This window comes from Coenobita brevimanus, chromosome 66 (genome assembly GCF_032717465.1).
Source record: "Coenobita brevimanus isolate Jiangsu-jjx chromosome 66, ASM3271746v2, whole genome shotgun sequence".
NCBI classification, from domain to species: Eukaryota; Metazoa; Arthropoda; class Malacostraca; order Decapoda; family Coenobitidae; genus Coenobita; species Coenobita brevimanus.
In genome coordinates, this window is record NC_137019.1 from 40463236 (window position 1) to 40535324 (window position 72089).

Consider the following 72089-nt stretch of genomic DNA (forward strand, 5'->3'; position numbering starts at 1 on the left):
AACCGAATGGAAAGGTGAAGGGTGGAGTCATCAGCGTATGAGTGGATAGGGTTAGATGTACAGCTTAGAAGATCATTGATGAATAAAAGGAAGAGAGTTGGTGATAGGACAGAGCCCTGAGGAACACCACTGTTAATAGATCTAGGAGAAGAACGATGGCCGTCTACGACAGCAGCTATAGAACCGACCTGCCTGCTATTACCCCAACCTTCCTGCCATCAAAATGCAGCAGAGAGTCAGCAAGGAGTAACTAGGAAATCAGCAAGGAGTCAGCAGGAAGTCAGCTGAGACCTCAGGTATAGTTCTTTCATCTGAACTTGGCAAAGATTTTAATTCCTTTGCAGTTTATTTCCCTTAGCTCAGTGGCAGAAAAAGGCAATACAGTACTGTACTAGTGCTCTACATCCATTCCGTAGCACTTCTTTGTGATTAGCGTTGTATCCTTGCATTACTCTGTTTATTACAAATCAGAATTTTAATTGGAGAGATGGTAATTTTGGCCAGAGAGATGGTAGTTTTGGCCAAAGATGGTAATTTTGGCCAGAGAGATGGTAGTTTTGGCCAGAGAGATGGTAGTTTTGGCCAAAGATGGTAATTTTGGCCTGAGAGATGGGAGTTTTGGCCAAAGATGGTAATTTTGGCCAGAGAGATGGTAGTTTTGGCCAGAGAGATGGTAGTTTTGGCCATAGATGGTAATTTTGGCCAGAGAGATGGTAGTTTTGGCCAGAGAGATGGTAGTTTTGGCCAGAGATGATAATTTTGGCCAGAGAAATGGTAGTTTTGGCCAGAGAGATGGTAATTTTGGCCAGAGAGATGGTAGTTTTGGCCAAAGATGGTAATTTTGGCCAGAGAGATGGTAGTTTTGGCCTAAGATGGTAATTTTGGCCTGAGAGATGGTAGTTTTGGCCAGAGAAATGGTAGTTTTGGCCAAAGATGGTAGTTTTGGCCAGAGAGATGGTAGTTTTGGTCAGAGAGATGGTAATTTTGGCCAGAGGGATGGTAATTTTGGCCAGAGAGATGGTAGTTTTGGTCAGAGAGATGGTAATTTTGGCCAGAGAGATGGTAATTTTGGCCAGAGAGATGGTAGTTTTGGTCAGAGAGATGGTAATTTTGGTCAGAGAGATGGTAGTTTTGGCCAGAGAGATGGTAATTTTGGTCAGAGAGATGGTAGTTTTGGTCAGAGAGATGGTAATTTTGGTCAGAGAGATGGTAGTTTTGGTCAGAGAGATGGTAATTTTGGTCAGAGAGATGGTAGTTTTGGTCAGAGAGATAGTAATTTTGGCCAGAGAGATGGTAGTTTTGGTCAGAGAGATGGTAATTTTGGCCAGAGAGATGGTAGTTTTGGCCAGAGAGATGGTAGTTGTGTACCAAGTCATAGTAAAAGGGTGTAGTGTACCTAACTTCCCCAAGGTCTGGTATACTTGTCAGTTAATCCATAAACTGTAATTTTTCTCAATTACCATAACACTTTCCCGGGCCAGCCAGGCCTAACTTTTCTACCCCATTCCCAGGCCAGGAGTGACTTGCCAAAGAAATGAAGCTGTTTTGCCTTTGGGGCTGCATGCATTTACTGCTGACGCATTGCACAAAATGTGTAGCCTATACACTTTTCCCTTGATGTAATGTAGCACCCATTCTTCATATACCAGTATATATATATATATATATATATATATATATATATATATATATATGTAACTATCTATCTGTCTATCTATCTATCTAGGAGGAGGCCGTAGCACGGGCCGAACAGGGTAGCACTCCCGAGGGGAATGGGAATGCTGGTGATAGGGAGAGCTGGAGCTCCTGTTTCACTAGCTATCTAACCATCCCCCTTTGCTGACCTTTTCAGCATGACAGTAACATGGAGAGTAGACCAGCATACTCTCCCAAACATTTCCTCTAACTATCTATGCACTACACCACATGCACTTTACATTTCACACAACGTATCCCACTACGTTACAGGGGTTGGCGCCAGCAAGGGCATGCAGCCAGAAAACTTTGCCCCCGCTACCTAGTGGCGGACTTCTGGGGGGAGGCGTGGCAGGGGTTCTGCCAGCATAGATCGTGGGTCCAGGGCGAGATGGGGCTCGGGCCTGTGCTAGAGGGTACAGGGCATTGCGGTTCCCAGGCTGCCGCTTCCGCCCAATAGAGAGGGGCCCGAACCTGGGAGTAGCGCCCCAGGAGGCTGCCCTATCAGTGGGTGTATAATGGCGTGATAGTTACAGTGCCAAGACGCGCTTGGAGGGTGTCCCTGCAGCTGTCCTGGCAGGGTGCCCCGAGGCCACTACTACAGCCACTGGTAAGCTGGTGGGCTAGGGGTCCCAGATCCATTGCCTGGACCTGGGACTGTGCAGTGAGTGGGACCTGTGCTGTGTCTGTCCCCCTTTATTAATACTGAAGATGACAAAACAAAATAAGTTTCAAAGCAAGCCTGAGGACAGTAAATCACCCATGGGGATGAGGGTGGGTTCATGGAATGTGGGAAGTTTGAGGGGAAGAGCAGGGGAAGTCGTTGAGGCATTCAGTAGGAGGTGGGTGGATGTGGCGTGTTTGCAGGAAGTCCGGTACAGAGGTGGATCAGCCAGAAAGATTGTTGGGAAGGACTGTTGCTGTAAGTTGTTTTGGCAGGGGGGGACAGACGGATATGGAGGTGTTGGTGTGATGGTTGCGGAGAAATGGGTGGAATATGTTATGAATATTTTGAGAGTAAGCAATAGGATATTGGTAGTGAAAATTCTGTTGGGAAGAAAGATAGCTGCGATTATATCGGCATATGCTCCACAGGCAGGATTGGATGTAGCAGAGAAAGATAGATTTTAGGATGATTTAATACGTGTAGTGGGTGGTATGCGGGATGATGAGATAGTGATTTTGGGAGGGGACTTAAATGGTCATGTAGGTGAAGCAGCACAAGGTTATGAAGGAGTGCATGGGGGATGTGCGTATGGTCTAAGGAATGCAGAAGGGGAAAGGATACTCGAGTTTGGGGAGGCAACGGACATGATTGTGTGCAACACATATATTAGGAAAAGAGACAGTAGGTTAATTACGTATGAGTCTGGGGGAAATAGCAGTCAGATAGATTATTTTCTGGTTAGGAAGGCCGATAGGAGGTTAGTGAGGGATGTTAAAGTTATAGGAAGTGAGGAGTGTGTGCAGCAGCACAAACTATTGATTTGTGATATGGTGCTTAAAGAACAAGTGATGAAAAAGAGGACTTATGTACCTAGGAGGAAAATATGGAAGCTGAAAAACCAAGTAGTAAAGGATGCCTTCTATAGCAAGTTGAGGAGCGTGGTGGCTGAACAGGGAGCTGTAGACAGAGGCGTTAATGAACAGTACAGAGCCCTCAAGAACAATTTCTTGAGAGTTACTGACGTAACTTGGTGGTGGGATGAGGGTGTAGAAGCTGCAAATAAGGAGAAAAGAAGGCTTTTCCGGGAATGGAAGAAGGGTGGTAGCAAAGAGGAATATTTGGCTGCCAAGCGTAGGGCTAGGAGAGAGGTATACAGGGCAAAGTCTGAGTCACAGAGACAATTACTTGATAACCTAAATCATGGGGAAAGGAAAAATATATTTAGGGTGGCAGGTCAGGTGAAGAGGGATAATCGGGATATCATAGGTGAGCAGTGTGTGAAGAATGATGAAGGAAGGGTAGTGGTGAACAGCGAGGATATTAAAGATGCATGGAGAGAGCATTATAATCGGTTGTTGAATGAGGAGTTTGACTGGGACAGGGAAGGTTTGGAGCCAGCAGATCCAGTGTCTGGCCCTTGGCCTTTGATTGATACTGCTACTGTGAGTGAGGCAATAGGCAGGATGAGGGTGGGGAAGGCAGCAGGTGTGTCTGGGTTGACTGCCGAAATGTTGAAGGCCTCAGGCGATATAGGGGTGAGTTTAGTCACAGACCTGATAAATAGGATTATTTATGAGTGTGTTGTCCCAGATGATTGGCTGAAGAGTGTAATTGTAAATGTGTATAAAGGAAAGGGTGATGCCCTGGAAAGAGGAAATTATAGAGGTATAAAGCTCTTAGATCAGATAATGAAGGTAATGGAGAGAGTTTTAGAAGGTATGATTAGAGAAAGAGTGAATATTGATGAGATGCAGTTTGGGTTTATGCCAGGTAGGGGGACCACTGATGCCATATTCATTGTTCGACAGCTTCAGGAAAAATATATTGGTAGGAGAAGGGATCTTTATTTTGTTTTTGTTGATTTGGAAAAGGCCTTTGACAGAGTCCCTAGAGAGGTGGTGAAGTGGGCAATGAGAAAGCTTGGCTTGGAGGAGTGGCTGGTTAGGGTGGTTATGGCCATGTATGTGGGTGCTCACACTCAGGTGAGAGTGAATGGAGATTTGAGTGTTGAGTTTTCCGTGAATGTTGGTGTGCATCAGGGGTCAGTCTTGAGTCCCATGTTGTTTATCATGGTACTTGAAGCCCTTTCACGTGACTTTAGAAACGGACTCCCGTGGGAGTTGTTGTATGCTGATGATTTGGTGTTGATTGCAGAGAATGAAAGGGAGGCGGAGGAAAGGTTTAGGAAGTGGAGAGATGGTATGGGGCAAAAGGGCTTAAGGGTAAATGCAGATAAAACAAAAGTGATGATATCTAGGGTTGGTGGCAGTACTGTGAAAGACGAGGGAGAGTGGCCATGTGCAGTTTGCCACAAGGGCGTGGGAAGTAGTTCCATCTTGTGCGGTGTGTGTGATAAATGGGTGCATAAGAGATGTAGTGGTATCAGAGGTAGACTGCGAGATAATGCTGATTTTATGTGTACGGTGTGCTGGGGTGAGCAGGTGGAGATTGTCAGACGTGAAAGGATTGAACTTGCGGGTGAATCTCTTGAGTGTGTGGAAGAGTTTTGTTATTTGGGAGACATGTTGTGTGCTGGAGGTGGGGCTGGAGCTAGCTATGTGGCTAGGGTGAGAAGTGGTTGGAAGAAGTTCAGGGAGCTGTTGCCTCTCCTGACATTGAGAGGGCTCTCCCTACGTGCTAAGGGGTCTTTGTATGCAGCATGTGTTAGGAGTGTAATGCTGTATGGCAGTGAGACCTGGGCAGTGAAGGAGGAAGATATTCGCCGGCTCAGACGTACAGAAACGACAATGATTAGGTGGATGTGCAGTGTGTCCCTGCGTCCAAGGCCTGGAGGGGCTGGGTTTACGATGGAAGAGTTGAGAGGTAGGATGGGACTGGAGTGTATTGGTGTTGTGAGGAGGAGAGGTAGATTGAGGTGGTTTGGACATGTGGAGAGGATGGGGGATGATAATTGGGTGAAGAAGGTGAGAAGTGTTAATATTGGCAGTGGGGTTATGAGGGGTAGACCGAGAAAGACATGGGACGAGGTCATTAAGTGTGACCTTAGGGTTAAGGGACTGAACAGGGAGGTTGCAATGGATCGTGCAGTGTGGAGAGCCGCCATTAGGTGACCAAGGCCGACACATGCAAGCATGTTGGAGCCTTTAAAAACAAAAACGAAAACGATCTCCCAAATGAACATCAATATCTTCTCTTAATTTGGTTTCTACAAAGCACATGACATCAGGTTCATGTTCTCTCAAGTGTGTGCATGTGTGTGTGTGTGTGTGTGTGTGTGTGTGTGTGTGTGTGTGTGTGTGTGTGTGCACCAAAGCAAGATTGTGCAAGCAGATTGAAAGAAGAGTTTTGGGCAAATGTGGAAGCGTGAATGGAAAAGTTTGGGAGGTATGAGACAGTGCTTGTGATTGGCAATATGAGTGGAAAAGTAGGGAATGTGAAGATGTGTTGGGGTGCAGTTTGACCATACACCTTGTCCTAGTTCCCTTCTCAAACTAAGTTCCCAAAAATGCTACGTGTTTGACTGGGGAACTCTCGGCCTAGGTTAACCCCCATTTTAAATTCAGAAGCTCTGCTCCAAAGTGCTGTTCATAAACAAGCTGAGTGGGTAATATGAAATAAAACTCAACGTGGGTTTTCTTTTCTTATTAGCTCTAACTTGGAGACATTAAAAAATACAAAGGGTTTTGAGTTAAGTATGAGGTAGCACCATAAATCACTAAGTTAGGTATCACTTATCCATTCTTTTCAGGTTGTCTCCATCAGTCCTCTGGCCTGATCTCCCCTGGCAGTCTGCACCTGGGGCCTGTCAGGTAGGTCTGAGTCCAAGCCTTCAAAGTCCATTCCAGACTTGAAACTCAAAACCCATTCCCATAAATCCAACATACTTCTTATACTAATTATGGTCTAATTAAAACTAACTGTGCTTTGGATATCTGTCTGTCTATTGTCAGCCTGTCTCTCCATGTGACTCCACAGGCTCCTCTTAAATAACTCATTTCCACTGCTGTCACTCTTGACTTGTGTCCTTCCAACAACGTCCAAGCTTCACTTCCGTACGTTAGAGTTGGTATCACAATACTGTCATGTAGTAACTTTTTCACTTCCATGCTCACTTCCCTGTTTCTTATCACTGCTTTCAAAGAACCAGCAACCTTTCTTCCCTGCTGTACCCTTTCAAGCACTTCACCCTCCAAACCTCCATCCTTACTCATCACACTACCCAAGTACTTAAACGTACTCACATTTTCCAATTCCTCACCGTCCAACCTCGCTATACATTCACTGACTTCACCTCTCTCAAAGACCATCACTTTACTCTTCCCTACATTCACCTTTAGATTCCGTTTCTTACACACTCTCTCAAACTCATCCACCAAGCCTTGCAGCTCCCCTTCGTCTTCACTCAACAGCACAGTATCATCTGCAAACAACAGTACAGGGAGTTTCCAAACACTATCCTCTCTCACCAGGGCCACTCCAACATCCACTACCCTACTTTGTACCTCTTTTATTACCCCATCCATGTACAGATTGAACAACCATGGAGACATGACACATCCCTGTTTCAAACCAACTTTCAAAGAGAAAAATTCACTTAGCTCACCATCCACACGCACTGCTGCCTTCGCACCATCGTACATACTCTTCACAGCATTCAACAACTTCCCATCTACTCCATATATTCTTAACACTTTCCACAATCCTTGTCTATCCACCCTGTCATATGCTTTCTCCAAATCCATGAAAGCCGCATACAACTTCTTTCCCTTCTCTAGAAACTTTTCCACTAAAGATCTAAGAATGAATATCTGATCAACACAACCTCTTCCCTTCCTAAAGCCTCCCTGTTCTTCTCCAACTAATTTCTCTGTTCTTTGTCTAACTCTGTCAATAAGTATCCTACCATACACTTTTCCTATTATACTAAGAAGACAAATTCCCCTATGATTACCACACACTTCTTTTTCCCCTTTTCCTTTGTACAAGGGAATAATTATACCTGACTTCCAATCCTCCGGGACTCTACCTTCCTCCCAGGCCAATCTGCACATCTTCCACATCCATTCTACTACTATCTCTCCCCCATGCTTCAGCATTTCACCACAAACTCCATCAATTCCTGGGGTTTTCCCCGATTTAACTCTCTTCATTGCTTCCACAACTTCTATCTTACTGATTTCTTCCTGTCTTCTCACCTCCCTCCTTCTCCCAGCCATTCCCCAGCCACTTATACTCGCATTACTTCCATCCTCTACGTTCAACAATTCCTTAAAGTGTTCTCTCCATCTGCTCACTTTTTCTCCCTTCTCCACTAGTAATTTACCATTTTTATCTTTCACTCCCCTGCTAACTTCACTTCCACCCTGTCTTACTCTTTTCACTACTCTCCAGAACATTTTCTTACAGTCCCTCCACTTTACACTCAAATTCCTTCCAAATTCCTCATCCACTCTCTTCTTACTCTCTCTTACTAATCTTTTCACCTCTCTCTTTCTTTCTACATATAACTCTCTCTTCCGCCTCTCAACTTCTTCCACGCCCCTATTTCTCATCCATTCATTGTATGCTTTCTTCTTTTGTGCCACAGCCTGTTTCACCTCTTCAGTCCATGGCCATGTGGAGAGGATGGAGGGTGAAAGACTGGCAATAGATAGATAGATAGACTATTGCCAGACACCTCAGTCCTGCAAGGGGTGGCTACAAACAAATCGCCTCCATGTTGCTCTGTCCTCCGCCATTTTGCTCCCCTGCTCCCAGCTCATGCCCCCTTGTCTCATATATCCCTCCATTCCATCCCTCAATCTCATCCATGGCCTACCTCTCCACATGGCTAAACCACCTCAGTGTATTTCTCCTAATGTTTTCTGTCACATCCACATCCACACCACAATGTGCCTTCACTTCCTCATGTGGCAGTCTCTTTCTCCATGTAGCTCCACTTGCTTCTGTCAGATAACTCATTTCCACTGCTCTCACTCTTGACTTGCGTCCCTCCAGTAAGGTCCAAGCTTCACTTCCATACATTACAGTTGGTATCACAATACTGTCATGAAGTAACTTTTTCACTTCCATGCTCACATCCTAGTTTCTTATCACTGCTTTCAGAGTACCAGCAACCTTTTTTCCTTGCTGCACCCTTTCAAGCACTTCACCCTCTAAATTTCCATGCTTACTCATCACACTACCCAGGTACCTAAATGCACTCACATTATCCATTTCCTCTTCACCCAGCCTCACTGTACATTCAGTGACTTCATTTCTCTCGAAGACCATAACTTTACTCTTCCCAACATTCACCTTTAGATTCCGTTTCTTGCACACTCTCCCAGACTCATTCACTAAGCATTGCAGTTCCCCTTCGTCTTCACTTCTGCAAAGAACAATACAGGAAGTTTCCAAATGATTCTCTTTCTCATTAGGGTTGCTCCAACATCCACTGCCCTACCTTGTAACTCTTTTATAACCATATCCAGTTACAGTTTGAACAACCATGGAGACATGACACATCCCAGTTTCAATCCAACATTCATACCGAAAAATTCACTCATTTCGCTATCCACATGCACTGCAGCCTTAGGATCCTCATACATACTCTTCAAGACATTCAGCAACTTCCCATGTACTCCATATATTCTTAATGTTTTCCATATTCCTTGTTTGTCCACTCTGTCATATGCTTTCTCCAAATCCATGAAGGCATACAACATTCTCTGCTCTAGGAACTATTCCATGAGAGACCTAAGGATGAATATCTGATCTACACACCCTCGTCCCTTCCTAGAACCTCCCTGTTCTTCACCAACTATACTCGACTTTTTTCCAGCTGATGATCCACTTTCGTGAATGTGGCACCTGCGCATTCCTTCCGCGTTGGTTCATTTCAGTTTCATACCTGAAGTATTATATTTACAAAAAACATTTGTACCTTATATTCCAATTCTCATAAATGCTGTTTTGCATTGTCATTGTACTATACAAACAGACATGAAATGAGTATGTGTGCTTCACCCAAACAGACAGTGAATTTAAGGAAGTTGAATTTGAATTTAAATTTTTATTGTTGTAAATGGTACAGAGTTGTTGCAACTCCCTGTATTAAAAAAAAATGACTTTATTATGGATCACACCTACTCCATTGCTTCAATACCTTCGCCCATATTATCCGTAAGTATATATATTTATTTATTTATTAGAGATGCAACAACTCTGTACCCTTTACAACACTAAATATTTCATTTCAAATTCAACCTCCTCAAATTCATTGTCCGTTTGGGTGAAGCACTGATACATACTCGTTTCATGTCTGTTTGTATAGTACAGTGACAAAAACAATTTGTTTCGTCTAGCAAGATGTCAGATTTTATTATGGATCACACTTACTCCATTGCTTCGATACCTTCGCCCATATTATCCGTAAGTATATATGAATGGACAAGAAATAGGGGCGTGGAAGAAGTTGAGAGGCGGAAGATAGAGTTATATGTAGAAAGAAAGAGAGAGGTGAAAAGATTAGAAAGAGAGAGTAAGAAGAGAGTGGATGAGGAATTTGGAAGGAATTTGAGTGTAAAGTGGAGGGACTGTAAGAAAATGATCTGGAAAGAGGTGAAAAGAGTAAGACAGGGTGTAAGTGAAGTTAGCAGGGGAGTGAAAGATAAAAATGGTAGATTACTAGTGGAGAAGGGAGAAAAAGTGAGCAGATGGAGAGAACACTTTAAGGAATTGTTGAACATAGAGGATGGAAGTAATGCGAGTATAAGTGGCTGGGGAATGGCTGGGAGAAGGAGGGAGGTGAGAAGACAGGAAGAAATCAGTAGGATAGAAGTTGTGGAAGCAATGAAGAAAGTTAAATCGGGGAAAGCCTCAGGAATTGATGGAGTGTGTGGTGAAATGCTGAAGCATGGGGGAGAGATAGTAGTAGAATGGATGTGGAAGATGTGCAGCTTGGCCTGGGAGGAAGATAGAGTCCCGGAGGATTGGAAGTCAGGTATAATTATTCCCTTGTACAAAGGAAAAGGGGAAAAAGAAGTGTGTGGTAATCATAGGGGAATTTGTCTTCTTAGTATAATAGGAAAAGTGTGTGGTAGTATACTTATTGACAGAGTTAGAGAAAGAACAGAGAAATTAGTTGGAGAAGAACAGGGAGGCTTTAGGAAGGGAAGAAGTTGTGTAAATCAGATAATCATTCTCAGATCTTTAGTGGAAAAGTTTCTAGAGAAGGGAAAGAAGTTGTATGCGGCTTTCATGGATGTGGAGAAAGCATATGAGAGGGTGGATGGACAAGGATTGTTGAAAGTGTTAAGAATATATGGAGTAGATGAGAAGTTGTTGAATGCTGTGAAGAGTATGTACGATGGTGCGAAGGCTGCAGTGCGTGTGGATGGTGAGCTAAGTGAATTTTTCTCTTTGAAAGTTGGGTTGAAACAGGGATGTGTCATGTCTCCATGGTTGTTCAGTCTGTACATGGATGGGGTAATAAAAGAGGTACAAGGTAGGGTAGTGGATGTTGGAGTGGCCCTGGTGAGAGAGGATAGTGTTTGGAAACTCCCTGTACTGTTGTTTGCAGATGATACTGTGTTGTTGAGTGAAGACGAAGGGGAGCTTCAAGGCTTGGTGGATGAGTTTGGGAGAGTGTGTAAGAAAGGGAATCTAAAGGTGAATGTAGGGAAGGGTAAAGTGATGGTCTTTGAGAGAGGTGAAGTCAGTGAATGTACAGCGAGGTTGGATGGTGAGGAATTGGAAAATGTGAGTACGTTTAAGTACAGTACTTGGGTAGTGTGATGAGTAAGGATGGTGGTTTGGAGGGTGAAGTGCTTGAAAGGGTACAGCAGGGAAGAAAGGTTGCTGGTTCTTTGAAAGCAGTGATAAGAAACAGGGAAGTGAGCATGAAGTGAAAAAGTTACAACATGACAGTATTGTGATACCAACTCTAACGTATGGAAGTGAAGCTTGGACGTTGTTGGAAGGACACAAGTCAAGAGTGAGAGCAGTGGAAATGAGTTATTTAAGAGGAGCCTGTGGAGTCACATGGAGAGACAGGCTGACGAATGAGGATATAAAGGTGGTGTGGATGTGGATGTGATAGGAAGCATTATGAGGAACACACTGAGGTGGTTTGGCCATGTGGAGAGGATGAAGAGTGAAAGACTGACGAAGAGAGTGTATATGAGTGAGGTGGAGGAGGGAAGAGGGAGGAGGAGGCCGAGGATGAGATGGAGGGATGGGGTGGAGAGGTATATGAGAGAGGGGGGGTGTGAGTTGGGAGCAGGGCCGTGAAATGGCTGGGGACAGGGCGACTTGGAGGCGATTTGTTTGTGGCCACCCCAAATGGGATTGAGTCGTCTGGCAATAGATAGATAGATAGATATCCATAAGTATATATATTTATTTATTAGAGATGCAAGAACTCTGTGCCTTTTACAACAATAAATATTTCAATTTAAATTCAGCTTCCTCAAATTCATGTCCTTTTGGGTGAAACACAGATACATATTCGTTTCATGTCTGTTTGTATAGTACAGTGACAATGCAAAACACCATTTATGAGAATTGGAATATTCAGTACAACTGTGTTTTGTAAATATGATACTTCATGTATGAAACTTAAACCAACCAATCACGCTGCAGGAGTGCACAGGTGCCACATTCACGAAAGTGGATCATCAGCTGAAAAAAATCGAGTATGATTCCTCTGTTATTTCCCTGTCTCTCTCAATAAGTATCCTACCATACATTTTTCCTATTACACTCAGAAAACAAATGCCCCTGTGATTACCACACACATCTATTTCCCTTTTTCCTTTGTACATATACATGTCTGTTATATACACCTACAGAAGATACTGAAAACCCACTCATAAAAATGTTTCAGGTTGTGGAAAGAATGCTGGACTATATGTGTCAAGTTAGAAGGGGCCTACTTGAGGGAGATAGTGTCCTAGCTAAATGGGTTAGCTGTTTATTTTTAAGAGCCCACAGTCGGATACTTCCTGAACAGACCTTGTATAACCAACCCACCTGTTCCCTACCTGTCAACAAGTAGGTTGGTGGATGGTTATTGCCCCTCCCTGTATAGTCCAGCGGCTAAGGCCAAATTATCAGGTCAATCGTTCACTTTGCCAGGAAAGCACCAAATTTTGCACAGGTGTAGAGTGGACCCATACGATCATTTTTCAAGATGGACCCCCAAATTTGGCCTCCTGGTGGCTGCCATCTTGGATTTCAAAATGGTTACCTAGCAACCCGTATTTTCTTCAATAACTCCAATAATATGGTAAATAGAAGCAAAATTCCAATGGCTACCCCTATGTTTTCAGGGTCTGGCAATCCAGTGGGATCGTTGTTGGACCTGGCAGAGGTCGTCCATCTCAAGTCCAGTATGGCTGCCGGCTGAAATTGGTCTTTCGTTATAATGCAAGGCTGTAAAAGATAGACGGAAAATTTCAAAGGCAAACCCTACGTTTTCATTGGAATCATTTTCGTGTTCATCTGGTGTCGGCCATCTTGAAGTCCAAGATGGTGGCTCAATTCTGTGAGTTTCATACTCAAACACACCATCTGAATTTTCTAGGGTTAGAGATCTATCATGTAGCACAACAATTGCCAGGACTGTTTCAGGTCTGTTCTTACTGGATTTTCAAATACCCTAAATATACATTTTTAGTAAGTTGACTTACGTCAGCTGCTGCCTCCCATATTGAAAAGAAGGTACTGCCATGAAGCTGTATCACATTTTCAGTTATCTTAGTTAACTTCATTATAAATCCAATCAGGCTTAATGTTCTGAATGATCTGACTGGAAAATGTTGGTAGGTATAAACATAATGAATGTAAAAAGTGAATATTGAAAACTGAAATATAAAAGCCCAACTTGCTTGGCCCAAAACTGAAATATAAAAGCCCAACTTACTTGGCCCAAAACTGAAATATAAAAGCCCAACTTTCTTGGCCCAAAACTGAAATATAAAAGCCCAACTTGGTTTGTCCTTTTCCACATACTGGTATATGAGGGGCCATTTCTGCAAAATTGAGTATGAAGTACATTTATACCATTTTCTTTTAGTTCAGAGACTACAAGTTCATTCTCAAGTCCACCTTACAAGACACACAAGAGTTATGTCAGTTGGTATGTTCATGTATGTGTACAGTGATTTATGGTGCTAAAGTACTGTGGTTGGATCTGTGGGTGTTGGGGTCTTTGGGCAGGAGAGTTGAGTGGGATCGCTGGGTGGATTGGGGGCAGAAAGAGGTAGTGGTTGCAGCGTACCGGCTTTATCAGCTCTTGGGTGCAGGAAAGCAGAGGCATTGGCCTTTTTTCTTGCCTTCACGGGTTGTGATACCGTGTCATTCTTTGCCAACAAAGGTAAGATGACAGCCTGGAAGGCAAGGGAGGTCTTTCCTGACATCACAGCCAGTTTTCATGCTCTGTCCACCAAACCTGCATCTGTCTCCAGTGAACTCCACAAACTATAATGGTTCATGGCAGTGGTGTATGACAGGACATTGGACTTGAAGTCTGTGAATGACGTGCACAGGTTCTTATTCCCGAAGAGGGCAAGGACAATTGAACACATTCCTCCCACAGCTGATGCTCCTGAGGAACATACCAAAAGAGCATAGTACCAGGCTGGACATGTTTGGGGCCAAGCTTTAGTTTCAACCAGAGCTCCCATCACCATCTGTCTGGGGTTGGCAGAAACTCAACAGTACTTGGCACCCTGTATGGACAAAGTTGCCTGTTGTCCAGAACACCTGCTCAGAATTAATCAGTTGCCACTGCAAAACTGCTTGCAAAGGGAACTGCAAGTACTACAAGGCTAACTTGCCATGTATGTCATTATGTGACTGCGATGGACATTGTTTTAATATCTGAATTTCATCGAAAAGACATGCATTAGATGTTTGCCATTGCATCAGAGTTATAACGGAAATGGGCTTCAGCAGGTAGCCACCTTGAATTCCAAGATGGCCGACCTTCCACATCGGACAGCGATTCCATTGGATTGCGAGACCCTGAAAACATAGGGTTAGTCATTGGAATTGTTTCTATCTATCATAGTATTGGAGTTATTGAAGAAAATCGGGTTCTAAGGCGACCATCTGGAAATCCAAGATGGCCGACCTTTGCCGGGTCAGAAAAATCATTCCATTCAAGTGGCAGACCCTAAAAACCTGGGGTTAGCCATTGGAATTATGTTTCTGTTTATCATATTATTGGAGTAATTGAAGAAAATATGGGTTGAAAGGCAGCCATTTTGAAATCCAAGATGGTGACCACCAGGGGCCCAAGATTCTGGAGGTCCATCTCAAAAAATGATTGTCTGGGTCCCTTCTACAACTGTGCAAAATTTGGTGTTTTCCTGAAAAAGTGAATGATTGTTTGCCTTATCCGCTGGACTAGTAAAACCACTAACTCAGAGACAAACGGCCACCCCTTATGGGTTTATGGTTTGGCTCTAGATAGATATAGGGGGTAGGGTGGCTCAGTGGTAGAGTGTCGAACTTGGGACCAGGGGTCGTTAGGTCGAACCACGTCCGGTAGCTGCCATGCCAGGAGGGGTAGCACCCTCTTCTTACCTAGCAGGGCTATATGATCTATAGTCTCACCAATCTAAAACCAAGGTTTGGGTGGAGTCCAGCCGGGGATTTCCTGGCGTACAGAGTTGCCTTGTTTCCTATACAGTAGTGCACCAACTTTCACTACAGCAGGATTCGCGGAATCCACTTTCGCGGCATGCACCAAATATTCCCTAACTTCCACTTTCGCTTGAAAAAAATCGATTTCCGCGCACAAATTTTGGGTTTGGGACAATATTTTGAACTTTGAATTTCCTGCACCGCCCGCCCGCAACCCACCGCCATCTTGAATGACGTCATGTCAACACTCTGTCCACCCATTCCCGCCATTGTGTACGAGCGTGCTAGCTCCATTGTGTTGGATTCTCACGGTTCAATATCCTCTACTATACCTGGTAGTGTGGGGAAAGGGCCTGGTGGTGTGGGGGGAGAGCCTGGTGGTGTGGGGGGAGGGCCGGGAGGCAGTGGTGATGATAAAAAGTGGCCGGGACATTCAAAGTCGGGAGGAAAGGCCAAGGCTAAAAGAGAGTATCGTGTTGGAGTGAAGAAACGGCAGTATAATAATGAAATGAAAAGGAAGATAGTTGAGCACATGGACAAGGGCGCAAAAAACAGTGAAATCTGCCGTATATTTAACATCCCAGAATCGACAGTGCGTAGTATGAGGAAACAGCATGGTGGTAGCGAGGCAGCAAGAGGTGGCGCCAATACGTCTGGCGTGGATAAATAAGCCCGCCACGCGCCCCGGATACTTACCCCCAACATCCATTAAACACCTCAACCTGGTCTCTGTGGTATGTTTCTCCTCATATAATGTGTACTGTACAGTTTTTATTGTTTGTATCTCACAATGCAATGTACAATAGTGATTTGATGTACTGTATTGCAAGTGAAAATGAAAATCTGATGTTACTTTAGGATAACCGGGAACCAATTAGCCTTTTTGCCATAAAGACAATGCCCCAACTTTCGCTAATTCCACTTTCGCGCATTATTTTTGGACCCAATTAGGCGCGAAAATTGGTGCCCCACTGTACTCTGATTGGCTAGTGGCTGACCTGACACCGTTAGAGCTCACCACTCACATCTCGCCACCTGGCCTGACATGACTTCACCCACTTCTGTGTGTGTGTGTGTGTGTGTTTGTGTATGTGTGTGTGTGTAAAGACAAACTAATTTAAGTTATAAATATAACCAAAATAATGAATTTAAAAATCGCATTCTCTCTCTCTCTCTCTCTCTCATATAATTTATGATTCCTAGTATGGGCCTGGATGCTGCCGCTCGTGAGTGTTTTAACTTAATTATTTCTATTAAGAAAATATTGTATGTTCTACTGATTCCTTCAAATTATATTATAAATGTAATTTTTACATTACTTACCCAACTTAGAACTACCGTGAAAGTCGGTTAAAGTAACTACATTTTTTTCAGCACCACTGTAAAATATGTATGCCACGTTTCCTTATTGATGTACAAGAGCCATATGCATTACAAGTTTACCTTCCTTTGGTATGCTAGAATACTTACATTTATATTGTATTAGTATGTGTGTACCTATCTGTGATGCCTATTACATATATAACAGAATCTACTCATCGCTCATTTAGGAAGTATGGCATGGCTGCACCCAGCGCCAGACCCCACCCAAACCTTGGTTTTAGATTGGTGAGACTATAGTGAGGTCTAGCTTGGGGGAACATTTTCCTTTTTCTAGATCGATAGATAGACACACTCCTGTTATTGTTTCTTAATTTTGCATCATCCCTTAACTACCTGGAAGTCATCACTATCATCATAGCTTGGTCTCATCCTTGACCACCCTTGTTTCTAAATTACCTGCCATGCCTAACACTTCTGCTGCCACTTACTCTGCCATACCAGCCTCACTTTCCCACTCATATAACCAGTCCTTTACATTAATGACCTCACTCTTCAAATTTCTCTACTAAGCTTACCTGCTGAAATGCAAATTATTATTATTTTTTTTAAGGACTAGATACTTGCAAAATGAGGGCTTACTGGGCAGTGTTTTTAAATTCATAGAGATTCTTTTCTAATGGCAGCTCTTGTTGCAGGTCCACAGCTGAAATTGACTCTGCAAAGCACACCAAAGCAATGTGGTCATCAGAGAGCCACCTGAGTAAAATATACATGGTAAAGTTTGACATTATATAGGCACATGTTGTGTTGTCTCAGTACAGTACTGTACATCCTACATGAGGTGCCTCTTGCAAATATATGTAGCATATACTCTCTCTTCATAATATCTTTCATTGTAAGAAGTGTGAATCACTGGATGAGTGGTAGAAGTTGATCCAGGATCATTTAGCTGTTGTGATATCCTTTGCATTTACTGCTGTACAACTGCTGCATAAACACCGGATAAGGACTGGTAAAATAAGGAACCCAGTGGTATTTTAGACTGCATTAATAGCTTAAAACTCAGCAGTGAACTATTTATTTGAAAATATGGTTCCATAGTACTTGCAAGTGCAGAAGCAGTTATTGTTCAGTAATAATGACCTTTGTATCAGCAGTATTGTTCAGTGGAGACTAGTTTGTGGCAGGAATTAAGAGAGTTTGGGGGAATCTTATGACAGGATGATGAAGGAAGAACCAGATGTAAAGATATATAGAGTCTGAGGTAGGTGACAAAATAGTGTAGGTGGCAAAAGATGAACCAGATGTAAATTTGAGTATGAGGTGGATGACAAAATAATATAAGTTGTAAAGGAAGAACCAGGTCTAAAGTTACAGTGTGAAGTGCGTAACAGAATAATGGAGGTGGTAAAGGAAGAAACAGATGTAAAGTTAGAGTGTGAGGTGGGTGACAAAATAATGGAAGTTGTAAAGGAAGAAACAGATGTAAAGTTAGATTGTGAGATGAGTGACAAAATGTTCCTCAGTGACAATGAGACTGTCCTGGATGCAGTGTCCTCAGCTGAAGTTAAGCAGTTCAGATGTTTGGAGTGTGATAAAACATTTCCTTTTAAGAAAAGTCTTAAACAACATGCAGTTGTTCATTCAGGAGTGAAGAATTTTGAGTGTGATGAATGTGGTAAACTATTTGCACATAAATTTAATCTCACTCAGCACCTATTAATTCATTCAGGAGTGAAGAATTTTGAGTGTGATGAATGTGGTAAACGATTTGCACAGAAGGGTGGTCTTACTAAGCACCTATTAATTCATTCAGGAGTGAAGAAGTTCAAGTGTGATGAATGTGGTAAACTATTTGCACGTAATTGTACTCTCACCAAACACCTATCACTTCATTCAGAAGTGAAGAATTTCAAGTGTGATGAATGTGGTAAACTATTTGCACAGAAGACTGGTCTCACTCGTCACTTATTAATTCATGCGGGAGTGAAGAATTTCAAGTGTGATGAATGTGGTAAACGATTTACACTGAAGGAAAATCTCATCAAACACCTATTAATTCATTCAGGAGTGAAGAATTTCAAGTGTGATGAATGTGGTAAGCGATTTACACAGAAGGTTGATCTCACCCATCACATATTAATTCATTCAGGAATGAAGAATTTCAAGTGTGATGAATGTGGTAAACGATTTGTACGTAACAGTGAGCTCACCAGACACCTATCAATTCATTCAGGAATGAAGAACTTCAAGTGTGATGAATGTGGTAAACGATTTGTACGTAACAGTGAGCTCACCAGACACCTATCAATTCATTCAGATGTGAAGAATTTCAAGTGTGATGAATGTGGTAAACGATTTGCACGTAACAGTGAGCTCACCAGACACATCAATTCATTCAGATGTGAAGAACTTCAAGTGTGATGAATGTGGTAAACAGTTTGGTCAGAGAAACAGTCTTACCACACACCTATTAAATCATTGTGCAGGGAAGAGTTTCTAGTGTGCTTAATGTGGTAAACAGATGACTCAGTTGATGTCATCCAACACTGTTTAATTCATTAAGGAATGAAGAAATTCAAGTGTGATGAATGGGGTAAATGGTTTTATTATAGGTTCTCTCCAGTATCAGTTCAGGAGTGAAAAAATTTCAAATGTCATGACTGGAAAACTGTGTAGAAAAAAAAAAAAGTTTTTATTCGCTTGGCACCTGACAGTTCATTCGGGTGTGAAACCAATTATATAGTTATGATAAATGTGGCCATGTGGAGAGGATGGAGAGTGAGAGACTGACAAGGAGAGTGTATGTGAGTGAGGTGGAGGGGGAGAGAGGGAGGGGGAGGCCGAGGATGAGGGGGAGAGAGGGAGGGGGAGGCCGAGGATGAGATGGAGGGACGGAGTGGAGCAGGGCAGTGAAATGGCGGGGGACAGGGTGACATGGAGGCAATTTGTTTGTGGCCACTCTGTATGGGATTAAGGCATCTGGCAATAGTAAGATAAATGTGACAAAGCTTGAAGAAGAAATCAGATTTTAATCAGGCATCCCCCCAATTTCCTTGCTCGCTGTTGTTGTGGGGGGGCTTCAGAGACGTCGATTGGGTCTTGACGAGTGGCGGAGCTATGGTGGGGTCTCTACTCTGCCCTCTCCCCTCTCCCCTCTCCTTGGGTCCCTGTCGCTGCCTCAACTTATTTTGCATGCTCTTTTTCCTAATGCTTCTTCCTTCCTTTTCCCCTATCATCACCAAATAGTGGAGGCCTTTAGTGATGATACTAGTTTCCGCCCCTTTGTCATTTCGGGCGAGACTGCTTCCTCCCCACGTGTTTGCCATGCGTGGCGACCCATATATTGCTTGCGCCCCTCTATCTGGGAGTTGAGTCCACCATGGGGCAGGGTGCAGTTCCCTGCCGTGGGCAACACGCTCCTTTAGTAGATGGGTTGGCATGAGACGGGCAGCCCAGTGTGGACCCGCCGGGCAAATCAGCTCTCAATGTGTTGGCTCAGTCAACCATGGCTAGGGTCAAGCAGGCCCTGTTTGGTGGGCACCACATTGGCCCGTAGCTGCCACTCCACACCAAACCGTGTCCGCGTACACCACTCCAGCTATCCCTGGGGTTGTTGGGTGAGTTGGACCCAACATCAGCCTCCCCTTGTTGGGCTGCATGGTGGATGGGGGGTGGGGTGGTGAAGTCTACCAGTTCACATTATATGGATACAATTACTTCTTCTCACCTGATTATGTTGATGACCCAGGACTCCCCTTTGTCTGTGGCCTCAACTTCTTCCCCTTCCCCTACACGTTCGGTTACATTACACCTCATCCTCCCCACCTACTGTGTCTTCCACTCCTCCAGCTTCTGCTCTGTCTACTTCAGTCAGTCCTTCTACTATTGTCACACTTCATCCTTACCTTCCTCCTTCACCTCCTGTCTCTAATCCTTCTATGTCCTCTGTCTCCCTCTCCCGACCTCATCCTTCTTCCTATGTACCTGCCTCGTCCCTCACCTCCTCAATTTTCGGTTCACAGACATGGTCAAAATTTTTCGGTGTCCATGATACGACCAACGACTTCTCGCTCCACCTCTCTCTACTTTGACAAGTAGGCAGGGATGTCACCTTCTCAGCCTGTCCGAATGGTTCCCGCCTCCCTGTCGTTCACAGTGCTGCCCAAGCCGAGAAAGTGACATTCCTGGTCAACAATGCAGGACAACCCATCTTTGTGTCCTTAGGCATCCAGCTCAGTTCTGCCACTGGCACCATCCATTTACCATCTTCGATGTCCTTCGGTCAGAGGGCTTTCACAGATTGCTCTAATGACATTGAGCTAATCCTTTCAGAACAGCTTCATCCAATACATTCAGTCCATTGTTATACAATTCCTCCTCGTGGATGACGCCAAGAGCCTGCTAATATCGTAAAAATAGTTTTTGCCTTTAGCGATCTGCCCCCCACAGTCATCATTGGAGGCACTGTTCTCCAAGTATGTGAGTATATTCCATCTTCTCGCCAGTGCACATCTTGTTGGCTCTTCAGCCATCCAGCCAAATACAGTAATCACTCTAATATCCGGACACCCAATATCCGAACATCCCCACTAGCTGGACATAATCGTCCGGGGAGCCAATATTCCCAAAATGGTCTGAACCCCCCCCCCACACACACAAAAAAACGAATTTTTCCCGCCCGTAATTTGAACTTGCCGCGCACGGCACGGGAGAGCATTGTTGTGGCGCGTCATTCCTCCAACATCCGATAGAGCGCCGCTGCATCCTCCCCACTTTCCGCCTGTCTCTCGCCGCGAGTGCACGCTCATCGTTATGGCTGCCCACATGATCGCTTTTGTGGTGGTGCCCTACCTGCTGCAGGGCCTCCTGCTGCTCTCGGGCCTCCTTTTAGTGTGTGTGATGATGGCCCCGCCACCTGAGAAAAGGAAGAGAGTGGTGTTGACTCTGGAGAAGAAGCGGGAGATATTGGAGAAAGTAGATGCGGGGTGGTCTTCTTCCCGCATTCTCCGCGAGTTTAACCTGGCCCGATCTACTTTGTTCGATATCAAGAGATCCCGAGACAAACTCATGCAGTACACGGCTGACTTCTCGTCGAGAAGCAAACGCAACGTGGAAAGGAAGGTTATGTTTACCTCTAAGTTTGCAGGAATCGACCGATCCACGTTGATTTGGTATCGACAACAATGTGCTGCTAGTGTGATGGTACGTGGAACGGAGCTGAAGGCTGCTGCTGAGAAGTTCGCCAGGCTTCATGACACCCTAGACTTCAAGGCATCCGAGAGTTGGCTCTTTGCGTTCAAGTTACGGCATGGCCTTACCAACCGTAAAGCACATGGCGAAGCTTTGGACGCTAACGAGGATGGAGTTGACGAGTTTTGGCACAAGGTGAAGGGCTTGATCAACAGGGAGGGCCTCACTCTTGGTCAAGTCTACAACGCAGACTGGCCTATTCTATCGCTCGCTGCCAATGAACACTCTAGCCGAGGAGACGGAGAAGCGTGTACCTGGCCGCAAGCTCTCCAAGGAACGGATATCTGCTTTGTGTTGTGCCAATGCTAACGGCATGCACCGGCTTAAGCCTGTTGTTGTTGGCCACGCAAAGCAGCCTCGGTGCCTTTGTGGGGTGATGGATGTCCTTCCTGTCGTCTGGTACCATTCTTTGAAGGCATGGTTCACAGTTGTGTTCTTCAAAGACTGGTTCCACCGCCACTTTGTCAAGGAGGTCATCCATTACCAGACGAAGACACTGGGAATTCCGCACGACCAGGTAAAGGCCCTCCTTCTCCTTGACAATGCACCTGCCCACCCGTGCGACAAGGACTTGGTTGCTGAAAATGGCCGTATTAGGTGCATGTTTCTGCCACCTGATACGAGTGCTCTCATCCAACCAGTGGACCAAGGAGTGATCGTGGCAACAAAGCACCTATATCGTCGGAAGTTCCTGGACGAGGTGATGGTTGTTCTCGAGGACGAGGACGAGCGCAGGGAGGGACGGGACACACGAGGCAAGTGGACTTTGGAAAACCTTCGCCGTTACAACATCAAGTCTGCGCCGTACAACTGGGCTAGTGCTTGGAAGGAAGTCCCTGTGAAGACTCTGGAAAATGGTTGGTCTCGTCTGCTTCTCGGAACGGATGTGGAGTACGATTTCCTAGGGTTTGACGTGGGTGACTTCCATGCACGGCTACGTATGCATGGCGACGATGTAGATGTGAACGATGTTTGTGAGTGGTTGGATGATGACGAGGGCGATCCTGGGTATCAGATGTTGTCTGATATCGAGATCAAGTCTTCGGTTGCAGGTGTCAGTACCGAACTTGAAGATTCTGACGCTGAAGGCGGCGATGATGCGGACTCCTCTCAGCATGACATTACTTCAGCCATCCCCAAGCTGAGCGCACTCCGGGAACATCTAGAGTTCACCCTAGACTACCTGGAACACCCGGACTGCGACAGGGAGATGGGGCCCTTGGGACTCGTGGAGGAAGTGCGTGCTTTCAGGCAGCGCATCATCAATCGTCAGAATCGTCGGTCATTGCATCAATCAACCACTGACAGTTTTTTCAGGCCCGTGACCTCCGCTGTGCCCAGCCCTGGCTCCACTCCGTTGCCTCCCCAAGACAGGCCCTCATGCTCCGAGCCACAGCCCAGCACATCAGCCACGGTGGAGTCACCGCTCGACGTGAGTTTGCGGCTGTCTTCAGAGTCGTCTGCAGTGGGTACGCCATCACCACAACCCAGCGATGCACCCCTAGGTCACCTGCCAGTGATACTTTCGGATTCTGACAGTGAATAAATAGCAAGAACTTCTCCACTAGACCACACGGTAATTTAGAGCGTTGTGCAGTGAAAAAACAGTGTGTTGTGTTAAGGATTTACAGTTGTGAGAGAAAAGACTCGATTGAAAAAAAATTTAACGTAAATAGACTTGTTTGTTTTGGCTTTGGAAAATTATAAGAATGGGAAAAGTTAAAGTGCAACACTTAGTAAGTTACAATGGAACATTAGTTAGACAAGAGTGCACACTATGAAGAGAACGGACTTCTGTGTGTGATTGACTTAGTTCAGTGCAAGACTTCAGGAACAGTGTACTGCAAGTGCTTCAGGAAATCCTTCTTACTGTCAGTCCGAGAGGAGGCGGTTATTCATCGAGGTGGTCAGGGACTTGCTGTAAGTAGGCAGAATGTTTCATACTGTACTTTTTTCCATAATATACTTACCTCATTTCACTCTTTAATGTCCTTTATTGGTGTGAATAGGGTGTTAGGAGCTATGCATGTGCAGTAGGAAGGTGTTTTTCTGAGTTATGCTAGGTTAGGGTCCACAAGTACCAGTCCAGGAGCCAGTCACCAGAATGTTTAATAATGTATGAACCTACTTCTAAACCCTCATTTTATGTTTCTTTTGCATTTATTTCAGTCATTTATGTGCCATTTTGGTGTGATTTGGGTCTTAAATAGGTGCTATGCATGTCCAGAGGGAGTTGTATAGGTGTTTCTCTGAGTTAGGGTCCATAAGTACAAGTCCATAAGCTGGGGCCCAATATCCAGACAGAACCAATATCCGGACCTACCTATGGCTCTATTACGTCGGATATTGGAGTGATTACTGTATGCCAATCATCTGCAATCTGTGCCAGCTGTGCACTGGCCAGTCATACCACCTCAGAATGCATTTCCACCATCTGATGCTGCCCTAACTGTCAGAGTAGCCATTCTGCCACCTACCAACAATGTCCCGTCTACCTCTTCGAAGTAGAAGTGTCCAGCATCTGCTAGAAAACTGGCCTCTCTCTTCGTGAGGCTCGTTGCAGAGTTCGCGGCCTCGGTCACCATCCTAACGTTACCTATGTAGACGTAGCTCGTTCTCCACCCGTAGTAACTTCTGGTACCAGAACTGGTTTTTCTTCCCCTTCTGCACCTGTCTCTGTATCTGCTGACCCTTCTTCCTCTCCTCCCACCTCTCGTTTTCCAACCTCTCGCTCTGTCCCTACCCCTGTGACTGTTGGCTCCTCTTCCCTTCCTCCTAGTACTCCTATTTCCACCTCTCCCTCCTCTCTACCTAACCCCCCCTCTACCTGAGTCCTCCCCTTACAGACTCCTCTTGATCCTGTCTCTATTTCTTTCTCTGTTTTAGATTCCTTCACCCCTACCTCCTCTCCATCCCCATCCTTACCTGTTCCCTCTCCTTGTCCGTCCCCCCATTCCCAATCTCATCTCTCCTCTCACTCCTCCAGTTCTGCTTCTCATACTGGCCGTTTGGCGCCTCTGGCCCAACATTCTGTCCAACCCTCATCCTCCTCTAGTGGTAAGCATAGGTTACCCATTGCGTTGGACTGTAAATCTCTCTTGCCCATCTTCCTGCTTCTCCGGCTCGTAAAGTTCGCGCGACGAATACCCGCCCCTCTCAATCGATACACTCTACCGCGTCGAAGTCCACATCTCAGCAGTCTCCTCAGTCATGTCCCTGGACTGCCTCACCACTGGCTGATTGTAACACAAAACCCTTTGGTGATGACAACAGTGAAACCATCCCCATGATTATGGAGTACATTTTAACTTCTACGCCATATTCAGTAGACAGTGCTGTACCCTCTGTTGAAGTTCATCCTGTACTGCCTGATCTCCCTCCTACTCCTCTCCCTCCTTCAGTTCCCTCTCCTTCACCTTCTGTCCCCTCCTCCTCTCTGCCCCCCTCCTTTTCCAGTTCTTCCAATACTCCCTCCCCTCTATCTCTCCCCATGCCTCCTGGCTATGGTGGCCGTCCTGCTTGTCCACCACTTCCACCTTCTGCCCCTCTTTGTACTATCGTAATGACTTGGTAATATATGTTACTACTCCCCATTATATTTTACTTAAGGATGGAAGTTAGGAGGGTGAGGTGCTTGAAAGGGTACAGCAGGGAAGAAAGGTTGCTGGTTCCATGAAAGCAGTGATAAGAAACAGAGAAGTGAGCATGGAAGTGAAAAACTTATTATATGACAGTATTGTGATACCAACTCTAACGTATGTAAGTGAAGCTTGGACCTTGTTGGAGGGGCATAAGTCAAGAGTGAGAGCAGTGGAAATGAATTATTTGAGAGGAGCATGTGGAGTTACGTGGAGAGATAGACTGACAAATGAGGAAGTGGAGCATTGTGGTGTGGATGTGGATGTGATAGGAAGTGTTAGGAGAAACACACTGAGGTGGTTTGGCCATGTGGAGAGGATGGAGAGTGAGAGACTAATGAGGAGAGTGTATGTAAGTGAGGTGGAGGGTGAGAGAGGGAGGGGAAGGCCAAGGATGAGATGGAGGGATGGAGTGGAGAGAGATATGAGAGAGGGGGGTGTGAATTGGGAGCAGGGCAGTGGAATGGTGGGGGACAGGGCAATATGGAGGCGATTTGTTTGTGGCCACCCCCTAAGGGATTAAACTGTCTGGCAGTAGATAGGTTGATAGACAGTAATATATTTTACTTCCTGTGTATTTATATTTTACTTCCTGTGTATTATATATTATCTTTAGTATTAATTTCCTTTTATCTTTCCTAGATTCTATTTTTCTGTTAGGTTTCACTTTTATTTGGTGTTTTAAGGTTTTAGTATGTCTATTTTACAATGGAGCATACGCAGTTTTACAACCCTTCACAATGACCTTCGCTATCTTCTTTCAGTTCACTGTCCGTCCTAAATCTGTTTACAAGAAGCCCTTTCATCTTCCCTTTTGGTACCTATACCCGGCTATTGTTTGCTGTTCTCTCCTGCTTCTCTTTCTGTTTCAGCTATCCTAGTCCACCATACATTTCCTCTTAAACGTCTGTCCATTAACGCCATTGTTCCATGTCATTTTATTTGTGTTTTTCTCAGACGTTGGAGTACAATGGTTTCTATTATTGTATTGTAGTTACAAATCATAATAGATAGATAGATAAATAGATAGATAGACAGCCCTATGCGAGCCTGGGAAAAGGAAATGAGCTTGCAAATTACACTGAGGAAAGCTGACAACAGCGGCCAGTAAGGAGATGATGCAGTTAGTTGTCAGCAAACCACCCGGGAACAAAGCCCTGGTGACCACACACACACATACACACATACTCACACACAGGCTTCTTAAGCTTTCCATCCACGAGGAACACACGTGATACGTCTCCTGTTTCATCAGAATTTAGGAAAGAGAGCTCAGAAGGAGACAAGCCATACAAGAGGCAAGTCGAGGGAGAAGGGCTTGGCAGATAGAGAGAGAGAGACAGAGAGAGCGAGACAGAGAGATAGCTAGCGGGACTGGACTCTATACTCCGCTCTGTGTGAGAGACTTGTTAATATTTCCAAGACAAATAAAAATAGTCCCATACTATTCTTTACCTCTCCAAGATATAAAAACCGCTCGTCCACAAGTCCAATATATATATAACTCAACCACAAAAGGAACCACAAAGTCGTTTATGACATTATTTCTATCCCTCCCAGCCTATTGATTTCTTTGCCTTATCTCTTTTATTATCCCAGTTACCCATCCCAATTTTATTGGGAGATTTTAACAGTCGTCATGCATTATGGGGCGATGCCATTACTAATTCGCTTGGCCTCCACCTTGGGTCTTTTATTTTTAATAATGGTATATCCTTGTTGAATACAGGAACTTCGATGCATTTTGATGCTAAAACTCGTACTTTCTTCTGTTTGGATCTATCCTTGTGCTCCCCTTCTCTTTAGATTTCCATTGGTCTGTTCTTTCAGACTTTGTATATAGTGATCACTTTCCTATCAAACTTACTCTTACTACATATTGTCCGGTAATCAGACCCCCTCGATGGAGTTTTCCGAAAGCTGACTGGCCGTCATTTATTTCCTTAACTGTTCCTTCTATAACTCCTCCTTCCTTCTCTACTGTTTTAGATATGCTCACTTATTTTACTGTGTGAGTTCTGAGTGCAGCTTTGACTGTGATTCCTAGGTCATCCTGTCCTTTTACTTTGAAGTGTGTGCCTTGGTGGGATTTGGGTTGTACAGTGGCACTCCATGTTAAACGTGCACGTTGGAAGAGTTACGCAAACGCAACACCCCGGATGAACATAGTGCATTTCTACTGTTTAAAAAGGTCCACGCTCTTCTTTGTAAGATTGTTAAATGGGCTGAACGTCGTAGCTGGAGATTATACGTTTCCATCATTACTGCCAATACACCCATTGCTTCCGTTTGGAAATGTATACGCAAAATAGCTGGTAAACATCTTCCCATGCCTTCCCCTGTCCTCCACTTGGATGGGGAGTCAGTTGCAGATGTTCATCTAGTTGCTAATGGCTTAGGTCTTCATTTTAGTAATGTTAGTAGCGGCTCTCATCTCTTACCTGAATTCCGTGCCATTAAAGCTGCTACTGAATGTACGTCTGTTGTCTTCAAGCTGTCGTCTAGTCAGTCATATAACGCTTCATTCGTGCTCCATGGATTGTCCTCTGCCCTTCGTCTTTGTAAGAACACTTGCGAGGGTCCTGATGGCATACACTATAATATGCTCCATCACCTTTACCCCCAGGCCCTGGCCTTATTATTAGCTATTTATAATCATATCTGGACAAAGTTGTTTTTCCTCCCTCTTTTCGTAATGCTGTCATTCTCCCATTTCTTAAACTGGGAAAGCAAGGCCATGCCCCTCAAGATTATTGCCCCATTGCTCTTACTAGCTGTCTTTGCAAATTGTTTGAGCGTATGATAAATCATCGTCTTATGTGGCTCTTGGAATCCAAGCAGCTTTTTTCCTCTTCACAGTTTGGTTTTCAAAAACTCGTGGCACCTTAACTTCCCACCTAAATCTGGAGACTTATATCCGTTCAGCCTTTGCCACTCGGCAATCTGTTGTTGCAGTGTTCTTTGAACTTGAGAAGGCTTATGACACAGCCTGGCTCTACCATATTTTACGCACGGTTTGTTCTTGTGGTATTGATGGTAACCTTGGTGTTTTCTTAAAGAATTTTCTGTCAGCTCGTTTTTTAGAGTTTGTGTTCAGCATACTTATTCAGATCCATTCCCACAATATGAAGGTGTTCCCCAAGGCAGTGTTCTTAGCACTACTCTTTTTTTTTTTTATTGGCAATTAATGAGCTCTTTTCTTGTCTCCCAGTTGGTGTTCGCTCTTCTTTATATATTGATGATTTTGCAATATATGCTTCAGATTGTGATATCTCTGCCCTTGGTGATCTTATGCAATGTGCGGTTTCTGCTGCCTCAGAATGGGCTACTTCTCATGGCTTTTGGTTCTCTCCTGTTAAGTCTCATGCTATTACTTTTACTCGTTCTCATCTTATTTCTCAACCACCTCATTTTCTCTGTGGCCCTCCTCTTCCATACAAAACCTCCACTTCCTTGTGTGGCCTTCTTTCTGACTCCCGTCTTACTTGGAAGGATCATATTGTCTCCTTGAAAATCTCAGCCTTGCAACGCCTCCGTCTCTTACAAACGTTGTCTCACGTGTCGTGGGTGCTGATCGGACTATTTTCCTTCGTCTCTGTATTGTTCTCGTTCTCTCCAAACTTGACTATGCTTGCCAAGTTTATTCTTCTGCTTCAGACACCGTCCTCCAACAACTTGATTCTGTGCATCATCACGGGTTGCGTCTGGCTCTTGGAGCTTTTAAGCCCTCCCCAGTTGAGAGTCTGTATGCTGAATCAGGAGTTCCATCACTCTTCTGCGGTCATGCTCTACTTCCTCTGTGTGCCTACGCTAAGTTGCACTGTTTTCCTCATACCCCTTCTCTACTTCCTCCCAGTCCTGACTTAGACATGTTTTCCACTCCTAGGACCAAGCCACCTTTTGCAGTTCGAACTCATACTCTCTTCTCACACTCCTTCCTTACTGTAAGTAATGTTTTCTCTTTCCGCACATGTCTTTTCCCTCCGTGGCTACTTCCACGACCCCATGTTTGACCTTCCATTTTCCCTTATTCCAGGTCCAATTCTTCTTCATTCATTCTCCGTTCCCAGTTTTCAGACTATCTCTCCCACCTTTCCTGCAGTACCTATGTACACTAATGGTTCAAAAACCCCTGCAGGTGTTGGATTCGCGATTCCCTTTCCTAACACCTTTTATCATTTCAGCCCTCCTATTTGTGCAAGTGTTCTAACAGCGGAGTTATATGCCCTCTTGTTTGCATTGCGGTATATTTGTCGTGCCTCCTCACCCTCATTTGTGATATTCTCTGATTCATATAGTGCTCTGTCCCTTCTTCAGTCACCCTCTACTTCTTACCCTGTAGTCCTTTGTATCTTGGAATGGTTGTTGCCTATCTCCTCTCGTCGTAAGACAGTCCAGTTATGTTGGGTCCCAGGACATGTGGGCATCATGGACAATGAACGTGCCGATCAGTTGGCATGCATGGCTGTTAACAGGCATGTCTCTCCTTCCTTCCTCATTCCTGTCTCTGACTTTCTTCCTGCCTTATCTTCCCTCCTTCAACACCAGTGGCAGTCTTGTTGGGACTCTGTCACTAATAATAAACTACATGCTGTTAAACCCTTTATTTCCCCCTGGTTGACCCCTTGCCACCGTAATAGGAGGTGGGAGACTGCTTTAGTTCGTTTTAGAATTGGTCATACTAGACTTACCCACTTGTATTTGATGTCTGGTGGTCACCCTCTCCTGTGTACTCGTTGCAATACCATTCTTTCTGTACGGCATATATTCCTTGATTGTCCTCTTTACACTCTACAGTGACGTATTTCATTTCCTTTTTGTCTCACCTCCAACGTTCCCCCCTTCTTGCAGACTTTCTCCGAGAATCACCGTATTTTTCCTTCCATAATATCATGTCCTTCCTTACCTCTACTGGTCTTCTTTCTGACATCTGATTCCATTCCTTACATCAGTAGCCCCACCTGTAATATAATATATTTCTCGCATTGACCCATTGCTTTCACGATGCCATGTCTGTGCTCCCGGCCCACCCAGTGTACACGTCATGTTGCCAATGATCTGGCTTTGTGCTGGATTTTGGCACTAGGTTCTTATTGTTCTTCTTCTTTAACCAGGCATGGTGCCATTCACTAACAAGTGAGAGAGAAGACATGTTTTATCTCTTAGGCAGGTTTGAGAGTGTAATGGAAAATTTTAAAAAGTGGGTTGTAGGAAAAAAAAAAAAATTGAGTGCTTTGGTCTACAATGCCCCATTAGCTACTGTTGGTACTTGTGGCAGGCCACCCCTCATGCATCGTGTCATATGATCTACTGAGCCAAGACATTATTAACCATGAGTGATAAAATAATGTGAAACTCTAGATACAGTAACCCCTCAATATACCGAACCCTTTCCATGAATTTCAGTTTTAACGACCACCTTGAGTTGCCCGAACATTATGTTCTTTTAATGAACTTTGTTTGGTAAAAGAATGGACGTGCAGGAAATACTCACCAGGTTTGGGTTCCCCCCCCCCACACACACACTGTGTGTGTGTATTAAAAACATGTTTAATGTCCTTGCAGCTGTTCTGTACTATTTGCATTGCTATACTTTATTATGTAATACAGTATTTAGTGTAATGTAACAGTTAATGTACAGTGAGTTTACCCACGCTTTTGCTGTAAATACTGATCAACCAGTGTGCAGTAGTGTAAAGGCAGTGTACAGTATATTGCAGGATTGTGGTGGTTATCAGTGACTATCTGTGCCAGTGTGGAATGCAATTTATGTTTAATGTACATGCAGGTGTTTTGTACTGTTTGCTTTGCTATTCTCTGGTATGTAGTATTTACTGTAATATAACAGGTAATGTACAGTGTCAGTTTCTCTTACCTACACTTTCCATGTAAATACTGAGTGACAAATGAACATAGATTTATCCAAGGCCTACTTGCAGTCTTTATTTGCAGTGCAGTTACTTCCTGAAAGGTAAGACTAAATATGTCAATTAGTAAATAGAGCATTTATTGAGAAAAAGAGCCATTTAGACTAGGGATGTATCGGATATCCGCATCCGTGGAACATCCGCATCCATTTCAACATCCGCATCCGCATCTGCGCTTATGTAAAAATATACATCCGCATCCGCATAGGCATTTTAATGAACATCTGCATCCACATCTGCATCCGCATTTGAATGAGACACAAGTGGATGTGGTGGATATACTAAATACAATGCCCTCGTTTTAAACAAAAACATTAGTGTTTTTCCGTGATACGACTTGTTTGCTGTGTTTACTGTTTACCCTGGTAGGCAGTCATAATTTTGTAGTTATCCTATAGTGCTTTGGTCTGCACAAGACCAAAGTGCAGTGACTAACTCCACCAAGTCGATAAGAGTCATAAGGGTAATACGCTAACCTTGGTACTTTGTAGTGTCTAACAGGGTTAATCAGGGCCGGATTTACTTGCTTGTGGGCCCTAGGCCAAATCTCATCAGTGGCCCCCCCCCCCCTGCCAAAAAAAATTATCAATCAATCAATCAATCAATCATTTCCTGTGGCACCCTCGGGGATGCATAGGGCCTCGATGAACTCACACCACCACATCCTATCTTGTGCTAACTCCTCAAGATCTCCCCAACACTCATCTCCAGCTTCCCGTCTCATTGTCCTCACCCACGTCTCTTTTGGCCTTCCTCTACCTCTCCTACCAAGTGCCACCCACCCTGGTGTACCTCGTACTATTCCCTGTCTCCTATACACATGTCCTAGCCACTTCCATCGTGAGAATCTAACATATTCATCGATCGGCTGCACTCCCGTTATTTCTCTAATTCTACTATTTGGTATCCTTTCCCACCACTTAACTCCTAATATTCTTCTAAGTGCTTTATTTTCAAAAACCAAGAATTTATTTTCCATAGTCACTGTGCTGTACCAAGACTCGTGTCCATAAATTAAGATACTCCTAACCATTACCTTATAAAGTTTGATTTTGTATGCACAGAGAAATTGTTATTATTCCAAATATTTTTAAGCATTCCCATTGCCTGATTAGCTTTCTTTAACCTTTCCTCGAATTCAAAGTTCAAAGAACCATCCTTGGCTAAATAAGTACCTAAATATTTAAACCTATCAACTTGCTTTACAACCATACCTCCAATTACACATTCCTGCGCATTTTCCATATTCATATTGATTATTTCAGTTTTTTCACAATTAATAACCAAACCCACCTTGCGACCTTCACTCACCAAACAGTCCAACACTCTCTGCATCTCTTCTGGCCCATCACAAATCAAAACTATATCATCTGCATAATCTATATCCAAAAGTTTCCTGTTCTCTCCCCAAAGTATACCTGCACCGGTTTCTGTTCCAACGCGTTTCATAATGTAATCAATGACCAATATAAATAGTAAAGGCGATAGAACACCACCTTGAATTACTCCGGACTTGACTTCAAACGAATCACTCAGACAACCATCAACCATCACTTTACAAAATGTGTCCTCATGCATGTTCATAATGACCCTCACAAACTCCTCTTGTATTCCATAATGTCTCATGATCTTCCCCATAGTCTCTCTCGAAACACTATCAAAAGCCTTTTCAAAATCAACAAAACAAAGACTTAACAGTACTCTCATTTCATTAACTTGCTGCATCAAATGCCTAACTATAAAGATCTGATCATTGCAACCACGTCCCTTTCTAAAACCAGCCTGTTCATCCCTCAGAATACCCTCAACCACTGGCTCCAACCTATTTAACAACACTCTACTGAAAACTTTCAAAGCTATCGGTGACAAAGAGATTCCCCTCCAATTACCACATTCACTCAGGTCTCCCTTCTTCGGAACTTTAACAATTACACCATTCTTCCAAACTGATAGTAGTAACCCCGTCACCCATATCTTATTGAATAGCTTGGTCAAGATCATTATTGATCTATCCCCCTCCACTTTAAACATTTCCGGAAATAAACCATCCTCCCCTGGTGCCTTATTATTCTTTAACTGTTTTACTGCTTTCTCCACTTCTGCAAGCCTCAACTCTCCTGTTTCTATATTTAAATCTTCCTGAGCAGAGGGTATATCCTCTTCTGGTGGTATTGGTCTATTAAGAACTGTCTCAAAATGCTCTTTCCATCTATTTTTAATATCTCCATCTTTGGTCAATAAATTTCCTTCCCTGTCTCTAACTGGTATTTCCTTGCGTTTACCTGCATTACCACATGCCACGTGCCAATGGCCATGCCACGTTGAGTACACCGCTTCCCGTCCGATCAGCGAAGTTAAGCAACGTTGGGTCTGGTTAGTACTTGGATGGGTGACCGCCTGGGAACACCAGATGCTGTTGGCATCCCTACGTGTCAAGTGGGGTTGGTGGAGGATTAGTGCCCCTCCCTGTAAAACAATTAACTCTAAGCCCTTGACCACCCCGTTTGGGATACATGGCGTCTGGCAATGGATGGATGGACCACTCAGTTCTCTAATCGATTCATATGCTATTCTTTGACTCTGTCCATCATTTTTGTTTATTAAGATTTCAGTCTCTGCAACCTTTTCATCCACACATCTTCTTTTATCTCTCCTAGCTAACCTTCTTACTTCTGAATTCAAACTCCAGTACGCAGCTCTTGCTAATTCAATCTCTTGTTCATCAACGCATTGCATCTCACTCCTCAATTTAGCCTCACCTCTCTTTTTTATCATATCCCACGTTTCCTCTGATATCCATTTCTTTCTCCTGAAGCTATGTCTCCTTCCAATCGTACATTCAGCAGTCTCATGCAAAACTTTGTTCACATCCTCCCACATCTCATCTACACTTCTCCCCCCCTCTTCCAACGTTTCCAACACCAAAAACCTATTTCTGCATTCTAATCTGAATTCCTCCTTTTCTTCTCCTTCCTTTCTAAGCTTAACAATATCGTATCTACCAACACCAGATTTTTCCTTCTTCTGATTTTTAAGTTTAAACCTTATTTTTGCAATGCTGAGTTGATGGTCACTACCAGTATCCGCTCCCCGTTTAACATGAACATCTAGCAGAGAACTTCTATGCCTCCTACTGATAGCGATGTGATCAATCTGATTTTTATATTTTCCACACGGCGACACCCAAGTTGTCTTGTGTATATTGCAATGCTGAAAGAGTGTGCCCCCGATGACTAAGTCATTTGCTAGACAGAAGCTTCCAAACCTCACTCCGTTTTCACTCATCCTACTACCAACACCCATCTTACCCATACATGCCTAAATCCCTCATTTGAACAGCCCATTACTTCATTGAAGTCTCCAACGCAGATCAAAACATCTTGTCTAGGTACCCTTCCTACTCCTTCTTGCAACTTTTCATAAAATGTGTCTTTCCTTTCATCGAGTGCATCATTAGTAGGTGCATAACACACAAACAGACTGATGTTGCCATGATTTGATTTAAACCGTGTGCATAACAATCGCTCATCTATAGGATCCCACTCACATAAAGCCTTATTTGCCTTACAACCCAGCAACAATCCTACTTCCTGATAATGCATTCCGTCCTGTCGACCAGATATCAATAAACGTATACCATCCTCCAAATCCAACTTATCGACTCCAGTTAATCTAGCTTCTGTCAGAGCACAAATATCAAGTCCGTAATTTTGAAAAACCTTCACTAACTCATCGATTTTACCGTCATGATTTAGCGTTCTCACATTCCAGTTACCAATTTTAATTGTATATATATATATATATATATATATATACTGTACACACACACACACACACACATATATATATATGTATATATATATATGTATTAATCAAATTTTTATTTTGTGCAGAACCTATTCTTACACAGAGGAATAATGGAAAAATACAGTTAAACTGAAGCAGAATAAATTTTACACTAAGAATTACAGTACAACGTAACACATCAATAATTTTTAATCAAATTAGTTCCATATCAGGTGCATCAAAGCAGATTAAAGTAAATCAAGTTCTATATCAAGTACATCAAAGTACAGTACATCAAAGTAAATCAGGTTCCATATGCAGTACATGTTACACATTGGAATAATGGAAAAAAATACAATGAAAACGAAGAAAAATAAATTTGGAAGCACAACTATGTGAAGTTCAGAATGACTTTTTCCTGCTTTTTTCCAAGGCAAATTTGTCAATGATACTGTATGTGTCAAGGGATTGTAAGAGGTCAGATTCAATGCATAGTAGTGAAAGTGAGTTTAGTCTGGTTTGTCCCAAAGTTGATCTTAGGTGATTTTTCACCCTAGATAGAGTAGAAAAAGACCTCTCTCCCTGACAGTTTGTAATGGGGATGGTAAGGAAAATTCTCAACAAGATACTAATGTTTGGAAAGGCAGCTGTCAAAACACCATCTTTGGACCTCAGCAAAGTGGAAATGTTTGTTACTGACCTGTCAGATTCAGAGGACAAAATGTCTTTAAACTGCAAAAATTCATCTAAAATAGATGCTTCCAGGTCACTGGAATAGGTACTGACAAGGAGCTCCAGTTGAGCTTTGAGGTCATCATACTTCATACTGTCATACTCTGTTAAGAAGCTAAACAGCTTCTTTAATTCTGAATAGGCATTCACTCTATGCTCTAATTCATTCCTAAGGCGGTCTAATATTGTGTAGAAATTGTCCACCTTGAACTTCTGATGTGGATCAAGATGGGTTTCATTCCCAACTGATTCATCAAAGAATTTTTTTCTCTTTTTTGCTCTTTTTGTTGTATCTATGTAGACAGGATCAGCAAAAGTCCTAGCCTGATCTTCTGTTTCATCAAACTGACCCTGTCTCATTTCAGAGATGAAGGAGATTAAACTCTCATACAGTTTCACAACTGACAGAAGGTCGGTCTCAACTTTCTGAAGTGATAAGCTGGTTGCATTAAACCTTGTTAAAATCTTGTACCATATTACAGTAAGAAGTGCTGTTTCAAATTATTCCATTTGTTTTCTGAGACCTTCACCTTCAAGCTTTGTAGCCACAGTTTGTCTGCTGTCAGAACATATGTTCTCCAGTGCTGACTTTATCTCATCGTAATGTAAATACACTACTTTAACAGCATCAGCCCTTGCACTCCAGCGAGTATCTGATAGGGATTTCACTACAATCCCTTCAGCGGGTAGTGCAGCTTTCAAGTGATCCCATCTATATGTGGAGGCTGAGAAGAAGTTATATAAGGCTTGCAAAAAACTGAAATATGAAGCAGACCCTGGGCAACTGCTGGTAGCTGATGTTCCAACAAGGTTTAAGGAATGACCTGCACAAGGGACATAATATGCCAGGGGATTCCTAGCCTTTATTCTGGCTTGGAGACCAGTGTAAATGCCTGACATATTGGCAGCATTTTCATAACTCTGGCCTCTCATGTCACCCAAATCAAGACCAACATCCTTGATTATTTGTACAACGGTTGAGGCTATGCTCGCTGCACCATGGTCATGTATGTCTATGAACTTCAGAAATCGCTCAACGGGCTTACCATCAGGTTTTACATATCGAACTATGAATGTAAGCTGGTCAGTGTGACTAACATCTGATGTTGAATCTACACTAACTGAATAATATTTTGCTTTTTTCGCTTCCCTTATGATAACTGAGTGAATTTCTTCAGCCATCAGATTGATCATGTCATCAGAAATCGTTTTTGAGAGATATGAACTGTTTCCACTACCTACAGCACCGTACATATCCAGATGCTGTGCAAGAAGAGGGTCAAATTTTGATAAGAGTTCTAATACTCCAAGGTAATTACCATTGTTGTTAGAGCCGATTCTTTCATCACTACCTCTGAGAGGAAGACCTCTTGAAGTTAAAAATTTTAGTGTTTCAGCTATGCGCAACAGAACCTCTCTCCAGTATTTTCTCTCTGCATCTACTTGCAAAGCCAAAGTGGAATCAATTCGCCTTGCTGCAACTGCCCTTACGCCCCAAGCAATAACAGACTTTTTTATGCTCTTTACTACTTTCATGTTCAGCAACTCTACGCTGGCAGTTTTTCCAGTCACTAAACCCACTTGTAAACAATGAGACTTGCTTGCTGAACAGCTTGCGTGGAACACAAAATACATCGCCAGTTTGTGGAGAATACACAAGACATTCCCTTTTAATTTTTTCACCATTTGCTAATTTACGAGTAAACAAGGATTTGGGTACATATCGAATTATTTCCTTTTCACCCACACTTACACTTCTTGCAGATTTTGAAAAGTCACCTTGATCTTGTTCACAATTTTGATTAAGAGGATGATTTACTAAATATTCAATCACTTTATCATCAATTACCTGCCAGTCAGCTGGATCACTCGACACACACAAATCAACATTAACATCTTGTTCCATAGAATGATTCTTATCAGTCAATTGAGATGAACTGGGTGAAGCTTCAGTCACAGGTGGTACTAATACTTCTATTGCTGATTCACTCAATATCTGTGGTTGTGACTCAGCTGACCTTGCATCGTCGTCTTTATCACAAAAGTGAACATCTGTTGTATCATCGCCTGGGAGTTTACTGTCACTGATACTAGGCTCTGAATCTCCTTGTGGTTTAAAAAAGGTGGTCAGCTTTGGAAGTGACTGCAGTTGTTCAGCTTTTCTTTCTTTTAACTTTCTCTTTTGTGAGCCACTCATATATTTCTTCAGGGACGACATAATCTATCTCTTGAGAATCTCCAAGAATAATCTGTAAGGATAAATTAGTTCATCTTGTGTAAGAGATCAATTTGGCATCAGATTTTTGGTATATGTTATGCTGTTTTGAATAGCAAAGCGAATGATTGGGAAAAACTCAGAACATGAAAATTTATTCACAATCGAAATTAGGTAGCGTAGTTAAGGGGCCGAGAAAAATACGTAGGTAGCAGAAAGTCGTCACGTACACAATCGATGGGAGGTTATTGAAATAAATATTCACAAAAGAAAACAGAACACTAAGCTGTATTCATATGCAAACAATAAAACAATGTATACATCTGAAAATAACACAACTTATGTGTAGTTCGCTGAGTTCAGGTCTCTGTTTAAAGCTCACTATTTTCGTATTTTGACACTTTATTCTGGCTGCATATTGCAATTTCGTACCATTGCACATTGCTTTTGTAATTATTTACATACTCAGCTTAACTCTCATCTTGAGAGGGTTAAATGCAGGGCTAGTACAAACAGTAAACACAGTCACTTCAGTCAGGGTTGCTGGATGAGGCACTACACGGTCAGCTGACTGTCGCTGCCTGACGCGATCTGTACCTGTCCACACAGTACTGAGTCTGGTGACGGCGGCAGTTTCAAAAGAGCAACCGGCGTTGTGACTCAGTAAATTTCATTTTTGTGGAATGAATATGTCACACAAAAGTTGATGAAAGTGGATTTTTGGTCAAGGTGCTGAAGGTTAACGAACATTATTCTCTTTCTCTCTCTCTCTCTCTCTCTTTCTCTCTCTCTCTCTCTCTCTCTCTCTCTCTCTCTCAAATATAATCTATAGACCATTGGGCCACCACAACTTAAGTCCCCAGGACCCCAGTGGGCCCTCAGTTACCAGTGGGCCCTAGGCCAATGGCCTATGTTGCCTATTGGAAAATCCGGCCCTGGGGTTAATGGGAGTCAAAATGCATTTATATTGGTGTGTACGGCTGTGTGCGTGTGTGTTTGTTATGGAGACTATGGCTAGGGAAGTGTCACAGTAAGTTAAAGAAAGGTGCTGAAAGTACCACTGTCTGAAAACACTATTTTTTACAGTAGCTGAGTTCATTATGAATATTTTAAAAGAAGGAAAAAATCAGTTCCCAAGGCTGGGATAAGGGATAGGTAGCTGTCTCCAAGGGCCGAGCTTTAGTTAAATGATTATGCAACAATATATCCTGAAAACATCCGCATCTGTATCAGCATCCGCGAGGATGTCATAGTTTCACATCCGCATCCGCATGATACAGACACATGATATCCGCATTCACATCCGCATCCGCGGATGTTTAAATTCTGACATCCGATACATCCCTAATTTAGACCTACCTGTATCTTATTGTGTACGAGTATACGGCCGAACAATGCTGTACAATTACCGTAACAATCTTTGTTCGGTAAAAGCCACAACGCCTGGGAAATACTGAACAGCATGGTGTTCGGCTTTAACTTCAAGGGTTTGGTACCAGTTAGTTCATTATATCGAGAGGAGTGCACTGTATTGGGAGAGGGTTGTTCACTGTGATAGTTGTACAGCAGTACAGGGCATTCATTTGGTATGAAATAAACTGGGCAGCAAGGTGCACTGTATCCTGCACAACATGTGTACACTAAAATATTGTACATGTATGTTTTTTTTTTTTTTTTTTTTTTTATGTGCCTGACTCTGGGCATAGGCTTCACAGCCTGCTCCCAAGGCCCAGTAGTCCTCCTACATTCCATACACCTCTACATGTCACCACTTTGGCGCTAATATCCACCGTCCATATTGAATACATGCTAGGGCTGTCTCATACAGGTCTGGTGTGTTGGTATTAGCAGGGGTATTTTTACAACATGTCGGCAGGTTTTCCAGTAGATATTTATGAAATTCAAATCCTTAAACTGTTCCCTGCCCCAGCGGGGATTTGAACCCGGGTCCATTAGGACTGCAGGCCACCTCTCGACCGATTGAGCCACTGCCTCCCCCAATTGCTCTTTATGGGCAGCAACTTATCTTATTGTGTGACTTTTATAATGGGATAATGATGTCTAAGCACATGGCAATGCTCCACCTTGTAGTGAGAGTAATCTGAGTTTTCACTTTACTGGAGCAGGTCTAATGGAACACAATTTTTACAGTATTTTTGCCTCAAGCTTTATTTTTGTCATGGGGGGGTACTTTAATTGCAAGGTAGAGCACTAGCTGGGTGCTTAGATCACTAATGTCAAGTATCCCATGAAAAATACTGGGCAAAAATCAAGTAAGAGATGTCACCCTTACTAGCATTAGTACATTATATGTTTGCGGTATGCATTTTTCACTGGCATGGTGTATTTTCTCACCCAAATCATCATGCACTAGGAGATGTGCAGTTTAATAGGAATAGCTTACATCCATATAAATACATCATAATATAAAGGCATATAATCAGAGGGTATGATGGATCTAGGCAGAAAGGTAAGATATGCTAAGGTTTTAGTGGCTGTGAAAGAAAAAGACCCGGGAATCTGTTGAAAGTATATTTATTCATTCATTCATCATCTAATCCTGTGTTGCCCCATGAGGAGTGTAGGAGTCCAGGGCTAAGCAAGTTGGTCCTGACATTTAAGATGAGTGACCAGCCTCACTCATCCCTGAGTGGCATTGCATGAGCAGTAAACTCCAACCATCCCTTGAAAATAAACCTGCACTGGCCCAGTCCAATTGGAGTGCCTTAACCCCTCCCGTCCTGCAGATGTTGCGAGCGCTCCCCCCAGCTGGGCATTCCCAAAACAAATCAGGAAAATTGTTTATATTTAAATCTTCATGTCTCAGTTAATACTTAACCAAATAAAACAAACAAGGTGTCATATTACTCAACAGTCCTTCGACTTCACACTGATTGCATCAGATGGTCCGTGAAGTGTGTGTAGGGAGAGTGACTGAGTGGGGAATGAGGGCAATTTTTGTTGTTTTTTTGCCAGTGTCCATATGCATGGTGGAGGTTCAGTGACATAACTTATGCTTACACTAGCCCACCACAATAATAACACTTCGATAGCACTTCCAGAAGACCAAAATCCACTACAAACACTATTTACATGAATAATTTTCCATAATCAGTCATACTTAATGCTCGTAGGCTGCTAACCATAGCAACGACCTTGAAGGCAGGCTGTCTGCTCGCCTCCACCACCACCACCCCGCCTTACAGACAGACACTCTCATGCTCTCTCTCTCTCTCTCTCTCTCTCTCTCTCTCTCTCTCACACACACACACACACACACACACACACACACACACTGCTCACTGGCTCAGTAGCATTCTCGCTTGCCATCTGGTAGACGGGAGTTTGAGCCTCACGTAGGTTGCGAAAAGTTTCACTGACAAAGTGGGTGGTTACTGTCCCCCTTGAGCAAGGGGACGGGTGTGTGCATGTGTGAAAGTCACAGCCTTGCCCTTAGATCCTTTCCGGGAGGGGAGGGTAAAAGCTGACGATCATGACCATCAAGTGATCCTGACCGACCCGGTGAATTACACACACACAGATGGAGATGTATGTTTGTCTTGCCTTGTCGCTCGATTCTGGCACCGCTGAGCGAGTAGAAGTCTGGGTATTACAACTACACTCAATCCTCGTAAATCGCGTGTTTATAAATCACGGATTTGTAAATCATGGCTAAGTGGCTACTAGACTGCCGGCACCCTTAAATCGCTGTTAAGTAACAAATATCGTGGATCTAGGCACCAAAGTAGGCCTTTTCCGAGGAGAATCGTAAACCGCGGCATTCAATTTGAAAATCACGACCCAACAACCAATCACCACCCATTTCTGGTGGCAAGTGTGGATACCAATGCCGTAGAGTTAATGAGAAACATCAGAAACTCATCATCCACTATTTTGCCGGGTAAGGGCAGAAGCTGAGCCTGAACCACAGCCTGGCCCTTCACACACTGAGGACGTGGATGACATAGCATCTGTCATCTCAGAGGCAGACTTTGAGGGCTTCCTGAGGGAGGCAGAGGAGCTGGAGAAGGGAGAACAGCATGAGGGAGCACCCCCACCTCATGCTGAGAGGTTCTAAGTTCTTCCCAACACCACCCCACTCCATTCACTTAAGCAATATTGTCATAGGATTAAGGTGAGATCCTTTAACATTGCTTATTTCTATTAAATACATGCACTGAATATTCCTAAATTTGTAAGTTTGTGTTTGATGGTGCCTAGATAGGTGTAGGTAGGGTGCTGTGGGGGGTGGTTGGCCAAAGTCCAGACCCTAATTCATTTTTCACATAAGAGTTATTATTTATAAAATGCGGGAATTTGTAAATCGCGGCAGTGGTCCAGACCCAAATTGTCACGATTTACGAGGATTGAGTGTACTAGAAATAATACTGTTATTACTACTACTACAACTACCACTAATACTACAACACCACTACTACAACTACTATTACTATAGCTACCACAACTACTACTAGTACTGCCAGACATACTACCACTACTACTACCCCTACAAGTACTACTACAAAAAAGGTAAAAAAAAAATATTGTGAACAAAGTACCGGTAGTTATTTACATACTGCCCATAATCGGAAATTCTTACCACTATGATTTTTTCTTTCCTGTGACTTGTACTTTTTCATTATAACAAATATGTATAAACAAATATTTTCCATATAAAATAAGGCAACGACTTTGTCATGAAACAAACTTACTGCTTCCATTATTCACATAAATATACACAGAGTAGTAAAATAATTTTTTCTAATTATACAAAAAAACAACTTACTGGTATGTACAAAACTTACACTAACTTATGCATAATACCCAGATGCCTTACACACACACACACACACACACGCACACGGAGATGTGTTTGGCTTGCATTGTCGTTCGATTCTGGCACCACTATGCGACTAGAAGTCTGGGTATTACAAGTACTACATATAATATTATTACTGCTACTACTACTAAAACTACCACTGTTACAAGTACTACTAATACTGTCTACTATAACTACTACTATTACTACATAAAAAAAAAAATATATTGTGAACAAAATAGTTATACATGTAGTCCATAATAAAAAAATAATGTATTTTCCACTATAACAGAATCTTTTCCTGTGATTTAGACTTTTTCATCATAATAAATACAGGCGGGTCCTGAACTTACAAGCTAATTGGGAGCAAGGATATTGCTCATTAGCCGAATTCTCGTTAAACAACGTGAAGCATTTATGGGAAAAAATAGGGTTAGGGAGCAAGGCCTCCGAGCAACCTGCCCCAAAACCACCAAAACTGACTTTCTGGTCATTTTAAGCTGGAATAAGGGGTTAATACAAGTGGGTAATACACCTGAAATATAAAAACATCATTAATATAAACAGAATAACATAAAGTATAGGTAAAATAGGGATGAGGTGAACAACCAGCCAAGTAACCTTCACCAACCACCAACACCTGTGACAGACAACTTTAGCAGGAATAAAGGGTTAATACACAAGAAATACAAATACCCTCATCTCGAGTTTCCTAAGTTGGGATTTTGAGGGGTTTTGCCTGCTCATTAAACAGGCGGTGGTGCAAATTCCAAGACCTCATATTAGTGAATTCTTGTAAGTGATTGCTCGTTAACCGGGATTTGCTTGTATACTTACACGAAAATTTTCAATAAAAAAATAAGGCACTGATTTCATCATGAAAATCTTTCTGCTTCCATTACTCACGTAAATAGAGCAGTGGCGCGAGGCACCATGCTTCCTCCTCCCTCCCTTTCTCCACAACATTTTCCATTATAAATTTCTTTTTTTCCTGTGATTTGTACTTTTTCTTCATAAACATACATGGAAATTTCCAATAAAAAATAAGGCACTGATTTCATCATGAAACAAACTTTCTGCTTCCATTATTCATGTAAATAGAGAGGGGTGGTGTGAGGATTGGCGCAACTTGTTTCCTCCTCCCTTGTCTTTCCCTCCTCCCTTCTCCTTCCCTCCTCCACCTCCTCCCTTTCTCCACTTCCTACCTCCTCTTCCATCTTACTCTTGCCTATAGTCCCCTCTCCAGAATCGTCAATACCCTCTGAACCATTTCCATCATCGGAAATAGCAGATGAGCGTACAGGGGGAAATGATGCGTGCACAGTGGAGTCACATCCTCCACCCTCATCACACAGTGCATAAATATCGACACTCATTATGGCGGTCGCTTTCCTGTGAGGAAGTCACTTTCTTCACTCACAATTGGGGATAATGTCACCTCGAGTTCTCTCCCTGTTGCCCTATCACTAAGGCCTTTTTTTTCTGGCCTTTGGACTATTGGTGTTGAAGTCGGTGGCTGCGGGCACTCAGCCAAGGATCCGAACACAGGGAAAACTATTTGCGTCGGTCTATCCATTACAGAGATAAGCAGGTGACTGGAGCATGACTAAGATGCGTGCAGGAGGGTTGCCAGTGGCTGCATGTGGTGGAAATAACCCACAGAATACAGTATTCAAACAATGCCGTAAAACACTAGATCACGTATATGTGCACCCTGGACGGCCCCGGGAGGACATGTAAACTTGACACCCAGACAGGATGGGTTAATTACCCACTAAACCACCAGGCACCATCATTTACTTATGTCATGCAGGAAACCATTTGGCTTGTCACTCAGTGTAGAGCCATCTGTGGACAGAAGGAATAGGAATTGAAAGTATAATTATGTTGTCTTTGAGGTAGGATGTGATGGCTTGATGCCACCAATTGACGGTGGGTGGGAGCACTCACCATCCACTCAATGTAGTGCTGCTTTGGGTGTCTGCCCATACCTCTCTTCCTTCCATCCTCTTCTGTCTTTCTTTCCTTTATTTGCCTGTGGGTGATTCTACACTGAGTGACAAGCCAAATGGTTTCCTGTACACCAGGAAACCATTCACTATGCTGGTTGGTAACCATATAACCGAATTATGGCGCCTGATGGTTTAGAGGATAATTAATTCGCTCCAATGGGGAACTTTCAGGCGTCGTCTGCTACCTAGCTTGTGAGCCCTAACTCGGTCCTAGACCTGAAAAAATAACGTAACTACTGTGAGTATTCTGCTGTATATGTCTGGATAAACTTACGATAGCTAGCAAAACTATAGACCAGTAAAGTCACTAAAGTAATCGTTGATAAAAAAAAATACCAAACCCATCAGTGAATACTTTCGAATGGCTATTTTGCATATGCCAACACTGGGCTTCCATCCGGCAATCCCTTACACACACTCATTTCATTATATTACTAATGAGTTTAGTGGAATTGGCTTTCATATCTACACATGTATCGTCTTTTTGAGTAAGAATAGTACTTCCTTGAAGCTTGTCATTGCCTTAGTTTTCTGAAATTTAGTATTTATCAAATACCGCCACTTGACATTTGTTTTCATACATCATAGGCGACCGTTCCTATGGCAGGATAAAACATAGCAAGTTTACGCCAGCTTCCCGGGGAATCGGAAAGAAAGTATCAGGAAAAAAAGTAACAGTCAAAAAGTAACAACTTTTCCTAGGTTAGGTCAGGTTAGGTTAGATTAGGTCAGGTTAGGTTAGGTTAGATTAGGTCAGGTTAGGTTAGGTTAGATTAGCTCTTTCCCTTACGTTTTTTACTGTTACTTTTTTTTCCTGATACTTTCTTTCCGGGAATCAGCTTCCCGTGCAGGCGGATGTGAATACTGTTCTGTGTACACTTGCCAACCACGTGAGATACTGCTCTGTGTAAGTTTTTTACATACATACTGTACATACATACTGGTACACACACACACACACACACACACATATATATATATATATATATATATATATATATATATATATATATATACTGGCATATACATACATATACATATATACTCGCACATACATACGTACATACATACATTATATCTATCTATCTATCTATATCTATCTATCTATCTATCTATCTATCTATCTATCTATATATATATATATATATATATATATATATATATATCACACACACACTGGTACATACATACTGGTACAGTACACACACACACACACACACTGGTACATACATACTGGTACAGTACACACACACACACACACACACACACACACACACACACACGTAAATACATAAACACATAAATACAGTACTGTACACACATACTATCTATCAATAAACAGACAGCTTAATCCCGGAAGGAGTGGCCAGAAACTAATCGCCCCCATGTCGCCCTACCCCTGCCATTGCACTTCCCTCCCCCCAACTCACACCCCTCTCATATACCTCTCTACTCCATGCCTCCATCTCATCATACATCGTCATCATCATCCGGACCTCCTTTCCCACCCTAGGGCAGGGTGAGGAGTAGCGACGTCCAGACAGACTAAGTTTCCCCAATCCAATGGGCCACGCTTCCATTCACTCACCATTCAAGCCCCCGGAATCCTGGCTCTATGTGACTTTCATTACAAAGACTTATTACCGACTGCCATCCGCTGGTCAATCGTTTATGAATACAAGTGGCTTAGTTGCCATACAGGGTATATTGGCAGGACCATACCAGCCTTCAAGGTAAGGGTTGACCAGCACAGAGGTCAGTGGAGCAGGTCAGGTCTGCCTGTGAGCGACCCTCCTCACTCAGCGGTAAGGGAACATTCATAGCATTGCAATACTTCTGTTGATCCCAAGAATTTCTTTATAATAGACACATGTACCTGTAAGAACCTCACAGTACTAGAATCCATTCATATTTATCAACGAAAACCTGCCCTACACAATTGTCTGTCTGCTGTCCCTCTGAATATATTTTGCTGTTAAGTCCACCCTGTAATTAACACTTCTTCTTCTTTTTTTTTTTTATAAGCACGATGAGCTCAAGTTCAAATAGTTCCTTTAGGCATTTAATTCCCTTACAGGTCATTTTTATCTTTTTAGATCCACTGAGGATGAAATAGATGAATATGTCGAAACGTCTGGGGATATTATACTTGATACGAATGTTTGAAAAAGTCCAAATTTTAAGATAGGAGAAAACTGTCAAGAAAAGAGAAATTCGTACATATATTCTGTTCACTTTAACTAGGTGCAGAAATCCCATCTCCAACTTAAATATATGTACTGAGCTTAACACTAGAATATGGTGCTAGTCACGAAGAAGTGCTGTGGAAGGCATGTTGTCTGGGTATTGTATTATTCTGCCATTGAGCTACAGGAAGTAAGCTACAAAAGGACAAAAATCACGGCCAAGTTAAAATGAACGCACTATAGTTGTATTAAGAATGTGGCTTAGTTTGTGAAGGAGTGACTGGTGAATGGATGTGTGGCTCATATCACTGGCCACTCTATGGGTAGTTCTGCCAGCTTTGTATTTTCCTTTTCACTGTGTGGATGATGCCCAGCCCATTACATGTACTGGATGTAGGGTTAGCATGATGATGATGATGATGATCATGATCATGATGATGACAGACGGTTATTAGGTGATTTTTATGGTATTGTTGATGGTGATTGTAATAATGGCGATGATGATGATGATGATGATGATAATACTGATTCGATGATTATTAGGTGATTATTATAATATTGTTGATGGTGATTGCAATAATGACGATGATGATAATAGTGCAATTGATGATGATTATTATACTGACTTATTGTAATTCTGATGATAAATGACTATCATCTCCTTGATTATATATTTAGTAATGTCTATAATATGTTAAAAGAAGACACGATTAGTGTGGTGATGATGATGATGATGATGATGACAGTGATGATGATGATGGTAATGATGATGACGATGATGATGCTGATGATGATGCTGATGATGATGCTGTCTGCCCGTCGCTTTTACCCCTTTCAGGCCAAGATGTGTTGGTGTTAAGCCTAATAAACTCCTCTGACAGTGATAAAAATGTAGCGAGACGCCTTTGAGCCGAGTGGGTTAATTTTGCTGTGTAAGGTTATAAGCAGTGTTAACAGTGGCATAATGTGCATCTCTGAATGTCAAATCTTCTGTCCTTACCCAAACCTGTCATACTTAACCCTGCCTTACCCTCTCCTGCCCTAGTCTGACCCATGTAAATCCACCCTACCCTTCCTTACCCTAACCTATCATAGTTACAGTAACCTGTCTTACTCTCTCCTGCCCTAGTCTAACCCATGTAAATCTACCCTACCCTACCGTACCCTACTACCCTACCTAATCCTACCTTACCCTACCTTACCTTGTGCTGCCATACTCTGCCCTACATAACCCTTCTCTACCCTATACTGTGTTGCCAAATTCTACCCTACAGTACCCTACCCTGTCCTGCCTTACCCAAACCTACCCTACAGTACCCTATCCTGTCTTGCCTTACCCAAACCTACCCTACCCTACCCTACCCTACCCTACCACACCCAGTCTAAATCTCGCTTACCTTGCCGGCATCTTATCATATCCACCAGTAGCTTGTACCATGCCACACCTCCCTATACCGTACCCTACCATACCCCTGCCTACTATACCCCTGCCTACCATACCTCTGCCTACCGTACCCCTACCTACCATACCCCTGCCTACCATACCCCTGCCTACCACACCCCTGCCTACCACACCCCTGCCTACCATACCCCTGCCTACCATACCCCTGCCTACCACACCCCTGCCTACCATACCCCTGGCTACCACACCCCTGCCTACCATACCCCTGCCTACCATACCTCTGCCTACCATACCCCTGCCTACCGTACCCCTGCCTACCATACCCCTGCTTACCATACCCCTGCCTACCGTACCCCTGCCTACCGTACCCCTGCCTACCGTACCCCTGCCTACCATACTAAACCGAGCCCTTGTATCGTTTGAGTGCCGTATGATACTATAAGGAGTGCCGGTAAGTGCGTGATACAGGTCTATCTATCTATCTATTGCCAGACGCCTTAATCCCGTAAGGGGTGGCCACAAACAGATCGCCTCCATGTCACCGTGTCCCCTGCCATTTGACTGTCCTGCTTCTAACACACACCCCTCTCATATACTGTACCTCTTCACTCTATCCCTTCATGTCATCCTTGGCCTCCCCCTCCCTCTCCCCCCCTTCACCTTACTCATATACACTCTCCTTGTCAGTCTCTCGCTCACCACCCTCTCCACATGGTCATTGGCATTATATGCTCACATACACCAGCGCCTCTTGGACTGTATACCAAAGCCGTGTGGCATCAAATAAACTCTACCCCACTGACTGCTGTTCTGGCGTTATTTTACCTGAGTTTGGCTGTTCTAAAAGGTGCCTTGGGGTCTCAGTAGGTTATTTTATTTATTTTTTATTTATTTATTTATTTTTTTTGAGGGGGGATGGGAAAGGATGATGACAGCTGGGTGTGGAGAGTGAGAGGTGTGATTGTATGGGGTGGGGTTGCAAGAGGCAGACTGAAAAGCCCTGGTACCAGATCCTACAGTGTGAGTGGCTAGAGGCTGCTGGGGCTGGAGTAATGTGGAGGGCGGCCTTTAGGTGACCCATGGCCACGTGTGTATGTTGCCTTTATAAACGGTACACAGCCTGTACTGCCACTAAGGTTAGTCTAGCCTCAGGCCCCTACACTTTAAAGGCAGTGGCCACGTGTGTATGTTGCCTTTATAAACGGTACACAGCCTGTAATGCCACTAAGGGAAGTAGGCGGCTTAGCTTCCCTTAAATATACTGGATTAGGTTATTCTAGCCTCAGGCCCCTACACTTTAAAGGCAGTGAAATAGGTGTGCTTTGACCATTTATTTTGACATTCAGGTTAGCAGTGGAATTAGGTCACAATGGGTCTAGTGGGGTCAGGTCAGGTCCATAGACATACATATATAATCGTGGGCTACATTCAGGCCACTTCAGGTCACGGTGGAGGTGGTGGTCTAGTGGTTAGGGAAGAGGTCTACTGTTGGAAAGAATGCAGGTTCGAGTCCACGCGAGGGAACGAAAGTCTGCTGATTTGAGTCTAAAACATGACTGAGCTGCACAACCCATTGAAATTTCCTAACACCCCTGCTAATATCATCACAGTCCTGAGTGAGACTTGTGGACGGTGGGTATTAGTGCCTAAGTGGTGACGTGAAGGACTTGGGATGTAGGAGAACTGCTGGGCCTCGGGAAAATGGCTGTCAAATCAATGGCCTCTTCCGTAGCAACTTGTTTGGCACATTACACCTTATCATTCTCTTGTATGTTACTTATATTACTGCAGACACAGCTGGCAGCATTATCAGAAAGGAAGAGGAGAGTGAAAATTAATGTAATGTGCAGAACAAATCACTAAGAAAGAGGTGCTACGAAGGAGGTGGGGGAGATGTGTATTTATGTGCGCTAGTACGTGTAACCCCTCTCCATGGTTCAAAAATTCCAAAGTAAACACAGATGCAATAATAATAATAATAATAAAAATAAAGGCCTACAGTGCTCCTTTCGCTTTAAATTGGCCTATAATTGCCATCTCTTTATCCTGAATGCTGCGTTGTAGCAAAAGACGAATGCTGGACTATGGTGTTAGTAATGAAGAGGTATAGATGTCGAGTAGTAGCATTATCCTTTTCTGCCGCTGAGGTACGTGATTAAAGTTGTAAAAGGAAAGGTTTGGGTCGAGGACTTATAATTCAAAAGTCAATGCAGCCACCAAATAACCTAGACTCACTAAAAATGTAATATAACACCGAAAGTGAACTATTAGACAACTCATCAAGACACACACACATAGTTTGTGTATTCTTTTAAAAAAAATCTCGCTATCTACACATACTCTATATTACACTGCATCGTGGTATCTGTCACAGTACATTATATTCGTCTAAGGGAAGCAAAAGTAAATTGTACCGTGATATCTTCTCTAAGTCTCTAAAAAAAGTAACATTTAGTACTGTTGAGGTTTAAACTAATTTTAGGGGGAGAATTTGAAACTAGAAAGGAGTGCCAGATATGGGAATTTTGTTCGTGGGTATTGACTTCGGCTTCATCTTATCGTCAGCAAACCCAAAATATCCCGTAAGTGCGTAGTATCCATGCAAATGATGTAGCATATAAAAATCTTTCACAGCTAATTCAATCATAAGTTCAGCGATACTAGCATATAAACCAGTGTATTGATGAAAACTGTGATACCAATTTGAATCTCGCGGGCATGACACCTAAGAAAAGACCTGGGTTCCAAAATTATAAATGTTTTGAGCGTCCGGCGCACGTGTATAAAATTGCATGTTTATTTTTTAGTTTTCACGCAGCTGTAGTATCCTTAGGGATTCTATGGAGGGAGGGAAGCCACAAACACGCTTGCTCTTGGGAGGATTTATTCCGACTGTCTTGCTAACCACGAGCCTAAGTACATTATTGACTTAACAAGCCTAAACATATTATTCTTGGTAAAAATAGCATAATCAATAAACATAATTAATGAAGGCACTATACTATACACTTACATATCAATATATATATATATATATATATATATATATATATATATATATATATATATATATATATACATATATATATATATATATATATATATATATATATATATATATATATATATATATATATATATAACACTGCTTCTCCTTTTGAAAGAGAGAAAATATGGTTGCTGCCACTTAAGAAACAAAACTTATAGCTCTACATTTGGCATGAGAGAGAACAAAACACAAGAACATAACTTCAACAAATAAGTTTTGAAAAGCCAGTTCTCGACTCATATAATCAAAGGTCTAATTTTATTACAGGCTTCCTAACTCTGTTTGATCTTCTAAGATTCCCTCCATCAAGTTTTGCAGGTGTTTTATTTGTACTCTGTGACTGATCTGTGACTACCACATCTTCACGGCAGTCAGTTGACGCATTGAGTGGATGCTGGAGAACATCATCTTTGACCTCATCACCTTGACAATCATCCACAGCTGTATCAAGATCATCAGGTTCTGCTGCCACACTGATCTCATCATGTGCATGAATGATGTGATCTATATGAACATATCTTACTGAATTACTACACTTTACCAATTATGTCCCATCTCCACACACTTTTTCAATAACACCAGTTATCCATTTGGCATGTGCAGTACCAAAACCTCTGGTCATGTTCCTAATCCTCACTCTATCATTTACCTTGAACACTCTTTCATGGGAACTTTTGTCATGATGCATCTTTTGTTGGTCTTGTTTCCTTTCTATAACTGCAAGCAGACTTGGCTTGACTAAACTTAATCTTGTTCTCAATTGTCTCCTCATCATTAACTCTGCAGGAGTACATCCTGTCACACTATGTGGGGTAGTTCTGTATCTGAGTAAGAAATTTGCTAGTCTGTGTTTCACTGATCTTCCAACTGTTCCTTGAATTACTTGCTTATACAGCGCTTCCCTTACAATTCTAACTGACCTCTCGGCAGCACCATTAGAGGCAGGATGATAGGGTGGGGTCAGTACATGTTTTATACCATTGCTCCTCATGAAGTTTTTAAACTCTGATGAATGAAATGGAGGTCCATTGTCTGACACTACCACCTCAGGTAATCCATGTTCAGCGAATATTAACCTTAATTCATCAATGGTTCTACAAGCATTGGTACTGTACATGTGTTTAACATCAATCCACTTTGAATGACTGTCCATCAGTACCAAAAACTTGTCTGTTCCCTTATCACAGAAGTCAATATGTACTCTTTGAAAGAGGCGGGTAGGCCATTTCCAAGCTTTCAAAGGTGCACTGGGTGGCATACTCCTAACATTCTGACATACAGAGCACTCCCGTACCAGTCTTTCTATTTCATCATCCATTTTAGGCCACCACACAAAACTTCTGGCCAGAGCTTTCATAGCACATATACCTGGGTGTTCAAAATGCAGTTCATTCAAAATTTGCCCTCTAAAAAATGGTGGAATTAACACTCTCATACCCCACAGCACACACCCCATTTCTACAGATAATTCACATCTCCTTAAATGATATGGTTGAAAGTCTAAGGATGGTCAGACCTCTGGCCATCCATTCGGTGTATACTCAAGGACTCTTCCCAACACAACATCTTTCTTAGTCTCATGAGCGATCATTCTGGAAGTGACTGGAAAATCTTCTGTTACCATGGTTACAGCATAAACCTTAGGCTCTACTCCATCATTTGATCCACTGCAAGGCAACCTAGACAAAGCATCAGCATTACCATGATCCTCAGAACGTCTGTACTGTATTTCATAGTCATATGCAGACAATATCACAGCCCATCTCTGCATTCTTGATGCAGCAAAGGTAGGAACAGGTGATTTAGGACCCAATAATGCCAAAAGAGGCTTGTGATCAGTTACTAAGACAAATTTCCTACCATATAAATACTGGTGAAATTTCTTTACTCCAAATATAATAGACAAAGCCTCTTTCTCTATCTGAGCATAGTTTATCTCGCTTTGGGTTAGTGTTCTGGAGGCATATGCAATGGGTCTTTCTTCACCGTTATGCATTACATGATTTATGACAGCACCTATCCCATAGCCTGAAGCATCACAAGCAAGCTTTAGTGTTCTACAAGTATCATAATGGACCAAAACATCAGTACTAGACAAAGCAGCTTTACAATCCTCAAATGACTTCTGAGTTACACTGCTCCATTTCCAAGGAATACCTTTCTTTAACAGTTCATGCAAAGGGGCCAAAACTGATGAAAGTCCTTTAAGAAACCTTGAATAATACTGTATCATTCCCAAGAAGGCTTTCAATTCACTGACATTTTTTGGAGCAGGTAAATTTACTATGTCTCTTACTTTAACTGGTCTCAGCCCTTCTGCATTGACCTTGTATCCAAGGTAAGTTACTTCTTTAGCTAAAAATGAGCATTTGCTCTTATTAAGCCTGACATTGTGAGCCAGTAATCTTTCAAATACTGTAGCTAGGGTTTTAACATGATTTTGGGAGTCACTGTCAACAATGAGGACATCATCCTGAAAACATAGTACATTTGGAAGACCCACAAGAATTTTGTCCATGATGCACTGAAACAACTTGGGTGCACTTTTGACCCCATAAGACAACCTTTTGAATTTATAGAGTCCCTTATGAGTGTTGATGGTGAGGTACTGTTGCCTTTCAGCATCAACACTGACTTGAGCATATGCCTGAGACAAGTCTAACTTTGTGAAAATGGTTCCACCTGTCAGTGCAGCAAACAAATCTTGAGAGGTGGGTAAGGGATACTGCTCATCCTCAACAGCTTGATTGATGGTAACTTTATAATCACCACATATTCTAACCGATTTATCAGCTTTAGGTACAACTACTATAGGAGCAGCCCAACTGCTTTTGGCAGTTTTCTCAAGAACTCCCTTGCTCACAAGTCTGTCTAATTCTTTCTCCACCTCCCCTTTCAAGGCATAAGGAACGGGTCTAGCCTTAACATACATGGGTGTAACACCTTTGTCAACAGTGACATGAGCCTCAAAGCCCTTTATAGCTCCCTGTCCCTTATCAAATAACCTCTTGTAGTGTTCAAGTAGTTTCTCAAGGTCAGGAACACTGTTACATGTCTTAATACTAAATATCTCCTTCCAATCCATCTTAAGCTCACACAACCAGTTCTTGCCTAACAAAGTTGGTCTATCCACATAACTAGCTACAATTAATGGCAACTTCAAGTTCTGATTTTTGTACTTGACCTCACACTCCAGCTTCCCTTCTGTGTCCAAAATCTCTCCAGTATATGTTTTCAACTTAACCACTGAGTCTTCCAAAGGAACATGTGCAAATAACCTCTCATATGTATCTCTACTCATTATAGAAAAGTCAGCTGCAGTATCTACTTCCATAGTTACTGGAGTATTGTTAATACACAAGTCTACACTATACTTATGTCCATGTTTTCCTGCACTACTATTGTAAATAGTGAACACATGCGCACTCTCATCATTATCAGGTTCAGAACTGCTGATACTCTCATTAATAATGTTTTCCGTTTCCTTTTCAGCACTTTCAATGACATTTACTCTACCTTTACCACTTCTGATAGGGGCTGTGCAGACAGAAGCAATGTGCCCAACACGCTGGCAATTGTAACATCTTAAGTTTTTGAACTTACAATGAGAACTCTCATGTTTCCCTAAGCATCTCCTACATTTCAAATCAGAATGTATGCCTTGTTTTGTGGCATTGTTCTTCTTTCTGGCCACAGTCACTTTGCACACAGAGCCACTACTACTAACAGATTCACCACCAGTATTTGGAACAAATTCTCTGGTATTTTTCTCAGCTAGTTCCATGCTAGTGGCTATCTGACATGCCTTTTCAAAAGTTAGATCTGTGGTGTTCATTAACTTTATCTGTATTTTTTCGTAATTCAGACCTATAACAAAGCTGTCTCTTAGAGCTCGGTCCAAGAACGGTCCGAAATTACAGTGAATTGATAATTTCTTCAAGGCAACTATATAATCACTTACAGATTCATCCTTCCCTCTGTCTCTGGTACCAAATTTGTAACTCTCAGCAATCTCAAGGGGAGCAGGGTCAAAATGTTGCTTCAATGTCTTGATGATCTCGATTAGTGTAGCGTCTTTGGGTTTGGTTGGAGCAAGTAAGTTTACCAGAGTAGAATAAACATTAACCTCCACCGCTGTCAAAAAGATTGCTTTCCTCCTCTCTTCAAGGGCGTTCTTCTTTTCAGCATCACCACCATCGTCCATTAATTCGTTTGCCATAAAGAGAAGGTCCATTCTCTCACAATGTGACGTGAAGTTCTCCCTGTCTGCGTCATACTCCCCCACACATCCGATATATCCACCCACACCAGTCATGGTCGCCCTATTCACTGCAGTCCTTCACCTCCAGAGAAGCTTTCCCTCCTGTTGTAGTCACCCTCTCATAAATGACGTCAACAGCACCTTTTGTATCCCATCCTCGTAGCCAGTGTAGTATCCTTAGGGATTCTATGGAGGGAGGGAAGCCACAAACATGCTTCCTCTTGGGAGGATTTATTTTGACTGTCTTGCTAACCACGAGCCTAAGTACATTACTGACTTAACAAGCCTAAACATATTATCCTTGGTAAAAATAGCATAATCAATAAACATAATTAATGAAGGCACTATACTATACACTTACATATCAATATATATATATATATATATATATATATATATATATATATATATATATATATATATATATATATATATATATATATATATATATATATAACAGCAGCCAAGCCAAAACTATATAAAAATCGATATAATCGACCAAGCGAAATTATTTTTAATGCTTTTAAAATGCTATGGAGATTTTTTAAATCTCGGAAATTGGTTTAAGATCTTTATGAATACTTCCGAGGTTGGCGTTGGAATGGGAGTGTAAGTGTAACCGACGCCATGTTTAAAGAGTACATTTAGGAGTGATGAGGTGAATATCCTGCCTTGATTCCATATTTTCAAGCGGTTACAGTTAATTTACTTGTATTATTCTGCCCGTGAAATTTTGATAAGACAATGGAGATAACTTAGAGGTGAGCATTTATAGTGAATATTCGTGTTTCGTGATTATAAAGGGCGACAAAGTTCAAGCAGATGGTGAAGAAGGCTGGCTTCGTGAGTATCCTGGTCCACTTCCATAATTTTACCACTGGCATCTGATTTACCTGCATAATTCTGCTTTTTAATATTAAATATGTTAATGGAGCTTACTAGGGTATAGGTATGTGAAGGAAATTTTCGTGTTTTGAGGTGATTGAATGAATGGTGGTGTAAAGGGAAGGACACGCCGAAGAAGGCCAGCTTAGGTATTCTGCTCTGATTCGTTTTTCGGCAGCTTCCATCTAATTTACTTACACAGTTCTACTCACTATTGTTAGATAGAGATTATCAGGGTGTAGAGATTATTTGAGTGTACATGTGTGAGGGAAAGTGGGTGTATTGAGATGATATTTGGCATTCTTGTAAGATTTGTCGTCGAAGATGGCTGGCGTAGTTAGTTAAGTATCCTGCTCTACCTCCATATTTTCCTTACAGCCAATTCCCCACTTAATTCTGCTTACTGTTGTTATGCAAGGTAATGGAGGTAAATAAGTGTAGTTTGGTGGCAGAATATTGTTGTTTGCAGATATTTAAAGGATGTCGGGGTTTTTCGTGGCCTTGCCGAAATTTTGTTAACATTCTGCCCCCGAAAATTTTTTTTAGGATGTTCGTATGTTATGTTTTTCTGTCGATTTATTGTTTATTGTTTATTATTTATTATTGGTTATTATTTAGTGGTGGTTGGTAGTGGCGATCATCATCAACTCACTTGATGTAGTGATGCTTACGTCTTCCATAGCCTTTATCACTCTTTTTCTATGCCTGCCCTCCTCTCTTCCTGTTTCTCCCACCTTTCTTGTCACTTCTTATTACTTTTCTTTCCTTTACAGGCGGCTTTACATTGGGTGACAAGTCAAATGGTTTCCTGTAAGCCAAGAAACCATTTACAGCGCTGGGTGGTAACCATATAACCAAACCATACGTGCTTCCTATGTGTCAGCAAGTGGGTTGGTGGAGGGTTAATGCCCCTCCCCGTAAAACATATAACTCAAAGTCAAATGGCCTCCCCTTACGGGATTATGGCGTCTGGCAATAGATACTGTAGATAGATAGATATTTTTTTTTATTATTATTATGTGGGTTTGGGGGTATTTTATGAAGAGGATTCCTCGTAAATAGCTCCTTGAAGCCGATGACGTGTTGGAGGGATGCCTGGAGGTGGTGGCACTCATATAACCACGCCAGTACCACTATTAATATATACGTTGTTCAATCCCTATACCATGACAGCAGAATGTGGCACTGCAGAGAGGTAACTTCATCCTGCAGTCCACCGGGTTCACGTTTAGATGAGCAGGGAGCCACAGTAACACTTTTATTACCGCTGTCTGTTGAAGATGTTATCTGTACGTTTAGGTCAACATGGATAGGTCATAAAGGGAACTGTGGGCTTAACGTTGGATGAGGTTAATACTTACTGGTATTCACAAAAAATCGTGTACAGTAATTAGGCAAATTGCTTTCAGCACTGCTGGGTTGGGGCAGACATTGCAAAGTCTGGCCAACGTGACTGTGTACTCTAATATTGCATTGAAGTTGTGTGGCCTGTGTGAAAATAGTGTGGTGCATTTATAACGCTGCTCTGCTACTCCACCTGGCTGGTTCTTGTGTGTTGCAACGACGGCTGTCAGTGTCAGTTGTGTATCATGTACTGTGTATTCCTTTCCTACTGCCACTGCTACACACACACACACACACACACACCAATGTATCATGTACTGTGTATTCATTTCCTGCTGCCACTGCTATACACACACACACACACACACACACACACACACACACAAATTCTGTGAGTTTTATGAAATAGGAGTCCAGAAGTACATCCCACAGCACAAAGAAGCAGATAAGAAATACAGAAACGGTTCAATACAGAATGTAAAAAATCAAAAGAAAGAAGAGATTTGTTGTGGAATAGATACAGAAGACACAATAGTGAAAGGGCATATAATAATTACAAACAGGCAAGAAACGATTATACAAGAATAAGGAGGGAAGCCCCAAAACAGTTTGAGGAGGATATAATAAATAAAAGTAGTGATCAACCAAAGCTGTTTTACAGCTATATCAGAAGCAAAACCAAAGTAAAAGATATAATACAATCCATCACGGACGAGGGAATCACTTATACACAAGAGAAAGATATTTGTGAAGCACTAAATAAGAATTTCCAATTAGTATTTACAGAAGAAAAAATTTTTGAGAGGGACTATGTGGAACAGGCATGTCCACACATACTACCAGATATACAAATAGCAGAAAAAGTAATACAGGAGGAGTTAAGTAAATTAGACAGAGGAAAAGCAAGTGGTCCTGATGAAATTTCATGTTGGGTGTTACGAGAATGTGCAAAAGAGTTAAGTAAACCATTATTTTTAATTTTCAAGAAATCTTTGAGTCAAGATAAACTACCTGATATTTGGAAGAAAGCAAACATTGTTCCCTTATTCAAGAAAGGGAATAGTCAAAATCCACTCAACTACCGACCAGTATCACTGACCAGTGTTGTAAGCAAGGTATTAGAAAAACTTATAAGAAAAGCTTGGGTAAATCATCTAGAAGAACACAGTATGATAACAGAAAGACAGTTTGGTTTCAGAAAAGGAAAATTATGTGTTACTAATCTGTTGAGCTACTATGACAGAGTAACAAACACAATACAGGAAAGGGAAGGATGGGTGGACAGTATCTATTTAGATTTCAAGAAAGCTTTTGACACAGTACCACACCAAAGACTTTTATGGAAACTGTACCATCAAGGAGGAATTCGAGGCAAACTGTTTTGTTGGATGCAAGATTTTCTCATAAAAAGAGAAATGAGAACAGTACTAAGAGGAAACTACTCATCATGGAAAGAAGTGACTAGTGGAGTACCACAGGGTTCAGAGCTGGCACCAATCATGTTTTTAGTGTATATAAATGATATAAACAGTAACACTGGAAATGAGAGCTATCTGAATATGTTTGCAGATGATGCAAAAATACAAAGGAGAATTACTAACAGACTCTTGTAAAGAGCTACAAGAAGAATTAAATAAACTTCATGAATGGAGTAATACATGGCAAATGGAATTCAATGTGGACAAGTGTCATGTAATCAAGTTTGGTAAAAGTGATGGATACCAAGCTTAAGGGACCTAAGCTACGAAGAAAGACTAAATAAACTGAACCTACCAACACTACAGGAGAGAAGGAAAAGAGGTGACATGATAATGCTATATAAGTGCATATCAGGGAAGGAGAAAATAGACATAAATGATTACTTAACATATGGAGAAGCATCAGCAAGAGGACACTGCAAAAAACTGCATAAGAAGAGAGGTGATAAAGACGTAAGGAAATTCAGTTTTCCAAACAGAGCAATTGATCAATGGAACGCACTACCGAATGAATTAGTGTGTGCCAAAACAATTCACAAATTTAAGGATATGTACGATAAATATGGTTTAAGACACGGGACAATACGAGCTTGACTCATTCCTGTAAAGATACAATTAGGTAAGAACACACACACACACACACACACACACACACACACACACACACACACACACACACACACACACACACACACACAGCTGTCCCCACAACACATCAGATATTGCAGGTGAGTGTCTTGTGAAGCTCTGTTTACCTACTGCCTTGTACAACAGTTTTGGCCCCTCTTGGACTCTTCATGGGGTACAGGCTCAACATGTGGTGTATTTTCTTTTTCTGTGGCTGTCCTCCTCTCTTCCTATTTCTCCCACCTTTCCTGTCACTTCTTATTGCTTTTCTTTCCGTTACAGGTGGCTTTACATTGAGTGACAAGCCAAATGGTTTCCTGTAAGCCAAGAAACCATTTACAACGCTGGGTGGTAACCATATGACCAACCATACGTGCTTCCTACGTGTCAGGAAGTGGGTTGGTGGAGGGTTAGTGCCCCTTCCCATGAAACAACTAACTCAAAGTCAAATGGCCACCCCTTACGGAATTATGGCGTCTGGCAATAGATAGATTGATAGATACATAACAAGAGTAATATTGTTCACTTTCTCCCCCCACCTGCAACTAATTGTTCCTTTCACTTGCAGGTACGATGTTACTTGTTACTAGTGCGTTACTTGGGTTACTTGCAAAATGGCAACATGAATACAGAGTCAGGCAGCGGTACGTGGCAGCCTAAGTTACAGAGAACCAGTGGCCCCAGTGTAGTGGCTTTCGAATTAAGGTGAGTCTTTTAGCCTTCTTAGTGCACTGACACCTTAATTTAGTCTGGCAGGCTCCAAGTGATTTTAGTCAGTAGGTCAACTCTGGAACTGGCTCCCTCTGTCTGTATTTACTACATGAAAGGAGCGTTGTGGTGTGGATGTGGTAGGAAGCGTTAGGAGAAATACATTGAGGTGGTTTGGCCATGCGAAGAGGTTAGAGAGCGAGAGACTAACGAGGAGAGAGTATGTGAGTGAAGTGGAAGGGGGGAGAAGGAGGGGGAGGCCGAGGATGAGATGGGGGGATGAAGTGGAGAGGCATATGGGAAAGAGGTGTGAGCTGGGAGCAGGGCAGTGAATTGGCGGGGGACAGGGCGACATGGAGGCGATTTTCTTGTGGCCACCCCTTACGGGATTAAGACGTCTGGCAATAGATAGATAGATAGATTGATAGACCTACATGAAAGTTAGTGTCTTTGAGTGGGTAGTTCTCAGTCCAGGTCATCGTCTTTCTTTACCACTTCACTCCGATGATGTCTGAGTTTATTTTATGCTATTCCAGGTCATTCTATTCTACTTAGACCGAAAATTATTGATGTGCCTAAGTGCTGCGTCTTGGTATGTTAAGGTGAGGTCTTTTTTAACCCTGTTGAGAATGGCAAGCACACGACATACCGGTAATTATAATCTTTTCACCTCTCCCTTCCTGTCTACATATAACTCTCCCTTCCGCGTCTCAACTTCCTCCATGCCTCTACTTCCCATCCACTCACTATGCTTTCTTCTTTTGTACCACAGCCTGTCTCACCTCTTCTCTCATCCGTCTCTCAACTTCCTCCATGCCTCTACTTCCCATCCACTCACTATATGCTTTCTTCTTTTGTGCCTCAGCCTGTCTCACCTCTTCTCCCATCCGTCTCTCAACTTTCTTCGTGCCCCGTGCATCCCATCCACTCACTGTATGTTCTTTTGCGCCACAGCCTGTCTCACCTCTTCATTCCACCATGCTTTTCCTTGCACCCCCTTTCGTCTTCTCTTCACTCCACACACCACCTCACATGTTTTTCATTTTGTCACTTCCATTTGCTTCAGAGAGAGGATGTTCACCCCCGGAGCTGGAGATTTTAAAGTTAATGGTACATTGTGTGAGGATATTATGGGACAAAATAGGTCTTTCATGAAACACTTTTATTCTTACAAAATAGTCAAACAAAATGCCTCTTCATGTTTGTATCAGTTTAAGTCCATCCACCCTGCTAAGACTACACCTGGCCATCACCAAGCTGAAAAGGGTTGGGAATCTTGGCAAGTTAGAACAAATGTCGTATTAAGTCACATGGATGTCAGGCGAGAAGAATACACTAATTCCTTGTTATATGTTGCCCTTTATTCCAGTCTTTTGTTGTACACTTCTTGAATCCAGTGACATATTGTCAGTGTTATTCTTGTCATCTTTACACCACTGTGTACTTTAAGACACATTAACCCCTTCAATCCAGTGACATATTGTCAGTGTTATTCTTGTCATCTTTACACCACTGTGTACTGTAAGACACATTAACCCCTTCAATCCAGTGACATATTGTCAGTGTTATTCTTGTCATCTTTACACCACTGTGTACTGTAAGACACATTAACCCCTTCAATCCAGTGACATATTGTCAGTGTTATTCTTGTCATCTTTACACCACTGTGTACTGTAAGACAGCTGTAACCCCTTCAGTCCATTGATGTAGTTAAAATTTTGTTCTTGGTATCTCTGGACCACTTTATTCAGTTTAAAACTACTCGTGAACAGTTGTTGAGTAACCCTGATCTGTCTGGTTAAGCAGACCTATCAATCGCAAACAAGCAGCTACCCCTGCAGGGCCGTGCCATGCAGTGAACCAGTGTTTCCTTGCAGTGGACAGCACCTTGCCACTGCCAGGTGCGGGCAAGAGTATGGAGGTTGGGTTGCCAGACGGAATTTGCATCTGCATCCAGTAACAGGGACGCCATAGTAGGCTGCACATCATGCTGCTGTTTAGTGTTATGGTTACCACCCAGCGTTGTACAGTAAAGGGTTGCTATGGTTACGCCATAGTAGGCTGCACATCATGCTGCTGTTTGGTGTTATGGTTACCACCCAGCGTTGTACAGTAAAGGGTTGCCATGGTTACGCCATAGTAGGCTGCACATCATGCTGCTGTTTGGTGTTATGGTTACCACCCACTATGGTAATGGGTTTCCTTGGTTATTGGAAACCAGTAGGCTTGTCACTCAGTGTAGAGCCACTTGAAGTGGAAAGAAGATTAATTAAAAGCAACGGGAAGGATGGGAAAACCAGGAAGAGAAGAGGCCAGACACAAAAAGGGAACGACAGGTGAAGGAAGAGGTAGGCAGCACTACATTAAGTAAGTGGATGATAGTGGGACAGATACAAAAAGGGGATGACGAATGAAAGAAGAAGTAGGCAGCACTACATTGAGTAAGTGGATGATAGTGGGCAGCAGCCACCACTGCACCCGGGTATAGTATAGGGATTAAAGAGTTATACTGTATCTAGCCTCGCCAGTCTGTCCTAAGCTGAATATAAACATCTAGAGGCAGCAAGAATAATCTGAAGCATATGTTTGGTCATGTGGAGAGGATGGAGAGTGAGAGACTGACGAGGAGAGTATATGAGTGAGGTGGAGACCAAGAATGAGATGGATGAATGGAATGGAGAAATATATGAGAGAAGGGAGTGTGAGTTGGAGGGAGGGGAATCAAGTGGCAGAGGACAGAACAACGTGGAGGCAATTTGTCTGTGGCTACCCCTTACAGGTTTAAGTGATGTGGTAACAGATAATGTCAGTGGATCGAATGGGTTATATTTTCAATAATTTACAGAAGAAAGCCTAATACAGTTCCATTTCTACCTATAAAGCTGATTTGCCGCTTTGCTTTGGTGGTGGAGAGGGACGCCTTCATGTGGTGGCACTGATGTATCTGGGCGGCTACACTGCATGGTTAAATAACACCCCCAGCTACTGCCCTGCCCCCCGAAAAGTGGAGGGTGGACTACGGCAGGACAGCCTAAGCCAGCAGTCCACCGGTGTGACGTGTCAGATGAATGTAGGGCTACATTATTATTAACTTGTACTACCACTACTACTACTACTACTACTACTACTGCTGCCACCACCACTACTACTACTACTACTACTACTACTACTATTGCTACTGCTACAACAACTACTTACCTACCGTACCATCATCAGTCTCCTCTGCTTTACAGTACTTTTATTTTTCCACACCAGACTTACTCGTACAATGAAAGTCTTGTGTAGGTAGTCAACAACTTTTAGTCAATATTCTCTCCCTTACTGTCTTCTCTCCAGTGTTTTGTTCCTTTGCTTATCATGTGTCTTGGCTGTGAATTACTGCCATATGGTGTTTGACAGGCGCTGGGAATCCAATATTAAGTTCAGTGCCACTTTATTCTATCTGTTGATGTTTGTCCCCAGGTGGCATGGTGGTTGTGTGCAGCAGTTTGGTGCAGAATAGTGGCCAAACGTGACTGGTAGAGAAGGCCAGATGGACGACTCGTTACCATGGCAACCACCTGATGCTTACCGTGAGCATTGTCTTTGTAATAGACTTTTATTTTTGCTTTTGTTTTTTGTAAGCTTATTGATATACTCGACAGATTTTATTATTATATACTAACGGTAAAATAGGTCTTTGCATTTTGTCAACTTTTTTTTTCCATCTATCCATCGCCAGACGTTTTCATCACGCAAGGGATGGCCACAAACAAATCGCCTCCATGTCATTCTGTCCGCCATTTCCCTTCCCTGCTACCAACTCGCATCCCCTTCTCATATACCTCTCCACTCCATCCCTCCATCTCATCCTTGGCCTCCACCTCACTCACGTACAGTACACTCTCCTCGTTAGTCTCTCGCTCACTATCCTTTCCATCCTCTTGATAATACTCGCAAGTCATGATGTTTGGGTGGGTTGCAGTGATGTAAGTGGCTGCCCGTGGGTTAGAGAGAGAGAGAGTAGGAGAAGAAACAGCAGCAGGGTTAAGAGATGTGATTTAGAGAATGAGAGAGAGTACCCATGAGTTGGAGCAGAAGAAACTGCCGTATAATTAAGAGATATTATTTAGAGAGAGAGAGTGAGTGAGAATGCCCATAAGTTGAAGCAGTGGTTGCCAACCTTTTTTCCAGGCGACCCCAATCCTGCACATGTAGCCATGACCGCGACCCCACTGGTTTTATACACTGTATGTAATGTATTATTGTATATTACTGATTGTAGGCTGTAACAGTACAGGGCAAGTGTAATTAATAGCCGTGTAAGAGAGGTACTGTAAGGTTGAAAAAGACAAAATTAACATCATTAAATGTTATTTTAGTTATAGAAATTTAAAGGCTTCATTTGAACCAAAACATCCACTTATGAAACAATATTTTGTCACATTCCACAAAGACAAACTAAAATAAATTTTTTTTTTTTTTAATCAACTGAAATTGATTTTAATGGGGGCCTTGGGCCTGGATCTCGCTGGTAAGCATTTCCATTCGCGGCTCAGTCGTAGAAAGTGCTACCCTCAGATCATGTCCAGCTTGCAACCAATTTCTGCTTTTCGTTTTGATGGCAGCCAGATATGCAAACCCTGATCCGCACAAATAGGGTGTAACGAACGGCAACAACACTTTCACAGCCTCACTGCCGAGGACTGGTTTCTCCTTCACAGTAGTCCAGGACTCTCCTAGTGGCTGTTTCATCATGTTGCACCTCGATGAGCTCCTCTTGCAGGTTTGGGATGGAAGACTCTTCTTCTGAGAGGTGTTCGACGTGGACATCAAAGGGTCTGCGCCCTCATTTGTATTTCTCATGCAACTCTTCATCCGGAATATATCTGTCAAACTCCTCACTCAGCTTCTCAAGATGCTCATCAATACACTTTGTTCGTCCACAAGCGTGACGTCTTCATCTTCCTGACAAAGGTTCGAAAGTGGAAAGGATGCAGTTTTCCCCCGCTCAATCTTTCCCTTCCACGACCTCAGTTTCACCTTCAGTGCCTTGAGCTTTTTCTGACACAAAGAGATGAGTTTTTTTTTCCGTTCCTTGCATGGATATATTCAGCAGATTTAACACTGTAAATATGTCTGTTGGATATGCCAGTTTAAGCAACCACCTTGGTTCTGCAAGCCTTGATGCCAGTGCATGTTTCTTCTCGTTCAAGAAGAGGGGGGCGCGGTAGCACAGTGGTAGCGCGCTGGACTTGTGATCGGGGGGATTGCAAGTTCGAGCCTCGCCCGGGCTGCCGTGCCGGGAGGGGTAGCTCCCTCCTGTAACCCTAGCGGGGCTATATAGTCCAATACAGGGCTTAGCTCGGGGGAACTCCATTTCTCCCATTTTTTTTTCGTTCAAGAAGATTTCAACCTCTGCACGCATTTCAAACACTCTCTGGAGCACTTTCCCTCGGGACAGCCACCTGACACAAGAGTAGTAAAGCAGGTGTTCATATTCCGACCCCATATCAGAGCACATCTGACTGAACAGCCTGGAATTCAGAGCTGATGGTTTAATAAAATTCACTATTGGAATCACATCTTCTATCACAGAGTTAAGCTCAAGTGACAGTTTCCGGGAGGCAAGGTTTTCCCGGTGGAGCAGACAATGAGTCACTATCCCTGCGGTGTTAACTTATTGTACCCTAGCGGTGAAACCCTGATGTGCCCCTAGCATTGCAGGTGCACCACCCGTGCACACACTGAAGCACTGATCCCAGCTGAGGCCTTCTTTCTTGATGAAGCTGTCAACCAACTTGAACAGATCTTCACCTGTTGTTGTCGTCTCCAGACGTTTACAGAACAGGAATTTCTCTTCCATGTCATTCTTCCCTTGGTACCGCACATATACCAAGAGCTGTGCATTGTCATTGACGTCAGTTGACTCATCCAAATGCAAGCTGAAGTTTCCGCTCCTTGATGGCAGCCACTACCTGTTCTTTGATGTCTTCTGAAATCTCTTGAATCCGTGTCTGACAATGGAACAGTTTCATTTTTTTTTTTTTCACCGCATCATCTCCGAAAATGGTACTAACCACATCAAGGACTGCTGGCTTCACCAACTTTTCCTCAGTTGTATGTGGCTGTTTACACTTAGCAATTCTTTTTGCAGCCAGATAGGATGCAATTGATGCTTGTCGAACAGAATACACTCCTGTGTTCATAGGGGTGTCTAACCGCTGACGCTGCAGTTGTTCTTTCCTCTTCAAATACTGGCGGTCTTTCCCCGCAGCGTCGGGTGTTTTCCGTGGAGATGGCGCTCGAGCTTTTGTTTAAGCGACTCATGGCTGAGCACTTCCCCACATCTAACACATTGAGGTTTTTCGACCCCACGATCGATGAGAAGCGTAAACCCAATGTCAAGGAATTCTTCTTTGTACACACGCTTTCTGGACATCACTGAAGAATCTGAAAAGAAATATATACTTGCTTAATAATAAATCAGACAAAAGATGCTGTTTGGTACCGTCCACCAGGAGGGGAGAGGGGGAGGGGGCCAAGGAGAGAGGAGGGGAAGGAGCCAGGGAAAATGGAGATGAGGGGCCCAAGGAAAGAGGAAGGGAAGAAGCCAAGGAAAGTGGAGGAGGGTAGGGGGCCAAGGAAAGAGGAGGAGGGGAGAGGGCCAAGGAAAGAGGAGGAGGGGAGAGGGCCAAGGAAGGAGGAGGGGAGAGAAGTAAAGAGGAAGGGGGGCAAGGAAAGAGGAGGAGGGGGAGGGGCAACAAAAAGGGGAGGGGGAAGAGGAGGAAAGAAAGATAAGGAAGGAAAGTGTAGGAGGGGGAGGCGGCAAGGAAAGTGCCCCCTTCCCCTCCTCCTCTTCGCTTGCCCCCCTCCTCCTGCTCCTCTTCCCTTGTCCCCCTCGCTTTCTAAATATGGTGGACGGTACCTTTCGTGCAATATTTCGTCGGCAAGTGAAGTATTCAGTTTCTTTCATATTTACCTAGGAATTTTAAAGAAAGACTGAGTGAAACCTATACGGCACATTGCACTTCAATATACGGGTAAAACAAAACATCAACTTACCGACAGCAGATGAACAGGTTGGTAAAGAGTGTTTGCCGTTACCACCATACAGCTCGAGTGGTGGCCTGGCACAGACTGGACGTGGACGGTTCACCTTTGCAGGACACAAGATGCTGTTCACGTACCAAACGCGTACGACACTCAGGGATACCAACATTGAATATACATTCTTATAATTTTATATAAATAAATATATACATAAATACATAAACAAGAATCAACAAATACGTTTATATATTTTTCTTTACTACGAATTCCGCCACAAGTCTACGGATTTTTCGCTGATTTTTTAACTAACTCGCTGTATGGCTGTGCGCGGAGACACGTCTCATACATGTCTGGCCACTTTATCAGCAGTAACACGATCCCCAGATTCCTCAACCAATATGTGAATATGTGTTGCAGACATCACATAATCTGGAATTGAACATGTTTGATATTTTGAGGGTTTGGCGACCCCAGGGTTGGGAAAGGGGGAGTTGGAGAGTAAAAGAAACTGCAGCATGGTTAAGAGATGTGATATATATATATATATATATATATATATATATATATATATATATATATTATATATATATATATATATATATAATATATATATATACATACATATATATGTATATATATATATATATATATATATATATATATATATATATCTATATATATATCTATATAGACATATATTCAGAGAGAGAGAGAGAGAGAAGATGCCCGTGAGTTAGGGAGTAGAAGAAGCTACAGTGTGGTTAAGAGATGTGATTGATGGACAAGTGACGATGGCAGGTCCAATAGTTACCGTGGCAACCAGTTCACAGTATAATTAAGCCTGTTGTTTATGTATCATGTTGGTGTTGTCACTGACCACACTCCTGTATCTAGTGTTGGAAAGTGTATTTGGCAACGCAATACCGGAAAATTTTTGGTAGCTGGCTTAATTTCTGTTTAAATACCATCATCATCATCATCATCTCCTCCTCCTCCTCCTCCTGTATCTAGTGTTGTAAGGTGTATTTGGCAACACAATACAGGATATTTCTACTGACTCGATTTCTGTTTAAGTACCATCATCATTATTATTACTGCCTCCACCACCACCACCAGTATCGTCATCATCATCATCATCATCATCATCTCCTCCTCCTCCTCCTCCATCATCATCATCATCATCATCATCATCATCATCACCATCATCATCCCCGACGCCTTGTTCCCCCTGGCTGTTTGAATCTGGCAATAGATAGATAGATAGATAGATAAATGTTTCTGGATGCTCCCTCATCCTATCGCTAAGTAGGATAGTTAGGATGGTGGTAGTAGTATAGTATGAGCTAATTTTCATATGGTTAATGTGTCGTGCAGTATTTATTATTATTATTATTATTATTATTATTATTATTATTATTATCATATTTTTCAGTCACGTCCTGAATACTTAGTTATGTTACGTGTAATTCGAATGAGTCTCCTTGGTTACTAGTCAGATCAGTCCTTCACACCTTGTATACTAGGTCGTGGTTACATGAAATTTGATGAGCCTTAAGGGAGGGGTGAGTCTCCTTGGTTACTAGTCAAATCAACCCCCCACCTGAATACAGTATTAGGTCATGGTTACGTGAAATTTGATGAGCCTTAGTTATGGGTAATGTGAATCTCCTTGGTTACTAGTCAAATCAACCCCCCCAAACTGACTACACTTGGCTATCAACCCAGCTGAAATGGGATGGGGATCATTATCAGATAAGAATAAACGTCTTTCTGTCTATCTATCTATCTATCTATTGCCAGACGCCTTTTTCCCGTGAGGGGTGGCCACAAACAAGTCGCCTCCATGTCGCCCTGTCCCTCGTCATTTCACTGCCTTCCTCCCAGCTCACACCCCACTCTCTTAACACGTTGACCGCTTATCGGGCCATCGATGTACCAAGCAGAAGTTTCCCCCTCGGCGTATTGGTACATCCTTGACCCGAATGTCCCTTTTCAAAAACTTTTGAAAATGTGAGTATATAATCAATATTTATTTCCATTTGCATTTATTAAAGCTACAGATGTGCTGCAATGGTATTATTTAATACAAAAATACTTATACATAGGTAAGTTATTGATTAATAATCAGCTAAAAATTTATTTGTTTTTCGTTCATCATTTTTTTATACAAAATCAGTTTTCACACAATACAGTTAGGTCAAATGCATTATAATCAATATCATAGAAAGGCAGGTATCAAATATAACACTTATGAATGCATTTCTTGTATAAAAAGTAAAAAATCAACACTTCGTTTTAAAAAAATTGAGATAATATTTCATAAAACTATGTTCCAAGACGCACAAGAAGCCTGGTAACAATTTATAAACAATGTAAATGAATTACATAATGTAACAGTAAGTAACTGTAAAGGAAAATACTGCTAAATTAAAAAAAAATCTAAAAATTTTAAATCTTATGATAAATGAAGGTTATATAAAACATACAAAAATAATTAACTATTACACTATATGACTCGTAATTTGCAAAACTGAATATCCAAATATCTAATTTTTGCCCTGTATTATATAACCTATTAGTATGAAGTTGCATGCTTTTCATTGAAACATGAAATACAAAGGTGGGGTTGTCCATCACACCCAACACAGAAAGTTGATACTCTCCTTGGAGAGAGAGAGAGAGAGAGAGAGAGAGAGAGAGAGAGAGAGAGAGAGAGATGTGCAGCTTATTGAAATAATAAGACATATTTTATAGGTACTAACAGGTATATACATTAGAAAATACACATTTTTCTAAAGTAATGAAATGGTACATCAATGCACCAATTCGCAGAGCAACAAGATATCATCAGTAGGTCGTGTATTGGTACCCAGATGCACCGAGGCGACCTCGGTACATCGATGCACCAATACGCGAGGGGAGAAAAATATATTAGTGGTCGGCGATTCGGTATACATATGTACCACGACTTTTACTGCTCTAACCAATGCACCACCCTCTAAGAGTGAATCATACCTCCTCTCCCTCCGAAAGTCCAACGGACACTGGCAGGGGAACGAAGTGAAGTTGACGCTGGGAGGGCGAGAGTGCAGGGTTGCCAAACGCGGCCTTTCCACTCCATCCCTCCATCTCATCCTCGGCCTCCACCTCATTCACACTCGTCAGTCTCTCACTCTTCATCCTCTCCACATGACCAAACCACCTCAGAGTGTTTCTCCTAACGCTTCCTATCACATCTACATCCACACCACAACACTCCTTTACTGCTTCATTTGTCAGCCTGTCTCTCCATGTAACTGCACATGAAAACATACATACACATACATGAACTTATATACACATACATACACATCCACATCCACACCACAACACTCCTTCACTTCCTCATTTGTCAGTCTGTCTCTCCATGTAACTTCACATGCTCCTCTCAAATAACTCGATTCCACTGCTCTCACTCTGGCCTTGTGTCCCTCCAACAATAAACCAACGTGGTGTGGGTAAAGGTGGTGTGGGTAAGGTGGTGTGGGTGGTAAAGGTGGTGTGGGTAAAGGTGGTGTGGGTAAGGTGGTGTGGGTGGTAAAGGTGGTGTGGGTGGTAAAGGTGGTGTGGGTAAGGTGGTGTGGGTGGTAAAGGTGGTGTGGGTAAGGTGGTGTGGGTAAAGGTTTGATGTGTTGCTCAGTAGTACAGTGTCTCAGGTGACAGGCAAAGAGAAAGCTGCCTTAAATAATCACCGTGAAAGATGACTGTAGTTGGTGCACCTTAACTTGGTGCAAATGTCGTCCTTTTGCAGCTTATTTCATGTAGCAGGTGGCTGAAAAAGTGTGTGTGTGACTACCATAATACAAAGATATAGAAGACATGGTGTAGTGCGTAGTGGACATCTACATACATAGATCATACGTACATACATATATACATACATACATACATACACACACATACATACATCATACATATATACATACATATATATACTGTACATTCACACATACTGTACATACATACACATACGTACTGTACATACATACATACAAATACATGCACACACACAGAACATACATACATACACATATACATACATACACATATACATTACATACATATATACATTACATACATACATACATACAGTACATACGTACATACATACAGATACATGCACACACACACTGTACATACATACATACACACACATACAGTGCATTCATACATATACATACATCGTACATACATACATACACCTACATCGTACATACATACATACTGTACATTCATACATACATACATACATACATATATACATACATGATTCAGCAGCAATGCAATCAGTTTCCCTCCTGCGTCAATACTGTTCTGTACATAGTACTCTGAGATGGGTTGGCCTGGTGCACGGAATAACACATTGACTGGACATACATACATACACACATATACATACATACATACATAGTACTCT

The 72089-nt window shown here is 42.5% G+C and overlaps 1 protein-coding gene and 1 non-coding gene across 2 annotated transcripts; both read left to right on the forward strand.

Moving 5' to 3' along the window:
* The first annotated feature begins 17782 nt into the window (after positions 1-17782).
* Positions 17783-18703, forward strand: LOC145405254 (uncharacterized). The gene has a single exon (XM_080276672.1). It carries the CDS (start codon positions 17783-17785, stop codon positions 18701-18703), a length of 921 nt encoding a protein of 306 aa, XP_080132798.1.
* Positions 18704-33400: 14697 nt separating this feature from the next.
* Positions 33401-33519, forward strand: LOC145405446 (5S ribosomal RNA). The gene has a single exon (XR_013898372.1). It is a non-coding gene; the product is annotated as a 5S ribosomal RNA (ribosomal RNA).
* The last annotated feature ends 38570 nt before the right edge of the window (positions 33520-72089 follow it).

Coding starts and splice junctions, on each gene's coding strand:
- LOC145405254 (XM_080276672.1), top strand. CDS start 17,783: ATGAGTGACAAAATGTTCCTCAGTGACAATGAGACTGTCCTGGATGCA.